Source organism: Hyla sarda, chromosome 1 (genome assembly GCF_029499605.1).
Source record: "Hyla sarda isolate aHylSar1 chromosome 1, aHylSar1.hap1, whole genome shotgun sequence".
Taxonomy (NCBI): domain Eukaryota; kingdom Metazoa; phylum Chordata; class Amphibia; order Anura; family Hylidae; genus Hyla; species Hyla sarda.
In genome coordinates this window covers 1,641,733-1,713,821 of record NC_079189.1, presented here as the reverse complement: position 1 = coordinate 1,713,821, position 72,089 = coordinate 1,641,733, and the positions used below count along the sequence as shown (strand labels likewise).

Here is a 72,089-nt window from a genome sequence, read left to right as displayed (position 1 = left end):
TTACTGTTTAATGTCCCAGCAGTGTCACCTCTCCAGTCATCACCAGACCCCTCCATTACTGTATAATGTCCCAGCAGTGTCACCTCTCTAATCATCACCAGACCCCTCCATTACTGTATAATGTCCCAGCAGTGTCACCTCTCTAATCATCACCAGACCCCTCCATTACTGTATAATGTCCCAGCAGTGTCACCTCTCTAATCATCACCAGACCCCTCCATTACTGTATAATGTCCCAGTAGTGTCACCTCTCCATTCATCACCAGACCCCTCCATTACTGTATAATGTCCCAGCAGTGTCACCTCTCCAGTCATCACCAGACCCCTCCATTACTGTATAATGTCCCAGCAGTGTCACCTCTCTAATCATCACCAGACCCCTCCATTACTGTATAATGTCCCAGCAGTGTCACCTCTCCAGTCATCACCAGACCCCTCCATTACTGTTTAATGTCCCAGCAGTGTCACCTCTCCAGTCATCACCAGACCCCTCCATTACTGTATAATGTCCCAGCAGTGTCACCTCTCTAATCATCACCAGACCCCTCCATTACTGTATAATGTCCCAGCAGTGTCACCTCTCTAATCATCACCAGACCCCTCCATTACTGTATAATGTCCCAGCAGTGTCACCTCTCTAATCATCACCAGACCCCTCCATTACTGTATAATGTCCCAGCAGTGTCACCTCTCTAATCATCACCAGACCCCTCCATTACTGTATAATGTCCCAGTAGTGTCACCTCTCCAGTCATCACCAGACCCCTCCATTACTGTATAATGTCCCAGCAGTGTCACCTCTCTAATCATCACCAGACCCCTCCATTACTGTATAATGTCCCAGCAGTGTCACCTCTCCAGTCATCACCAGACCCCTCCATTACTATATAATGTCCCAGCAGTGTCACCTCTCTAATCATCAGCAGACCCCTCCATTACTGTATAATGTCCCAGCAGTGTAACCTCTCCAGTCATCACCAGACCCCTCCATTACTGTATAATGTCCCAGCAGTGTCACCTCTCCAGTCATCACCAGACCCCTCCATTACTGTATAATGTCCCAGCAGTGTCACCTCTCTAATCACCAGACCCCTCCATTACTGTATAATGTCTCAGCAGTGTCACCTCTCTAATCATCACCAGACCCCTCCATTACTGTATAATGTCCCAGTAGTGTCACCTCTCCAGTCATCACCAGACCCTCCATTACTGTATAATGTCCCAGCAGTGTCACCTCTCTAATCATCACCAGATCCCTCCATTACTGTATAATATCCCAGCAGTGTCACCTCTCTAATCATCACCAGACCCCTCCATTACTGTATAATGTCCCAGCAGTGTCCCCTCTCCAGTCATCACCAGACCCCTCCATTACTGTATAATGTCCCAGCAGTGTTACCTCTCCAGTCATCACCAGACCCCTCCATTACTGTATAATGTCCCAGCAGTGTCATCTCTCCAGTCATCACCAGACCCCTCCATTACTGTATAATGTCCCAGCAGTGTCACCTCTCTAATCACCAGACCCCTCCATTACTGTATAATGTCCCAGCAGTGTCACCTCTCCAGTCATCACCAGACCCCTCCATTACTGTTTAATGTCCCAGCAGTGTCACCTCTCCAGTCATCACCAGACCCCTCCATTACTGTATAATGTCCCAGCAGTGTCACCTCTCTAATCATCACCAGACCCCTCCATTACTGTATAATGTCCCAGCAGTGTCACCTCTCTAATCATCACCAGACCCCTTCATTACTGTATAATGTCCCAGCAGTGTCACCTCTCTACTCATCACCAGACCCCTCCATTACAGTATAATGTCCCAGCAGTGTCACCTCTCCAGTCATCACCAGACCCCTCCATTACTGTATAATGTCCCAGCAGTGTCACCTCTCTAATCATCACCAGACCCCTCCATTACTGTATAATGTCCCAGCAGGGTCACCTCTCTAATCATCACCAGACCCCTCCATTACTGTATAATGTCCCAGCAGTGTCACCTCTCCAGTCATCACCAGACCCCTCCATTACTGTATAATGTCCCAGCAGTGTCACCTCTCTAATCATCACCAGACCCCTCCATTACTGTATAATGTCCCAGCAGTGTCATCTCTCCAGTCATCACCAGACCCCTCCATTACTGTATAATGTCCCAGCAGTGTCACCTCTAATCACCAGACCCCTCCATTACTGTATAATGTCCCAGCAGTGTCACCTCTCCAGTCATCACCAGACCCCTCCATTACTGTTTAATGTCCCAGCAGTGTCACCTCTCCAGTCATCACCAGACCCCTCCATTACTGTATAATGTCCCAGCAGTGTCACCTCTCTAATCATCACCAGACCCCTCCATTACTGTATAATGTCCCAGCAGTGTCACCTCTCTAATCATCACCAGACCCCTCCATTACTGTATAATGTCCCAGCAGTGTCACCTCTCTAATCATCACCAGACCCCTCCATTATTGTATAATGTCCCAGTAGTGTCACCTCTCCATTCATCACCAGACCCCTCCATTACTGTATAATGTCCCAGCAGTGTCACCTCTCCAGTCATCACCAGACCCCTCCATTACTGTATAATGTCCCAGCAGTGTCACCTCTCTAATCATCACCAGACCCCTCCATTACTGTATAATGTCCCAGCAGTGTCACCTCTCCAGTCATCACCAGACCCCTCCATTACTGTTTAATGTCCCAGCAGTGTCACCTCTCCAGTCATCACCAGACCCCTCCATTACTGTATAATGTCCCAGCAGTGTCACCTCTCTAATCATCACCAGACCCCTCCATTACTGTATAATGTCCCAGCAGTGTCACCTCTCTAATCATCACCAGACCCCTCCATTACTGTATAATGTCCCAGCAGTGTCACCTCTCTAATCATCACCAGACCCCTCCATTACTGTATAATGTCCCAGTAGTGTCACCTCTCCAGTCATCACCAGACCCCTCCATTACTGTATAATGTCCCAGCAGTGTCACCTCTCTAATCACCAGACCCCTCCATTACTGTATAATGTCCCAGCAGTGTCACCTCTCCAGTCATCACCAGACCCCTCCATTACTATATAATGTCCCAGCAGTGTCACCTCTCTAATCATCAGCAGACCCCTCCATTACTGTATAATGTCCCAGCAGTGTAACCTCTCCAGTCATCACCAGACCCCTCCATTACTGTATAATGTCCCAGCAGTGTCACCTCTCCAGTCATCACCAGACCCCTCCATTACTGTATAATGTCCCAGCAGTGTCACCTCTCTAATCACCAGACCCCTCCATTACTGTATAATGTCTCAGCAGTGTCACCTCTCTAATCATCACCAGACCCCTCCATTACTGTATAATGTCCCAGCAGTGTCACCTCTCCAGTCATCACCAGACCCCTCCATTACTGTATAATGTCCCAGCAGTGTCACCTCCCCAGTCATCACCAGACCCTCCATTACTGTATAATGTCCCAGCAGGGTCACCTCTCCAGTCAGCAGCTCAGTGATCCTGTGGGTGAGTTCTAGGATCTTCCCCTCATGTATCGGTGAGAGAGGTGGCGGCTCCGTGATGGGGTCCCGGGCCCTGCTCTGTTCTCCTGACTCATGGAGATGGCTGCTGGGGGCCACACACTCCCCCCATGTCTTCTTCACTATGGTGTAATCCTGTGTATGGAGAGAGACAATGAAGGGACTGACCCCAGTATTCCTCCCCCACTACAAAGAGGAGATTGTGCCCCCTGTATAGAGCTCTAGTGAGCACATCTGGAATACTGGGGTCAGTTCTGGAGACCTCACCTACAAAGAGACATCCAGAACATAGAGCGGGGCCAAAGATGGCGGACAACAATGGTGGAAATGTAGATGGGGGACAACAATGGTGGAAATGTAGATGGGGACAACAATGGTGGAAATGTAGATGGGGGGACAACAATGGTGGAAATGTAGATGGGGACAACAATGGTGGAAATGTAGATGGGGGGACAACAATGGTGGAAATGTAGATGAGGGGACAACAATGGTGGGAATGTAGATGGGGGACAACAATGGTGGAAATGTAGATGGGGACAACAATGGTGGAAATGTAGATGGGGGGACAACAATGGTGGAAATGTAGATGGGGACAACAATGGTGGAAATGTAGATGGGGGGACAACAATGCTGGAAATGTAGATGAGGGGACAACAATGGTGGAAATGTAGATGGGGGGACAACAATAGTGGAAATGTAGATGGGGACAACAATGGTGTAAATGTAGATGGGGGACAACAATGGTGGAAATGTAGATGAGGGGACAACAATGGTGGAAATGTAGATGGGGACAACAATGGTGGAAATGTAGATGGGGACAACAATGGTGGAAATGTAGATGGGGGGGGACAACAATGGTGGAAATGTAGATGGGGGGACAACAATGGTGGAAATGTAGATGTGGACAACAATGGTGGAAATGTAGATGAGGGGACAACAATGGTGGAAATGTAGATGGAGACAACAATGGTGGAAATGTAGATGGGGACAACAATGGTGGAAATGTAGATGGGGGACAACAATGGTGGAAATGTAGATGGGGACAACAATGGTGGAAATGTAGATGGGGGGACAACAATGGTGGAAATGTAGATGGGGACAACAATGGTGGAAATGTAGATGGGGAACAACAATGGTGGAAATGTAGATGGGGGACTACAATGGGGGAAATGTAGATGGGGGACTACAATGGGGGAAATATAGATGGGGACAACAATGGTGGAAATGTAGATGGAGACAACAATAGTGGAAATGTAGATGGGAGACAACAATGGTGGAAATGTAGATGGGAGACAACAATGGTGGAAATGTAGATGGGGACAACAATGGTGGATATGTAGATGGGGACAACAATGGTGGAAATGTAGATGGGGGACAACAATGGTGGATATGTAGATGGAGGGACAACAATGGTGGAAATGTAGATGGGGGACAACAATGGAGGAAATGTAGATGGGGACAACAATGGTGGAAATGTAGATGGGGACAACAATGGTGGAAATGTAGATGGGGACAACAATGGTGGAAATGTAGATGGGGGACAACAATAGTGGAAATGTAAATGGGGACAACAATGGTGGAAATGTAAATGGGGCCAACAATGGTGGAAATGTAGATGGGGGGCCAACAATGGTGGAAATGTAGATGGGGACAACAATGGTGGAAATGTAGATGGGGGGCCAACAGTGGTGGAAATGTAGATGGGGGGCCAACAGTGGTGGAAATGTAGATGGGGGGACAACAGTGGTGGAAATGTAGATGGGGGGCCAACAGTGGTGGAAATGTAGATGGGGGCCAACAGTGGTGGAAATGTAGATGGGGGGACAACAGTGGTGGAAATGTAGATGGGGGGACAACAATGGTGGAAATGTAGATGGGGGGCCAACAATGGTGGAAATGTAGATGGGGGGCCAACAATGGTGGAAATGTAGATGGGGAACAACAATGGTGGAAATGTAGATGGGGGGGACAACAATGGTGGAAATGTAGATGGGGGGGACAACAATGGTGGAAATGTAGATGGGGGGACAACAATGGTGGAAATGTAGATGGGGGGACAACAATGGTGGAAATGTAGATGGAGACAACAATGGTGGAAATGTAGATGGGGACAACAATGGTGGAAATGTAGATGGGGGGACAACAGTGGTGGAAATGTAGATGGGGGGACAACAATGGTGGAAATGTAGATGGGGGGACAACAATGGTGGAAATATAGATGGGGACAACAATGGTGGAAATGCAGATGGGGACAACAATGGTGGAAATGCAGATGGGGACAACAATGGTGGAAATGCAGATGGGGACAACAATGGTGGAAATGTAGATGGGGACAACAATGGTGGAAATGTAGATGGGGGCAACAATGGTGGAAATGTAGATGGGGACAACAATGGTGGAAATGTAGATGGAGACAACAATGGTGGAAATGTAGATGGGGGACAACAATGGTGGAAATGTAGATGGTGTCAACAATGGTGGAAATGTAGATGGGGGGACAACAATGGTGGAAATGTAGATGGGGACAACAATGGTGGAAATGTAGATGGGGGGACAACAATGGTGGAAATGTAGATGAGGGGACAACAATGGTGGGAATGTAGATGGGGGACAACAATGGTGGAAATGTAGATGGGGACAACAATGGTGGAAATGTAGATGGGGGGACAACAATGGTGGAAATGTAGATGGGGACAACAATGGTGGAAATGTAGATGGGGGGACAACAATGGTGGAAATGTAGATGGGGATAACAATGGTGGAAATGTAGATGGGGATAACAATGGTGGAAATGTAGATGGGGGACAACAATGGTGGAAATGTAGATGGGGATAACAATGGTGGAAATGTAGATGGAGACAACAATGGTGGAAATGTAGATGGGGATAACAATGGTGGAAATGTAGATGGGGACAACAATGGTGGAAATGTAGATGGGGGCAACAATGGTGGAAATGTAGATGGGGACAACAATGGTGGAAATGTAGATGGGGACAACAATGGTGGAAATGTAGATGGGGACAACAATGGTGGAAATGTAGATGGGGGACAACAATGGTGGAAATGCAGATGGGGCCAACAATGGTGGAAATGTAGATGGGGCCAACAATGGTGGAAATGTAGATGGGGACAACAATGGTGGAAATGTAGATGGGGGACAACAATGGTGGAAATGCAGATGGGGCCAACAATGGTGGAAATGTAGATGGGGACAACAATGGTGGAAATGTAGATGGGAGACAACAATGGTGGAAATGTAGATGGAGACAACAATGGTGGAAATGTAGATGGGGATAACAATGGTGGAAATGTAGATGGGGATAACAATGGTGGAAATGTAGATGGGGGCAACAATGGTGGAAATGTAGATGGGACAACAATGGTGGAAATGTAGATGGGGGCAACAATGGTGGAAATGTAGATGGGGGCAACAATGGTGGAAATGTAGATGGGGATAACAATGGTGGAAATGTAGATGGGGGACAACAATGGTGGAAATGTAGATGGGGATAACAATGGTGGAAATGTAGATGGGGACAACAATGGTGGAAATGTAGATGGGGACAACAATGGTGGAAATGTAGATGGGGACCACAATGGTGGAAATGTAGATGGGGGACAACAATGGTGGAAATGTAGATGGAGACAACAATGGTGGAAATGTAGATGGGTCACCTCACCTCTCCGGTCAGCAGGTGGAGGATCTCCAAAGTGAAGTGTAATATTCTCTTTGTCATCTCATTCCTGTCCTTCTCCATCCTTGGGGGTCATTCAGGAGCAGAGGAGGAGCCTGAATCACAGAACCAGCGACACAATGTAACAAACCTCCTCCTCATGTAATCTCCTTACTACTGGGGTGACACACTGTAACAAACCTCCTCCACATGTAATCTCCTTACTACTGGGGTGACACACTGTAACAAACCTCCTCCTCATGTAATCTCCTTACTACTGGGGTGACACACTGTAACAAACCCCCTCCTCATGTAATCTCCTTACTACCGGGGTGACACACTGTAACAAACCTCCTCCTCATGTAATCTCCTTACTACTGGGGTGACACACTGTAATAGACCTCCTCCTCATGTAATCTCCTTACTACTGTGGTGACACACTGTAACAAACCTCCTCTTCATGTAATCTTACTACTGGGGTGACACACTGTAACAAACCCCCTCCTCATGTAATCTCCTTACTACTGGAGTGACACACTGTAACAGACCTCCTCCTCATGTAATCTCCTTACTACTGGGGTGACACACTGTAACAGACCTCCTCCTTGTGTAATCTCCTTACTACTGGGGTGACACACTGTAACAAACCCCTCCTCATGTAATCTCCTTAATACCGGGGTGACACACTGTAACAAACCCCCTCCTCATGTAATCTCCTTACTACCGGGGTGACACACTATAACAAACCTCCTCCTCATGTAATCTCCTTACTACTGGGGTGACACACTGTAACAGACCTCCTCCTCATGTAATCTCCTTAATACTGGGGTGACACACTGTAACAAACCTACTCTTCATGTAATCTTACTACTGGGGTGACACACTGTAACAAACCCCCTCCTCATGTAATCTCCTTACTACTGGAGTGACACACTGTAACAGACCTCCTCCTCATGTAATCTCCTTACTACTGGGGTGACACACTGTAACAGACCTCCTCCTTGTGTAATCTCCTTACTACTGGAGTGACACACTGTAACAAACCTCCTCCTCATGTCATCTCCTTACTACTGGGGTGACACACTGTAACAAACCTCCTCCTCATGTCATCTCCTTACTACTGGGGTGACACACTGTAACAAACCTCCTCCTCGTGTCATCTTCTTACTACTGGGGTGACACACTGTAACAAACCTCCTCCTCATGTAATCTCCTTATTACTGGGGTCACACACTGTAACAAACCTCCTCCTCATGTAATCTCCTTACTACTGGGGTGACACACTGTAACAAACCTCCTCCTCATGTAATCTCCTTACTACTGGGGTGACACACTGTAACAAACCTCCTCCTCATGTAATCTCCTTACTACTGGGGTGACACACTGTAACAAACCTCCTCCTCATGTAATCTCCTTACTACTGGGGTGACACACTGTAACAAACCTCCTCCTCATGTAATCTCCTTACTACTGGGGTGACACACTGTAACAAACCTCCTCCTCATGTAATCTCCTTACTACTGGGGTGACACACTGTAACAAACCTCCTCATGTAATCTCCTTACTACTGGGGTGAGACACTGTAACAAACCTCCTCCTCATGTAATCTCCTTACTACTGGGGTGACACACTGTAACAATCCTCCTCCTCATGTAATCTCCTTACTACTGGGGTGACACACTGTAACAGACCTCCTCCTCGTGTAATCTCCTTACTACTGGGGTGACACACTGTAACAAACCTCCTCCTCGTGTAATCTCCTTACTACTGGGGCGACACACTGTAACAAACCTCCTCCTCGTGTATTCTCCTTACTACTGGGGTGACACACTGTAACAAACCTCCTCCTTATGTAATCTCCTTACTACTGGGGTGACACACTGTAATAAACCTCCTCCTCATGTAATCTCCTTACTACTGGGGTGACACACTGTAACAAACCTCCTCCTCATGTAATCCCCTTACTACTGGGGTGACACACTGTAATAAACCTCCTCCTCATGTAATCTCCATACTACTGGGGTGACACACTGTAACAAACCTCCTCCTCATGTAATCTCCATACTACTGGGGTGACACACTGTAATAAACCTCCTCCTCATGTAATCTCCTTACTACTGGGGTGACACACTGTAACAAACCTCCTCCTCATGTAATCTCCTTACTACTGGGGTGACACACTGTAATAAACCTCCTCCTCATGTAATCTCCTTACTACTGGGGTGACACACTGTAACAAACCTCCTCCTCGTGTAATCTCCTTACTACTGGGGTGACACACTGTAACAAACCTCCTCCTCATGTAATCTCCTTACTACTGGGGTGACACACTGTAACAAACCTCCTCCTCATGTAATCTCCTTACTACTGGGGTGACACACTGTAACAAACCTCCTCCTCATGTAATCTCCTTACTACTGGGGTGACACACTGTAACAAACCTCCTCCTCATGTCATCTCCTTACTACTGGGGTGACACATTGTAACAAACCTCCTCCTCATGTAATCTCCTTACTACTGGGGTGACACACTGTAACAAACCTCCTCCTCATGTAATCTCCTTACTACTGGGGTGACACACTGTAATAGACCTCCTCCTCATGTAATCTCCTTACTACTGTGGTGACACACTGTAACAAACCTCCTCTTCATGTAATCTTACTACTGGGGTGACACACTGTAACAAACCCCCTCCTCATGTAATCTCCTTACTACTGGAGTGACACACTGTAACAGACCTCCTCCTCATGTAATCTCCTTACTACTGGGGTGACACACTGTAACAGACCTCCTCCTTGTGTAATCTCCTTACTACTGGGGTGACACACTGTAACAAACCCCTCCTCATGTAATCTCCTTAATACCGGGGTGACACACTGTAACAAACCCCCTCCTCATGTAATCTCCTTACTACCGGGGTGACACACTGTAACAAACCTCCTCCTCATGTAATCTCCTTACTACTGGGGTGACACACTGTAACAGACCTCCTCCTCATGTAATCTCCTTAATACTGGGGTGACACACTGTAACAAACCTACTCTTCATGTAATCTTACTACTGGGGTGACACACTGTAACAAACCCCCTCCTCATGTAATCTCCTTACTACTGGAGTGACACACTGTAACAGACCTCCTCCTCATGTAATCTCCTTACTACTGGGGTGACACACTGTAACAGACCTCCTCCTTGTGTAATCTCCTTACTACTGGAGTGACACACTGTAACAAACCTCCTCCTCATGTCATCTCCTTACTACTGGGGTGACACACTGTAACAAACCTCCTCCTCATGTCATCTCCTTACTACTGGGGTGACACACTGTAACAAACCTCCTCCTCGTGTCATCTTCTTACTACTGGGGTGACACACTGTAACAAACCTCCTCCTCATGTAATCTCCTTATTACTGGGGTCACACACTGTAACAAACCTCCTCCTCATGTAATCTCCTTACTACTGGGGTGACACACTGTAACAAACCTCCTCCTCATGTAATCTCCTTACTACTGGGGTGACACACTGTAACAAACCTCCTCCTCATGTAATCTCCTTACTACTGGGGTGACACACTGTAACAAACCTCCTCCTCATGTAATCTCCTTACTACTGGGGTGACACACTGTAACAAACCTCCTCCTCATGTAATCTCCTTACTACTGGGGTGACACACTGTAACAAACCTCCTCCTCATGTAATCTCCTTACTACTGGGGTGACACACTGTAACAAACCTCCTCATGTAATCTCCTTACTACTGGGGTGAGACACTGTAACAAACCTCCTCCTCATGTAATCTCCTTACTACTGGGGTGACACACTGTAACAATCCTCCTCCTCATGTAATCTCCTTACTACTGGGGTGACACACTGTAACAGACCTCCTCCTCGTGTAATCTCCTTACTACTGGGGTGACACACTGTAACAAACCTCCTCCTCGTGTAATCTCCTTACTACTGGGGCGACACACTGTAACAAACCTCCTCCTCGTGTATTCTCCTTACTACTGGGGTGACACACTGTAACAAACCTCCTCCTTATGTAATCTCCTTACTACTGGGGTGACACACTGTAATAAACCTCCTCCTCATGTAATCTCCTTACTACTGGGGTGACACACTGTAACAAACCTCCTCCTCATGTAATCCCCTTACTACTGGGGTGACACACTGTAACAAACCTCCTCCTCATGTAATCTCCATACTACTGGGGTGACACACTGTAACAAACCTCCTCCTCATGTAATCTCCTTACTACTGGGGTGACACACTGTAACAAACCTCCTCCTCGTGTAATCTCCTTACTACTGGGGTGACACACTGTAACAAACCTCCTCCTCATGTAATCTCCTTACTACTGGGGTGACACACTGTAACAAACCTCCTCCTCATGTAATCTCCTTACTACTGGGGTGACACACTGTAACAAACCTCCTCCTCATGTAATCTCCTTACTACTGGGGTGACACACTGTAACAAACCTCCTCCTCATGTCATCTCCTTACTACTGGGGTGACACATTGTAACAAACCTCCTCCTCATGTAATCTCCTTACTACTGGGGTGACACACTGTAACAAACCTCCTCCTCATGTAATCTCCTTACTACTGGGATGACACACTGTAACAAACCTCCTCCTCATGTAATCTCCTTACTACTGGGGTGACACACTGTAATCTCTTTACCACAGAGATGATACACTGTAACACAATCTTCCCATGTTCTTACCTCTACTCTTCACCACTGAGATCCACCTACTCAAGTCACAAGTTCATCCTGACAGGTCCTTCAGCCACAAACTCTTCTTTCCTACTGTAGAACTCCACCTACTTCTGTCACATGACCATCCTCACAGGTCCTTCAGCCTTATTCTCTTCTAACCTCCTGAGCTCCGCCCCCACATGTACTGGTCACATGATTGTGACATCATCACAGGTCCTACACCTCCTCCATCCAGCAGATACGGAGCAGGTCCTGGTCAGGCAGTCAGTAGTAAGGAGATTACATGAGGAGGGGGTTTGTTACAGTGTGTCACCGCAGTAGTAAGGAGATTATATGGGGAGGAGGTTTGTTACAGTGTGTCACCCCAATAGTAAGGAGATTACACAAGGAGGAGGTTTGTTACAGTGTGTCACCCCAGTAGTAAGGAGATTACATGAGGAGGAGGAGGTTTGTTACAGTGTGTCACCCCAGTAGTAAGGAGATTACATGAGGAGGGGGTTTGTTACAGTGTGTCACCCCAGTAGTAAGGAGATTACATGAGGAGGAGGTTTTTTACAGTGTGTCACCCCAGTAGTAAGGAGATTACATGAGGAGAAGGTTTGTTCCAGTGTCACCCCAGAAGTAAGGAGATTACATGAGGAAGAGGTTTGTTACAGTGTGTCACCCCAGTAGTAAGGAGATTACATGAGGAGGAGGTTTGTTACAGTGTGTCACCCCAGTAGTAAGGAGATTACATGAGGAGGAGGTTTGTTACAGTGTGTCACCCCAGTAGTAAGGAGAATACATGAGGAGGAGGTTTGTTACAGTGTGTCACCCCAGTAGTAAGGAGATTACATGAGGAGGAGGTTTGTTACAGTGTGTCACCCCAGAAGTAAGGACATTACACGAGGAGGGGGGTTGTTACAGTGTGTCACCCCAGTAGTAATGAGAATACATGAGGAGGAGGTTTGTTACAGTGTGTCACCCCAGTAGTAAGGAGATAACATGAGGAGGAGGTTTGTTACAGTGTGTCATCCCAGTAGTAAGGAGATTACATGAGGAGGAGGTTTGTTACAGTGTGTCACCCCAGTAGTGAGATTACATGAGGAGGAGGTTTGTTACAGTGTGTCACCCCAGTAGTGAGATTACATGAGGAGGAGGTTTGTTACAGTGTGTCACCCCAGTAGTAAGAAGATTACATGAGAAGGAGGTTTGTTACAGTGTGTCACCCCAGTAGTAAGGAGATTACATGAGGAGGAGGTTTGTTACAGTGTGTCACCCCAGTAGTAAGGAGATTACATGAGGAGGAGGTTTGTTACAGCGTGTCACCCCAGTAGTAAGAAGATTACATGAGGAGGAGGTTTGTTACAGTGTGTCACCCCAGTAGTAAGGAGATTACATGAGGAGGAGGTTTGTTACAGTGTGTCACCCCAGTAGTAAGGAGATTACATGAGGAGGAGGTTTGTTACAGTGTGTCACCCCAGTAGTAAGGAGATTACATGAGGAGCAGGTTTGTTACAGTGTGTCACCCCAGTAGTAAGGGAATTATATGAGGAGGAGGTTTGTTACAGTGTGTCACCCCAGTAATAAGGGGATTACATGAGGAGGAGTTTTGTTACAGTGTGTCACCCCAGTAGTAAGGAGATTACATGAAGAGGAGGTTTGTTACAGTGTGTCACCCCAGTAGTAAGGAGATTACATGAGGAGGAGGTTTGTTACAGTGTGTCACCCCAGTAGTAAGGAGGTTACATGAGGAGGAGGAGGTTTGTTACAGTGTGTCACCCCAGTAGTAAGGAGATTACATGAAGAGGAGGTTCGTTACAGTGTGTCACCCCAGTAGTGAGATTACATGAGGAGGAGGTTTATTACAGTGTGTCACCCCAGTAGTAAGGAGATTACATGAGGAGGAGGTTTGTTACAGTGTGTCACCCCAGTAGTAAAAAGATTACATGAGAAGGAGGTTTGTTACAGTGTGTCACTCCAGTAGTAAGGAGATTATATGAGGAGGAGGTTTGTTACAGTGTGTCACCCCAGTAGTAAGGAGATTACATGAGGAGGAGGTTTGTTACAGTGTGTCACCCCAGTAGTAAGGAGGTTACATGAGGAGGAGGTTTGTTACAGTGTGTCACCCCAGTAGTAAGAAGATTACATGAGGGGGAGGTTTGTTACAGTGTGTCACCCCAGTAGTAAGGAGATTACATATGAAGGAGGTTTGTTACAGTGTGTCACCCCAGTAGTAAGAAGATTACATGAGGAGGAGGTTTGTTACAGTGTGTCACCCCAGTAGTAAGAAGATTACATGAGGAGGAGGTTTGTTACAGTGTGTCACCCCAGTAGTAAGGAGATTACATGAGGAGGAGGTTTGTTACAGTGTGTCACCACAGTAGTAAGGAGATTACATATGGAGGAGGTTTGTTACAGTGTGTCACCCCAGTAATAAGAAGATTACATGAGGAGGTTTGTTACAGTGTGTCACCCCAGTAGTAAGGAGATTACATGAGAAAGTTTGTTACAGTGTGTCACCCGAGTAGTAAGGAGATTACATGGGGAGGAGGATATTTGTTACAGTGTGTCACCCCAGTAGTAAGAACATTACATGAGGAGGAGGTTTGTTACAGTGTGTCACCCCAGTAGTAAAAAGATTACATGAGGAGGAGGTTTGTTACAGTGTGTCACTCCAGTAGTAAGGAGATTATATGAGGAGGAGGTTTGTTACAGTGTGTCACCCCAGTAGTAAGAAGATTACATGAGAAGGAGGTTTGTTACAGTGTGTCACCCCAGTAGTAAGGAGGTTACATGAGGAGGAGGTTTGTTACAGTGTGTCACCCCAGTAGTAAGAAGATTACACGAGGAGGAGGTTTGTTACAGTGTGTCACCCCAGTAGTAAGGAGATTACATGAGGAGGAGGTTTGTTACAGTGTGTCGCCACAGTAGTAAGGAGATTACATATGGAGGAGGTTTGTTACAGTGTGTCACCCCAGTAATAAGAAGATTACATGAGGAGGTTTGTTACAGTGTGTCACCCCAGTAGTAAGGAGATTACATGAGAAAGTTTGTTACAGTGTGTCACCCGAGTAGTAAGGAGATTACATGGGGAGGAGGATATTTGTTACAGTGTGTCACCCCAGTAGTAAGAAGATTACATGAGGAGGAGGTTTGTTACAGTGTGTCACCCCAGTAGTAAGGAGATTACATGGGGAGGAGGTTTGTTACAGTGTGTCACCCCAGTAGTAAGGGGATTACATGAGGAGGAGGTTTGTTACAGTGTGTCACCCCAGTAATAAGGGGATTACATGAGGAGGAGGATTGTTACAGTGTGTCACCCCAGTAGTAAGGAGATTACATGAAGAGGAGGTTTGTTACAGTGTGTCACCCCAGTAGTAAGGAGATTACATGAGGAGGAGGTTTGTTACAGTGTGTCACCCCAGTAGTAAGGAGGTTACATGAGGAGGAGGAGGTTTGTTACAGTGTGTCACCCCAGTAGTAAGGAGATTACATGAAGAGGAGGTTCGTTACAGTGTGTCACCCCAGTAGTGAGATTACATGAGGAGGAGGTTTATTACAGTGTGTCACCCCAGTAGTAAGGAGATTACATGGGGAGGAGGATATTTGTTACAGTGTGTCACCCCAGTAGTAAGGAGATTACATGAGGAGGAGGTTTGTTACAGTGTGTCACCCCAGTAGTAAAAAGATTACATGAGAAGGAGGTTTGTTACAGTGTGTCACTCCAGTAGTAAGGAGATTATATGAGGAGGAGGTTTGTTACAGTGTGTCACCCCAGTAGTAAGGAGATTACATGGGGAGAAGGTTTGTTACAGTGTGTCACCCCAGTAGTAAGGAGATTACATGAGGAGGAGGTTTTTTACAGTGTGTCACCCCAGTAGTAAGGAGGTTACATGAGGAGGAGGTTTGTTACAGTGTGTCACCCCAGTAGTAAGGAGATTACATGAGGAGGAGGTTTGTTATAGTGTGTCACCCCAGTAGTAAGAAGATTACATGAGGAGGAGGTTTGTTACAGTGTGTCACCCCAGTAGTAAGGAGATTACATATGGAGGAGGTTTGTTACAGTGTGTCACCCCAGTAGTAAGAAGATTACATGAGGAGGAGGTTTGTTACAGTGTGTCACCCCAGTAGTAAGAAGATTACATGAGGAGGAGGTTTGTTACAGTGTGTCACCCCAGTAGTAAGGAGATTACATGAGGAGGAGGTTTGTTACAGTGTGTCACCCCAGTAGTAAGGAGATTACATATGGAGGAGGTTTGTTACAGTGTGTCACCCCAGTAGTAAGAAGATTACATGAGGAGGAGGTTTGTTACAGTGTGTCACCCCAGTAGTAAGGAGATTACATATGGAGGAGGTTTGTTACAGTGTGTCACCCCAGTAATAAGAAGATTACATGAGGAGGAGGTTTGTTACAGTGTGTCACCCCAGTAGTAAGGAGATTACATGAGAAGGTTTGTTACAGTGTGTCACCCGATTAGTAAGGAGATTACATGGGGAGGAGGATATTTGTTACAGTGTGTCACCCCAGTAGTGAGATTACATGAGGAGGAGGTTTGTTACAGTGTGTCACCCCAGTAGTAAGAAGATTACATGAGAAGGAGGTTTGTTACAGTGTGTCACTCCAGTAGTAAGGAGATTATATGAGGAGGAGGTTTGTTACAGTGTGTCACCCTGGTAGTAAGGAGATTACATGAGGAGGAGGTTTGTTACAGTGTGTCACCCCAGTAGTAAGGAGATTACATGAGGAGGTTTGTTACAGTGTGTCACCCCAGTAGTAAGAAGATTACATGAGAAGGAGGTTTGTTACAGTGTGTCACTCCAGTAGTAAGGAGATTACATGGGGAGGAGGTTTGTTACAGTGTGTCACCCCAGTAGTAAGGAGATTACATGAGGAGGAGGTTTGTTACAGTGTGTCACCCCATTAGTAAGGAGATTACATGTGGAGGAGGTTTGTTACAGTGTGTCATCCCAGTAGTAAGAAGATTACATGAGAAGAAGGTTTGTTATAGTGTGTCACCCCAGTAGTAAGGAGATTACATGAGGAGGAGGTTTGTTACAGTGTGTCACCCCAGTAGTAAGGAGATTACATGAGGAGGAGGTTTGTTACAGTGTGTCACTCCAGTAGTAAGGAGATTACATGAGGAGGGGGTTTGTTACAGTGTGTCACCCCAGTAGTAAGGAGATTACATGAGGAGGAGGTTTGTTACAATGTGTCACTCCAGTAGTAAGGAGATTACATGAGGAGGAGGTTTGTTACAGTATGTCACCCCAGTAGTAAGAAGATTACATGAGGAAGAGGTTTGTTACAGTGTATCACCCCAGTAGTAAGAAGATTACATAAGGAGGAGGTTTGTTACAGTGTGTCACCCCAGTAGTAAGGAGATTACATGAGGAGGAGGTTTGTTACAGTGTGTCACCCCAGTAGTAAGGAGATTACATGAGGAGGAGGTTTGTTACAGTGTGTCACCCCAGTAGTAATATTACATGAGGAGGAGGTTTGTTACAGTGTGTCACCCCAGTAGTAAGGAGATTACATGAGGAGGAGGTTTGTTACAGTGTGTCACCCCAGTAGTAAGCAGATTACATGAGGAGGAGGTTTGTTACAGTGTGTCACCCCAGTGGTAATATTACATGTGGAGGAGGTTTGTTACAGTGTGTCACCCCAGTAGTAAGGAGATTACATGAGGAGGAGGTTTGTTACAGTGTTTCACCCCAGTAGTAATATTACATGTGGAGGAGGTTTGTTACAGTGTGTCATCCCAGTAGTAAGGATATTACATGAGGATGGGGTTTGTTACAGTGTGTCACCCCAGTAGTAATATTACATGAGGAAGAGGTTTGTTACAGTGTGTCACCCCAGTAGTATGGAGATTACATGAGGAGGAGGTTTGTTACAGTGTGTCACCCCAGTAGTAAGGAGATTATATGAGGAGGAGGTTTGTTACAGTGTGTCACCCCAGTAGTAAAGAGATTATATGAGGAGGGGGTTTGTTACTATGGTGTCTGGGTTTGAGGTGCAGGGTAGATGTTATGGCCCAAGGAGCAGGTGGTATTAACCCCTTCTCTCGTGACGCCAGGGCATGGTTTAGCCTTAACCACACAATGGTAATACTGCTGATCCTAGGCACGGGGACAATGAAGACACCAACACCAGGGTTCAGGATAATGGCAGCTTTACTGAGGTTAAACAGATGACACAATCTTTGCAGTTCAGCTAATATTCCAGGGAGGTGACTAGTGACACAGGGGGACCTCACAGGCCTGCTGGGACTTGCAGTAGTTAGATGTTTATGCAGGCCACGATGACTATGGATGGACTTGGGGACTGACAATTAGATGACTTGTGGCTGCAGACTTTAGGCCTCCAATGCTCTGGACACAGACAACTTGACTGCACTGGACGTCAGCAGGAAGAGAAAGACTGTAGCCCCTCCCCTTTTTATATAGGGAGGCTATGCAAGGAACCCATAGGTCACTTGGGGGGTCACCTGGTCACTGGAGCCTCCTTAGTAACATTCATGTGGTACAAACATTAAAGGCATATTGCGCACTTAATATACAACTTATATACATGGGGGACATGCAGGAGGACAGTACGGGGTCACATCCCATACTGGGACACCACAAACTCCCCCACTTGAATAAAGTCGCCCTCGATGCCCAGTCCGGCAGGGTGGAGGAGCGAAATGGCCACAGGGGCCTCATGCAGTCCTGTGGCATTGCAATTAATGTCCATTTCCAGGCTGAACCTCAGTATGACTAATGATAATAAAGAGTCCTTGTATAATGTCAACCATAAAGAAAATCCCCGAGATGGATTAGGGTCAAAACATTTAGAACCTGTTGATCAGGGGTTAACGACCTGGTCACTAATACCCTTATTTAACTCACACCCCTAAAACTCAGCTTTTATTTAGCCTGGTTATATATATATATATATATATATATATATATATATATATATATACATGTTTCGTTACACCAGTAACGTCCTCAGGAGGGAAACGGGCATCAGCGATGCCCGTTTCCCTCCTGAGGACGTTACTGGTGTAACGAAACATGTAGAGGGGGCAGTGTTAGGTTTTATTACCAGTCCTATGACTGCTATTAAGTTTTAGGGGTGGGAGTTAAATAAGGGTATTAGTGACCAGGTCGTTAACCCCTGATCAATAGGTTCTACTTGTACAATGTCCATACACGCTCTGAAGGCTTATAAACTTTTATGACTATTTTAGGAACATGACTCGATAACATTACACTTGACTATAACACATTTTATGCATCTGTTGACACAATACAAGACGGATTGGGCTGCCGGAGGCTTTTTTTTACCCAATGCCTTGGCTACTGGGGTCCCTTGGCATTACACACTTCTCCCCAGAACACTAGATATATAATTTAGACTAGACATTTCTAGACATGTAAATTGACAAGGAATTCGTAAAAGAGGGAGCGCTGCGATCTGAAAAAACACTCAAAATTATATTGGAATGTACTCACCTGGTGTGAGTAGCGAGTCCCAAAGGTTTGGGATTCACTGCAAACACTACCAGGGCCACGTAGATATTTATCAATATTGGGGATGTTCCTCCACCAAGGCCGGTATCCGATCAAGATTGGAGAGCGTCCAAATAAATTCACATACCCCACCTCCAGGATGGCATGTAGTAGGTTCTATTTTCTCCAATTTGTCATAAGAACAGAGGGATCAGGCTGCTGCGTATATTCATGAACTTTAATATGCGACGCGTTTCTGAGGTTAAAAAGGCTTGCGCCCCCTTCATCAGGCGTGACATCAATGATATTAACACAGTTTAAATACATGTAAAACAATTGCTTACCGGATGTTTCCTGTCCCTTCCACGCTCCCTCCCGAGTCCGGCGTTCCCCCATGCTTCCGGTAAGGTCACATGGTCCACGCTCCTCCGCTCACGTGACATCCGGCGGACGTCAGGTCAACTGACCAGGCGTGCGTTCCGCCGATGTCACTTCCTGTAACGGTGGAACGTATAAGGAAACCAAGACCCGGAAATGGGAGCGCAGAAATCCACAAGTACAGCACGTCAGTTATAACTTATTCCATTTGGAAAAACACATATTTATTTACCGGATTTTTCGCCGTATAAGACGCACTTTTTCTTCCACAAAACTGGGGGGAAAAAGTCGATGCGTCTTATACGGCGAATACACACCTATCGCGGCGGTCCCTGCGGCCATCAACGGCCGGGACCCGCGGCTAATACGGGACATCACCGATCGCGGTGATACCCTGTATTAACCCTTCAGACGCGGCGATCAAAGCTGAGCGCCGCGTCTGAAGGGAAAGTGACACTAACCCGGCTGTTCAGCGATTTCACCGCGGCGTCCCGAACAGCCCGACTGAATAGCCGGGTTAGTGCTTACAGGACACCGGGAGGGACCTTACCTGCCTCCTCGGTGTCTTCTCCGTTCAGGGATCCCCTGTATGGCCGGCGCTCTCCTTCCTCGTCATCACGTTGTCGCGTACGTGCGTCGGCGTGCGTAATGACGTGATGGCGGCGACGGAGAGCGAGGATACCCGGCCGGCAGCAGAGACGTTCCAGAGCGACGGGGACAGCGATGGAGCGACATCCAGGGCAGCGGTGACGGGTCCGGAGCGGCGGGGACACGTGAGTATTACCTCCTATGCAGTGGTCTTCAATCTGCGGACCTCCAGATGTTGCAAAACTACAACTCCCAGCATGCCCGGACAGCCAACGGCTGTCCGGGCATGCTGGGAGTTGTAGTTCTGCAACATCTGGAGGTCCGCAGGTTGAAGACCACTATTGGGTTCAAAATCTTTATTTTTTTAGATTTCGCACCTATAAATTGGGTGCGTCTTATACGCCGGTGCGTCCTATAGGGCGTAAAATACGGTAACTCTATAAAATCGCCTACATGGTACAATCTATAAAAGGTTTTACACATTAAAATAATAAATAAAGGGGCAGTGGGTGCATGTGACGCCTTCAGGCCATAAAATGGCCGCATCGTCCCGTACACCCAGGGCCCCTATTTAATAAACTTGCTCCTAAATATCGAAAACCTTTCTTTATTGCAGAGAGTTTTATAATCTCGATTACCGTTTTTTTTCCAGTGGCGTCACCTTCATGTATTTGGGATTTTTTGGGGGATTTTTTTGATGGTAATATAAATACATTTTCAAAGGTCTCTTGTGCTGCTTTGAAAATATGAAAATTTGTGTAAATTAATTTTTTTCGCACCAAATTTTTGGGAGTTTGGAGCCAAAATTGCCGGTTTTGTCACTAAATTTTACATCCCAGAAAATTAAATTAAATATTCCATGGTTACTAGCGCCCAGACAAGTGATAACTATATAAATAAAACATTTCTGAGCTTAAATGTGAGTGCGGGCGCAGTGACCAAGAATTTATCTTTTTAAATAACATTTTTCAATAATAATAATTATTATAATTTTTTTTTTTTTATAATTACCCCTTAAGGACCCAGCGCCATTTTTTGCACATCTGACCACTGTCACTTTAAGCATTAATAACTCTGATGCTTTTACTTTTCATTCTGATTCCGAGATTGTTTTTCGTGACATATTCTACTTTATGTCAATTGTAAATTTTCAGCGTTACTTGCCTCATTTATTGGTGAAAAATCCCCAAATTTGATGAAAATTTTTAAAATTTAGCATTTTTTTATCTTTGAAACTCTCTGCTTATAAGGAAATTAGACATCATAAATAAATTATATATTGATTCATATATACAATATGTCTATTTTATGTTTTCATCATAAAGTTGAGATGTTTTTACTTTTGGAGACATCAGAGGCTTCATATTTGTCACGATGCCGGCTGGCAGGAGGCGGATCCTCTGTGCCAGAGAGGGATTGGCGAGGACCGCGCTAGTGGACCGGTTCTAAGTCACTACTGGTTTTCACCAGAGCCCGCCGCAAAGCGGGATGGTCTTGCTGCGGCGGTAGTGACCAGGTCGTATCCACTAGCAACGGCTCACCTCTCTGACTGCTGATGATAGGCGAGGTACAAGGGAGTAGACAGAAGCAAGGTCGGACGTAGCAGAAGGTCGGGGGCAGGCGGCAAGGTTCGTAGTCAGGGTGGATAGCAGAAGTACTGGTACACAGGCTTTAGACACACAAAACGCTTTCACTAGGCACAAGGGCAACAAGATCCGGCAAGGGAGTGCATGGGAGGAGGCTAGATATAGTCAGGGACCAGGTGGAAGCCAATTAAGCTGATTGGGCCAGGCACCAATCATTGGTGCACTGGCCCTTTAAGTCTCAGGGAGCTGGCGCGCGCGCGCCCTAGAGAGCGGAGCCGCGCGCGCCAGCACATGAAAGCAGGGGACGGGAACGGGTAAGTGACCTGGGATGCGATTCGCGAGCGGGCGCGTCCCGCTGTGCGAATCGCATCCCCGACGGCCATGACAGTGCAGCGCTCCCGGTCAGCGGGACCGACCGGAGCGCTGCGGACAGAGAGACGCCGTACGCGCTCCGGGGAGGAGCGGGGACCCGGAGCGCTAGGCGTAACAGTACCCCCCCCCTTAGGTCTCCCCTTTTTTTTGTCCGGTGACTGCCTCCCCTGGGATGAGGACACCGGGAAGGAATGGATGGTTTCCTCAATGACAGGCAGTACAGCAGGAGTAGGAATGGGGAGGGAGGGCAGAGGGTGAAGCTTGGCACGGGGCAGGGAGACACAAGGACGGGAGCCATGAGGGGACACAGAGGCTTGCCTGAAGGGACTGGGAGGGGGGGAGAGGCATTTTCTGTGGCAGGCAGAGTCCCTAACGACCTTAGCGGGATCGGATACAGGAGGAACCACAGGGTCACGGCAGGGAGTACTGGGAACTGGTTTAAGGCAGTCCTTGGAACAAGAGGGACCCCAACTCTTGATCTCCCCAGTGGACCAGTCCAGGGTTGGGGAATGGTGTAGAAGCCAGGGTAGTCCAAGGAGAATTTCGGAAGTGCAATTGGGAAGGACCAAAAATTCAATTTTCTCGTGATGAGGTCCGATGCACATTAGGAGGGCCTCCGTGCGGTAACGCACGGTGCAATCCAACCTGGCTCCGTTGACCGCGGAAATGTGGAGTGGCTTGACAAGACGGGTCACCGGAATGCGGAATTTATTCACCAAGGACTCCCGAATAAAATTCCCAGAAGCACCAGAGTCCAGGCAGGCCACGGCTGAGAGGGCAGAGCTGGCTGAAGTAGAAATCCGTACAGGCACCGTGAGACGTGGAGAAGCCGACTTAGCATCCAGAGACGCCACACCCACGAGAGCTGGGTGCGAGCGTGCGTTTCCCAGACGTGGAGGACGGATAGGGCAATCCACCAAAAAATGTTCGGTACTGGCACAGTACAGACAAAGATTCTCTTCCTTACGGCGATTCCTCTCTTCCAGGGTCAGGCGAGACCGATCCACTTGCATGGCTTCCTCGGCGGGAGGCCTAGGCGCAGATTGCAGTGGAGACTGTGGGAGAGGTGTCCAGAGATCTAAGTCTTTTTCCTGGCGGAGCTCTTGGTGTCGCTCAGAAAAACGCATGTCAATGCGAGTGGCTAGATGAATAAGTTCATGCAGATTAGCAGGAGTCTCTCGTGCGGCCAGAACATCTTTAATGTTGCTGGATAGGCCTTTTTTAAAGGTCGCGCAGAGGGCCTCATTATTCCAGGATAGTTCAGAAGCAAGAGTACGGAATTGTATGGCGTACTCGCCAACGGAAGAATTACCCTGGACCAGGTTCAGCAGGGCAGTCTCAGCAGAAGAGGCTCGGGCAGGTTCCTCAAAGACACTTCGAATTTCCGAGAAGAAGGAGTGTACAGAGGCAGTGACGGGGTCATTGCGGTCCCAGAGCGGTGTGGCCCATGACAGGGCTTTTCCAGACAGAAGGCTGACTACGAAAGCCACCTTAGACCTTTCAGTAGGAAACTGGTCCGACATCATCTCCAAGTGCAGGGAACATTGCGAAAGAAAGCCACGGCAAAACTTAGAGTCCCCATTAAATTTGTCCGGCAAGGACAGGCGGAGGCTAGGAGTGGCCACTCGCTGCGGAAGGGGTGCAGGAGCTGGCGGAGGAGATGATTGCTGCTGAAGTTGCGACTGAAGTTGCTGCACAATGGTGAATACTTCTGACAGCTGGTGGGTTAGATGGGCGATCTGTCGGGATTGCTGGGCGACCACCGTGGTGATATCAGAGATATAAGGCAGAGGGACGTCAGCGGGATCCATGGCCGGATCTACTGTCACGATGCCGGCTGGCAGGTAGTGGATCCTCTGTGCCAGAGAGGGATTGGCGAGGACCGCGCTAGTGGACCGGTTCTAAGTCACTACTGGTTTTCACCAGAGCCCGCCGCAAAGCGGGATGGTCTTGCTGCGGCGGTAGTGACCAGGTCGTATCCACTAGCAACGGCTCACCTCTCTGACTGCTGATGATAGGCGAGGTACAAGGGAGTAGACAGAAGCAAGGTCGGACGTAGCAGAAGGTCGGGGGCAGGCGGCAAGGTTCGTAGTCAGGGTGGATAGCAGAAGTACTGGTACACAGGCTTTAGACACACAAAACGCTTTCACTAGGCACAAGGGCAACAAGATCCGGCAAGGGAGTGCATGGGAGGAGGTTAGATATAGTCAGGGACCAGGTGGAAGCCAATTAAGCTGATTGGGCCAGGCACCAATCATTGGTGCACTGGCCCTTTAAGTCTCAGGGAGCTGGCGCGCGCGCGCCCTAGAGAGCGGAGCCGCGCGCGCCAGCACATGACAGCAGGGGACGGGAACGGGTAAGTGACCTGGGATGCGATTCGCGAGCGGGCGCGTCCCGCTGTGCGAATCGCATCCCCAACGGCCATGACAGTGCAGCGCTCCCGGTCAGCGGGACTGACCGGGGAGCTGCAAGGAGAAAGACGCCGTGAGCGCTCCGGGGAGGAGCGGGGACCCGGAGCGCTAGGCGTAACAATATTCAGCAGCAATTTTCTATTTTTTCTCAAAATTTTCAAAATCTGAATTTTTCAGGGACCAGTTCAGTTTTGAAGTGGATTTGAAGGTTCTTCCGTATCCCCCTCTTGTCCTTCCGTATCCCCCTCATGTCCTTCCGTATCCCCCTCATGTCCTTCCGTCTCCCCCTCTTGTCCTTCCGTCTCCCCCCTCTTGTCCTTCCGTATCCCCCTCCTGTCCTTCCGTCTCCCACTCCTGTCCTTCCGTATCTCCCCTCTTGTCCTTCCGTCTCCCCCTCTTGTCCTTCCATATCCCCCCTCATCCTTCCGTATCCCCCCTCGTCCTTCCGTATCCCCCTCTTGTCCTTCCGACTCCCCCTCTTGTCCTTCCGTATCCCCCCTCTTGTCCTTCCGTCTCCCCCTCTTGTCCTTCCGTATCTCCCCTCTTGTCCTTCCGTCTCCCCCTCCTGTCCTTCCGTATCTCCCCTCTTGTCCTTCCGTCTCCCCCTCCTGTCCTTCCGTCTCCCCCTCCTGTCCTTCCATCTCCCCCTCTTGTCCTTCCGTCTCCCCCCTCTTGTCCTTCCGTATCCCCCTCCTGTCATTCCGTCTCCCCCTCCTGTCCTTCCGTATCTCCCCTCTTGTCCTTCCGTCTCCCCCTCTTGTCCTTCCGACTCCCCCTCTTGTCCTTCCGTATCTCCCCTCTTGTCCTTCCGTCTCCCCCTCTTGTCCTTCCGACTCTCCCTCTTGTCCTTCCGTATCTCCCCTCTTGTCCTTCCGTCTCCCCCCTCTTGTCCTTCCGTATCCCCCCTCTTGTCCTTCCGTATCTCCCCTCTTGTCCTTCCGTCTCCCCCTCTTGTCCTTCCGTCTCCCCCTCTTGTCCTTCCGTATCTCCCCTCTTGTCCTTCCGTCTCCCCCTCCTGTCCTTCCGTATCCCCCTCTTGTCCTTCCATCTCCCCCTCTTGTCCTTCCGTCTCCCCCTCTTGTCCTTCCGTCTCCCCCTCTTGTCCTTCCGTCTCCCCCCTCTTGTCCTTCCGTCTCCCCCCTGTCCTTCCGTCTCCCTCTCTTGTCCTTCTGTATACCCCCTCTTGTCCTTCCGTATCTCCCCTCTTGTCCTTCCGTATCTCCCCTCTTGTCCTTCCGTCTCCCCCTCTTGTCCTTCCGTATCTCCCCTCTTGTCCTTCCGTCTCCCCCTCCTGTCCTTCCGTATCCCCTCGTCCTTCTGTATCCCCCTCTTGTCCTTCCGTCTCCCCCCTCTTGTCCTTCCGTCTCCCCCCTCTTGTCCTTCCGTCTCCCCCCTCTTGTCCTTCCGTCTCCCCCTCTTGTCCTTCTGTATCCCCCTCTTGTCCTTCCGCATCCCCCTCTTGTTACACACTCTGCATTTTTTTCTGGGATCATCCCAAAGTGTTATAAAATGGAGGAAAAAAGCGGAGGTAGCGCCGGGTGCGGTGTAAGTCTTTATCCGGTATAGGTGGGTATCCTGGTGGGGGTAGCGTGTTCCTTGCCGGTGATGGTAGCTTGGTATGCAGGCCAGCAGCGTGAGGACGGCGCCCAGAGGAGAGTCCGTAGAATAATGCAGAGGTATTGGAAGAAAAAAGCTGCGTTGGCGCTCCCAAGGAAGTAACCCAAGTCGTGGGTATTGATGCAAAATAATTTATTCTTACAGCATAAGAAATCAAAGAAAATAATAAATATAAAGCAAGACGCTGTGTGGCAAGGTGACAGGTATATGTGTTTAAAAACATGAGAAAATGGCGCCAAACCAGGTGAGCTGGTGACGTCATGTGGGGTGGATGCAGGGGCCGAGCATTAAAGACCTAAATAATAAAATATATTCAAAGAAGGGGCATGAAAACCACATAAAACATGTAAAAAATCATAGGTATAGTCTTTTACAGGAGTATTTGGAAGTTCAAACTGAACCGCGAGAATTGTCCGTGGTGGCGACCAATCAGGAAGCGTCCGGCATCCGTGGGACCAATCAGGAGGCAGTAGGAGGAGGCTGTCAATGCTGTGCAGGGTTGCCTCTTTGGGGAATGAATGGAGATGGGCCCCTTGCAGCTGATTGGCCTCTTTCTGCGAGAGGTGAGGAGGTGGCCAATCAGGAATGAGTCGTACTCAGCTGAGTACAGTTACGATGTCATAGGGGAACATGAGCTGCATGGGGATAAGTCCAAAGAGAGTGGGCGGGGTGCTGATTGGCTGTCCGGGATCTTAGACGAGCCAATCAGAGGGGGGACGTATAAGTCCGGATTGCAAGTCTTTGTCGCTGGTGGTGGTGGAATAAAGTTCAAAAACGTCAGGCAATCGCTGTAGGATCAGTCCGGGTGGCGTCCAATCAGAATGAAGACGTGTATATCCTCTACGGGAGATTCCTAGAGGCATCGGCGGCAAATCCATTTTGAATAATACGACCAATAGCTGCTGGGCAGGTTCCGGCGGCGACCAATCATGAAGAAGGATGTGTTGTAGGGCTGTCAAGGTGCCGATGTCAGACTTTATCATCGTCCTGGCAGGCTGTCATCTGATCTCGAAGTCCGGAGCACACTCAGAACTTTTCATGGAGGAGCTGGAAACCTGTAAGGGAGTAAGGAGGTAGAAGGGGAGGGGAGAGACTGGTGGTCTCTCCCTTCCCCAAGTGGCGGCTTGCTGTCGGCTTGTCCCGCATTGAGGAGGCATCTGGTGCGGCTGTGAGGAGGCATCTGGTACGGCTGTTATCGAAGCCAGGAACATACTTGGAAATTGTCATGGAGGAGCTGTAAACCTATAGGGGAGTAAAGAGGTAGAAGGGGAGGAGAGAGACAGGTGATTTTGGCGGCGGCTTGCTGTCAGCTTGTCCCGCAGTGAGGAGGCATCTGGTGCAGATGTCATTTTGTCATCGGGACGTATGTATTACGTGACGTTTTCGATGTATTCATTCAGACCAGAAGGTGTCAAAGTTTTGAGGGTGAAGATCCAGAAGTTTTCACGTTTCCCCAGTACTGCGAAGCGGTGGGCGGTGTCAGCGGAGATGTGTTCAATTGGTGTGATGGTGTGACACCTGAAGTCGCTGCTGTGCTTTTCCGCTGCATGCCTGGAGACACTGTGGACTTGGTACCCCTTGGTGACATTGGATCTGTGCTTGTTAATGCGCTGATTCAGTGGCTGGATGTTACGCCCGACGTGCTGAAGGCCACAGGGGCACTCAAGGAGGTAGATCACGTAGGAGGTGCTGCAGTTGATGAAACTCCTGATGGGGTAGGTGATGTTGGTGATCCTGCAGGTGAATTTGGTGCATTTGTTCGCAATGTTGTTGCAGCATTTGCAGAGGGGTTTGCTGCACTTGTATGAGCCGGTGACAGGTGGGGTGTCCAGCAGGGTAGATTGTTTCTTTGGTGCTTTGAGTTTACTGGGTGCCAGCATATTCTTGAGAGATTTGTTGTTCCTGAAGGTGATATTAGGTCTGGGTGGCAAAATGTCTTTGAGGAAGGGGTCCAGCAGGACTAGCCTTGAGTTTGCTCTGGTTGATGAGTGAGGTGGGGTAGCCTTTGGATTTGAAACGCTGGTCCAGGATTCTACTTTGGTCCTCAAAATCAGAGGGTTCGGTGCAGTTTCTTCTAATTCTTTTGTATTGACCAAAGGGGATGTTCTGGGTCCCAAAGTGTTGGCCTGGGACGATCCTGGCCCCTATAACTTCAGTTCCTTGGGAAGTCCGGCCTGCTCTTTTCCGGTCACCCAAGAAAATCAGGACCTTTAGGACTTCTTCTTGGAACTGGAGGAATGTCCCTGTGTTGCCAGCGTACTGGGACAGTACTTAAAGGTGTTGTACATGGCAACCTGTACCAAGTAGACCGCAACTTTCTTGTACCATACCCGTGTTTTCCGCATTGCCATGTATGGCTTGAGGACCTGATCAGAAAGATAAACTCCCCCCATATACCGATTGTAGTCCAGAATACAATCGGGCTTGAGGAGCGGTGTTGCGGTACCTCGCACAGGGACAGGTGAGCTGCCGTTACCATGAATAGTGGTCAGCATAAGGACATCCCTCTTATCCTTATACTTGACCAGCAACAGGTTTTCATAGGTAAGGGCACGGGACTCACCCTTGGGAATAGGTTTCTGCAGAAAATTTAGAGGGAGGCCTCTCTGATTCTTCCGCACGGTCCCACAAGCGGACGTGGATCTGGCGGCAAGGGATGTGAAGAGAGGGATGCTGGTATAAAAGTTGTCCACGTCAAGGTGGTAACCCTTATCCAGCAATGAGTGCACAAGGTCCCAAACGATTTTTCCGCTAGCACCCAGAGGGGGGGGACATTCTGGCGGTTCAATACGGGAATCTCGTCCCTCATAGACCCTAAACTTGTAAGTGGACCCGGAGGTACTCTCACAAAGTTTATAGAGCTTCACGCCATACCGCGCCCGCTTCGAGGGGAATATACTGGCGGAAGATGAGCCTCCCCTTAAAACTGATAAGATACTCATCGACCGAAAGCTCCCTGAGGGGTACTTAGGCCTCCAAAAATTTGGCCCCAAGTGATCGATGACCAGCCTCACTTTGTAAAGCCGGTCATAGGCGGGATCACCTCACGTGTGACCCGATGACCCGGGATTAGAAGGTGATCGGCGGTTTACTATACGCTGCCAATCACCTCCTGTAGCTAGGGGGAGGTGGCGATCCCGTCACCTCCCCAGGAGCGGCTGGGGACATTAACCCCTCCTCTGCCGGCTGCTATTGGTCGGACCAATAGAAGCCGGCAGAGGAGGGGTTAATGCTACATATACACACAATCACACTTTCAGCTCTGCTACATATACACAATCACACACTCAGCTCTGCTACATATACACACAATCACACTTTCAGCTCTGCTGCATACACACAATCATGCTTTCAGCTCTGCTACATATACACTCTATCAAACACTCAGCTCTACTACATATACACAATCACTTTTAGCTCTGCTGCATACACACAATCACACTTTCAGCTCTGCTGCATACAATCACACTTTCAGCTCTGCTGCATACAATCACACTTTCAGCTCTACTACATATACACACACAATCACACTTTCAGCACTGCTACATATACACACAATGACACTTTCAGCTCTGCTACATATACACACAATCACACTTTCAGCTCTGCTGCATACACCCATTTCACACTCAGCTCTGTAAATACACATATCACACTCAGCTCTGCTGCATACACACAATCACACTTTCAGCTCTGCTGCATATACACACAAACACACTTTCAGCTCTGCTGCATACACACAATCACACGTTCAGCTCTGCTGCATACACACAATCACACTTTCAGCTCTGCTACATATACACATAATCACACTTTCAGCTCTGCTACATATACACACAATCACACTTTCAGCTCTGCTGCATATACACACAATCACACTTTCAGCTCTGCTGCATACACACATCTCACACTCAGCTCTGCTACATATACACACATCTCACACTCAGCTCTGCTGCATACACACATCTCACACTCAGCTCTGCTACATATACACACATCTCACACTCAGCTCTGCTGCATACACACATCTCACACTCAGCTCTGCTACATATACACACATCTCACACTCAGCTCTGCTGCATACACACATCTCACACTCAGCTCTGCTGCATACACACATCTCACACTCAGCTCTGCTGCATACACACATCTCACACTCAGCTCTGCTGCATACACACATCTCACACTCAGCTCTGCTGCATACACACATCTCACACTCAGCTCTGCTACATATACACACATCTCACACTCAGCTCTGCTGCATACACACATCTCACACTCAGCTCTGCTGCATACACACATCTCACACTCAGCTCTGCTGCATACACACATCTCACACTCAGCTCTGCTGCATACACACATCTCACACTCAGCTCTGCTGCATACACACATCTCACACTCAGCTCTGCTGCATACACACATCTCACACTCAGCTCTGCTGCATACACACATCTCACACTCAGCTCTGCTGCATACACACATCTCACACTCAGCTCTGCTGCATACACACACACACACACATACATAGACCTAACAGCTGTAACTCCTTCCCCCTCCCTGCACATACAGTGGTATATTCTTAGCTGTCACCATGGTTACACTACACAGGCACAATCTCCTGCTCTCATCAAGAACAGTGGGAGTTAGAATTTTACACAGAGGGGAGTTTGAACCTCAGGAATAATTTCTACCTCCTCTTCCTCATCGCTGATCGGATCACCGCAGTTTTATCTCAGGGGTCCAGGTCATCTCCGCTGAGCTGCCGGGAAGTATTTCTAGATATTTTAGATGCCGGTGATCAGATTTGCCAGGTCTAATGGGTTAATACCGGGCATCACCACAAACGGTAAGGTCCGGTATTAACCAGGGGTCACAGCCTCTCCAATTATATATGAAGGATTAACCAGGGGTCACGGCCTCTCCCAATTATATATGAAGGATTAACCAGGGGTCACGGCCTCTCCAATTATCTCCCATAGCGATCCGTTCAAATGGAACTTCAATAATTGGGAGGGGCACCAGGGGACTATGGTAATGTGGCTGAGGTCTAGTTATTTGACATGAAGGGCAGGACTCACAGTACCTCTCAACCTCTTTGTACACACTGGGCCAGTAAAACCACTGCAAAATTGGGTCCTGCGTCTTCTGCTTGCCCAGGTGAACCCCTAAAACATGTTGATGGGCTAATTCTAACACCAACCTCCTATACGCTTTAGGCACCACCAACTGTTCCACATTCTCACCCCGCACCTTATTTACCCGGTACAGCATTCCCTGGTGGGCCACAAAGTGGGGGTTCACCGTCTTGGCCCCCAGTTGTTGTGGCGCGCCTTCCACAACCAAGACATTTTCCCAGGCCCGAGATAACGTCGGGTCTTGGTGTTGTGCTGTACCGAAATTCTCACCAGAGACGTTGAGATCTGCCAACTTGGGACCTGACGGCAGCTCCTCCACATCTCCCACCATTACATGTAGTGGAAATGTTTCCGTCATTTCCACTGTAGGAGTGGTCACCCCAACCATGGTTGCTTCAGACTCAGGTTCCCAAGGTTCCGGGGTCACCCCTGAATAGGGCCAGTCTATTGGGGACACCCCTGCCTCACAGGTCTTAACTGGGGTCACAAGGACACAAAGTGCGGAAAGTCTCTCCCAATGATAAGTTCATGGGGGAATTTTGTTGCCACGGCCAATCTCGTGTGTCCATGGGCCGGTTGGGGTTGTCACAGTCACCAGGGCAGTTGGGTAGCCTCTTAAGTCCCCGTGGATGCACAACACCCCCGCCTGCTGTCCCGTGTAGTCTATGCGGGGCACAAGATCTGACCTTACCAGGGTCACTATACTCCCCGAGTCCAAATAGAGATATGTTCAGAGGGCAAAGTCAGAATAGTTCATATATGTAGACAATCAGGGAGCTCATAAGTGTGAACAGAACAGCAGCCGGGTAATTGTGTGAAGTTACTACTGAACGGGGTGCAAAGCTATAAAGTAGCTAAACAATATGCTAAAATCCAGTATAGTGAATAAAGCTTGCACTCACCGTTCCTGTAGAATATTTCATACGGTCATTCCGTTTCAGCAGGGAGACTTCATTGATGTGGGGTGCTCAGAGGCTAACAGCCTTTTTCGCACAGTGCTTCTCAAAGCAATGCTTGCACAACACGCCCTCCCAACTGCACCTGGTGTAGGTGACCCGAGTCTCCTGCCCTGGGGATACTTGTGGCACACAGTCTTTGGGCGTACAGGGATGGCTGGGAAGCAAAGTTTGTGTCTATGGGCTCTTCCTGCTGGGGACAGTTTGGCCCTAACGTGTTCAAGTTGCTGACACCCCCAACACAACAAAGGAGCAGGGCCTTTGGGAAACACCTCCCAGGGACTTTGTGGGTTTTCTAGTCACCTGGGCAAAGGTGGGGACCTCCTGGGTTTCACCGCCCCCTCCTGCAGTCTGATGGTGACCTCGTACCTCTCCATGAGGTCCACCATTCCCTACGCATTGCTTGGGGATGCCTGGCCAATCCAGCTCTGGAGGGTGGAAGGCAGAGCTCTCCAGAACATATCGGCCAAGAGTCGGTCCAACATGGCAGTGGGACTCAGGATCTCTGGCTGCAACCACTTCTATAGCCGCTGGAGCAGATCATAATATTGCGGCCGGGCAGGCTCAGCTGGCTTATACCCCCACTGCCTCACCCGCTGGGCCCGGACTCACACATTTACCCTCAGTCTGGCCAATATCTCACCCTTCACTGTATTGTAGTCAGCTGCCTGGTCATCCAGCAAATCAAAATAGGCCTGCTGGGACCCAGGCATCAAGAAGGGAGCGACAACCTCAGCCCACTGGTCGCGGGGTAACCTCTCCCTCTCGGCCACTCTTTCAAAGACGATAGGTCTTGACGTCATTGGCAGCTGTCATCTTCGGCATCGCCATCCGTACAGCCCTTTGGGCCTCAGGGGTGGTCCGGGTCATCCCTGCGGCTTGTAGCACCATCACCTGCTGCAGCAGTAGCTGGTTGGTCTCCTGCTGGTGCTTGTTGGCCTCCCGCTGTTGCTTGGTTGACTCCTGCTGGAGTCTGTTGGTCTCCCGCTTTTGCAAGTTGGCCTCCATGAGAGCCTTTATAACCGCCTCCATCTTGGCGAGATTTGACGGCAGGACCGTTGCCCCTAGCAACCACTTCTACAGGTTATCCCAGGCTCAGTACTTAGCAAACAGCGTGCTGCACCTCACTGCATTGCCCGCATCCTCCACCAAATGTGATAACTCGGTCTTGCAGTGAGGTGCGGTTGCAGTATTGAGGTAAGGAGACAGTGATTTGACGGCAGGACCGTTGCCCCTAGCAACCACTTCTACAGGTTATCCCAGGCTCAGTACTTAGCAAACAGCGTGCTGCACCTCACTGCATTGCCCGCATCCTCCACCAAATGTGATGACTCTGTCTTGCAGTGAGGTGCGGTTGCAGTATTGAGGTAAGGAGACAGTGATTTGACGGCAGGACCGTTGCCCCTAGCAACCACTTCTACAGGTTATCCCAGGCTCAGTACTTAGCAAACAGCGTGCTGCACCTCACTGCATTGCCCGCATCCTCCACCAAATGTGATGACTCGGTCTTGCAGTGAGGTGCAGTTGCAGTATTGAGGTAAGGAGACAGTGTTTTTAAATCAAAGTCCAGTGTTTTATTCACACTTGAGCATACAGCAAAACGCAGAACAAAGGAAAACATAACAAAGTCCACCTGTATTTCCTTGGTGTTAGTTCACACCTGAGTATGTGCCATGCGGCACTAAGCAAGACTTTTCCAAGCCTCCAGCTAGGCTGTTCAGCAGCTTCAACTCTAGGAGCAACCAGAGGGCAGATCTCCACACCCAGCTTTCTCTGGCAGTGTGAGCTGCAAAATCCCCCCCAGCTGGTGGAGCAGGCTGCCTTTATGGCCAACAAAAGGCGGCCTGGATTGTGGGGAATGACCACCACCCTACACTTGGTCATTCCCAGTAAGAGCCAAGGTATGTGTCCTCAAGGCTCCTGGTTTGGTGAAGTAAGAGATGGTGTTATTCAGTGGCTGTACTGCGATGTAGTCTGACACTAAGACTGTAGTATGGTTGTAAGGCCAATCCGGGACGGACAGGAGCCTTGAGGACACATACCGACCATCAACCACCATGTCCTTCACCTTCTCACAATATATATATATACCGTATTTTTCGCCGTATAAGACGCACTTTTTCTTCCCCAAAACTGGGGGGGGGGGGAAAGTCGGTGCGTCTTATACGGTGAATACACCCCTATGGCGGCGGTCCCTGCGGCCATCAACGGCCGGGACCCGCGGCTAATACAGGACATCACCGATCGCGGTGATGCCCTGTATTAACCCTTCAGAAGCGGCAATCAAAGCTGACCGCCGCGTCTGAAGTGAAAGTGACACTAACCCGGCTGTTCAGCGATTTCACCGCGGCGTCCCGAACAGCCCGACTGAATAGCCGGGTTAGTGCTTACAGGACACCGGGAAGGACCTTACCTGCCTCCTCGGTGTCTTCTCCGTTCAGGGATCCCCTGTATGGCCGGCGCTCTCCTTCCTCGTCATCACGCGTACGTGCGTCGGCGTGCGTAATGGCGGCGACGGAGAGCGAGGATACCCGGCCGGCAGCAGAGACGTTCCGGAGCGACGGGGACGCGGCGACAGCGATGGAGCGACATCCAGGGCAGCGGTGACGGGTCCGGAGCGGCGGCGACACGTGAGTATTATCTCCTATACAGTGGTCTTCAATCTGCGGACCTCCAGATGTTGTAAAAACTACAACTCCCAGCATGCCTGGACAGCCAACGGCTGTCCGGGCATGCTGAGAGTTGTAGTTTTGCAACATCTGGAGGTCCGCAGGTTGAAGACCACTATTGGGTTCAAAATCTTTATTTTTTAGATTTTGCACCTATAAATTGGGTGCGTCTTATACACCGGTGCGTCCTATAGGGCGAAAAATACAGTATATATTATTATTGTGTCTGTCTATATATATGTTTTAGGCTAAATTAGCCGTATTTGTGGGAGGGGCAGCTCAGTGACACCGCACTCACCGGCCGCAGTCGACGTCATCCTCAGTTCTGTCTATTGCGTCCCCGGTGTGTTCGGCTTTCACACCTGTGGGAGGGGCTACTGTCCGTAAGTTCTCAGGTCGTTTCCTACCCGGACGTCATCGCGGATTGCGTTGCTTTTGGCGGGAGCTCTGATTCAGATTCAGCTACTCGGCAGCATTCAGGAGCCAGCGGAGTCCACGAGGAGAACGGAGCTTGTGGACATCACTGGGCGGCACGCAGCGCCGCTCCGGCAGGTTATGTCTTCCAGCGACAGGGGGTGATGGCAGGGAGGCCACATTAACTAGGGGCTTTGGCTGTCAGGGTTACAGGCAGTGTGAGGGCTTAAGGTTATAGGAAAGCTGGGTTGATGGCTGGTATAGCTGTGTTTCTTTGACTTCGGCAGTCTGGGCATGCTGGGAGTTATAGTTTTGCAACTGCTGGAGGCACACCGGTTGGGGGGGGGGGTCATCTGCTGGCGGAGGTGTTTGGTTTTACTTGTGGAATCAGGAGAGGGCAGAACTCTCTGGGTCGGTGCAGTTTTCGGCAGTTTCAGATTAGGTGCCAGTAATCGCTGCTTTGGATTCGGCTCATAAAGGGGTACTCCGCTGCTCAGCGCTTGGAACTGTTCCGAATACTGGAGCCGGCACTGGGAGCTCGTGACATCATAGCCCCACCCCCTCAATGCAAGTTTATGAAAGGGGGGTGGGGCTATGGCATCACGATACCCCGCCCCCTGCACCGCCCATAATCAGCCACAGAGCGATCCACTGTTTCTCCTGGATGACAATGTACGGACTACAGAGTTATTTCTCCTGGATGACAATGTACAGACTACAGAGTTATTTCTCCTGGATGACAATGTACAGACTACAGAGTTATTTCTCCTGGATGACAATGTACAGACTACAGAGTTATTTCTCCTGGATGACAATGTACAGACTACAGAGTTATTTCCCCTGGATGACAATGTACAGACTACAGAGTTATTTCCCCTGGATGACAATGTACAGACTACAGAGTTATTTCCCCAGGATGACAATGTACGGACTACAGAGTTATTTCTCCTGGATGAAGCTGGACAGACTACAGAGTTATTTCTCCTGGATGACAATGTACAGACTACAGAGTTATTTCTCCTGGATGACAATGTACGGACTACAGAGTTATTTCTCCTGGATGACAATGTACGGACTACAGAGTTATTTCCCCAGGATGACAATGTACAGACTACAGAGTTATTTCTCCTGGATGACAATGTACAGACTACAGAGTTATTTCTCCTGGATGACAATGTACAGACTACAGAGTTATTTCTCCTGGATGACAATGTACGGACTACAGAGTTATTTCCCCAGGATGACAATGTACAGACTACAGAGTTATTTCTCCTGGATGAAGCTGTACGGACTACAGAGTTATTTCTCCTGGATGACAATGTACAGACTACAGAGTTATTTCTCCTGGATGAAGCTGTACAGACTACAGAGTTATTTCCCCTGGATGACAATGTACGGACTACAGAGTTATTTCTCCAGGATGACAATGTACAGACTACAGAGTTATTTCCCCTGGATGACAATGTACAGACTACAGAGTTATTTCTCCTGGATGACAATGTACAGACTACAGAGTTATTTCTCCTGGATGAAGCTGTACGGACTACAGAGTTATTTCTCCTGGATGAAGCTGTACAGACTACAGAGTTATTTCTCCTGGATGACAATGTACAGACTACAGAGTTATTTCTCCTGGATGACAATGTACGGACTACAGAGTTATTTCCCCTGGATGACAATGTACAGACTACAGAGTTATTTCTCCTGGATGACAATGTACGGACTACAGAGTTATTTCTCCTGGATGACAATGTACGGACTACAGAGTTATTTCCCCTGGATGACAATGTACAGACTACAGAGTTATTTCCCCTGGATGACAATGTACAGACTACAGAGTTATTTCTCCTGGATGACAATGTACGGACTACAGAGTTATTTCCCCTGGATGACAATGTACGGACTACAGAGTTATTTCCCCTGGATGACAATGTACGGACTACAGAGTTATTTCTCCTGGATGACAATGTACAGACTACAGAGTTATTTCTCCTGGATGACAATGTACAGACTACAGAGTTATTTCCCCAGGATGACAATGTACGGACTACAGAGTTATTTCCCCTGGATGACAATGTACAGACTACAGAGTTATTTCCCCTGGATGACAATGTACAGACTACAGAGTTATTTCTCCTGGATGACAATGTACAGACTACAGAGTTATTTCTCCTGGATGACAATGTACAGACTACAGAGTTATTTCCCCTGGATGACAATGTACAGACTACAGAGTTATTTCTCCTGGATGACAATGTACGGACTACAGAGTTATTTCCCCTGGATGACAATGTACGGACTACAGAGTTATTTCCCCTGGATGACAATGTACGGACTACAGAGTTATTTCTCCTGGATGACAATGTACAGACTACAGAGTTATTTCTTCTGGATGACAATGTACAGACTACAGAGTTATTTCCCCAGGATGACAATGTACAGACTACAGAGTTATTTCTCCTGGATGACAATGTACAGACTACAGAGTTATTTCTCCTGGATGACAATGTACGGACTACAGAGTTATTTCTCCTGGATGACAATGTACAGACTACAGAGTTATTTCTCCTGGATGACAATGTACAGACTACAGAGTTATTTCCCCTGGATGACAATGTACAGACTACAGAGTTATTTCCCCTGGATGACAATGTACGGACTACAGAGTTATTTCCCCTGGATGACAATGTACGGACTACAGAGTTATTTCTCCTGGATGAAGCTGTACAGACTACAGAGTTATTTCTCCTGGATGACAATGTACAGACTACAGAGTTATTTCCCCTGGATGACAATGTACAGACTACAGAGTTATTTCTCCTGGATGAAGCTGTACGGACTACAGAGTTATTTCTCCTGGATGACAATGTACAGACTACAGAGTTATTTCTCCTGGATGACAATGTACGGACTACAGAGTTATTTCTCCTGGATGACAATGTACGGACTACAGAGTTATTTCTCCTGGATGACAATGTACAGACTACAGAGTTATTTCCCCTGGATGACAATGTACAGACTACAGAGTTATTTCTCCTGGATGACAATGTACAGACTACAGAGTTATTTCTCCTGGATGACAATGTACGGACTACAGAGTTATTTCTCCTGGATGACAATGTACAGACTACAGAGTTATTTCTCCTGGATGAAGCTGTACGGACTACAGAGTTATTTCTCCTGGATGACAATGTACGGACTACAGAGTTATTTCTCCTGGATGACAATGTACAGACTACAGAGTTATTTCCCCTGGATGACAATGTACAGACTACAGAGTTATTTCTCCTGGATGACAATGTACAGACTACAGAGTTATTTCCCCTGGATGACAATGTACAGACTACAGAGTTATTTCTCCTGGATGACAATGTACAGACTACAGAGTTATTTCCCCTGGATGACAATGTACAGACTACAGAGTTATTTCTCCTGGATGACAATGTACGGACTACAGAGTTATTTCTCCTGGATGACAATGTACGGACTACAGAGTTATTTCTCCTGGATGACAATGTACGGACTACAGAGTTATTTCTCCTGGATGACAATGTACAGACTACAGAGTTATTTCTCCTGGATGACAATGTACAGACTACAGAGTTATTTCTCCTGGATGACAATGTACAGACTACAGAGTTATTTCCCCTGGATGACAATGTACAGACTACAGAGTTATTTCCCCTGGATGACAATGTACGGACTACAGAGTTATTTCCCCTGGATGACAATGTACGGACTACAGAGTTATTTCTCCTGGATGAAGCTGTACAGACTACAGAGTTATTTCTCCTGGATGACAATGTACAGACTACAGAGTTATTTCCCCTGGATGACAATGTACAGACTACAGAGTTATTTCTCCTGGATGAAGCTGTACGGACTACAGAGTTATTTCTCCTGGATGACAATGTACAGACTACAGAGTTATTTCTCCTGGATGACAATGTACAGACTACAGAGTTATTTCTCCTGGATGAAGCTGTACGGACTACAGAGTTATTTCCCCTGGATGACAATGTACAGACTACAGAGTTATTTCTCCTGGATGACAATGTACGGACTACAGAGTTATTTCTCCTGGATGACAATGTACGGACTACAGAGTTATTTCTCCTGGATGACAATGTACAGACTACAGAGTTATTTCCCCTGGATGACAATGTACAGACTACAGAGTTATTTCTCCTGGATGACAATGTACAGACTACAGAGTTATTTCTCCTGGATGACAATGTACGGACTACAGAGTTATTTCTCCTGGATGACAATGTACAGACTACAGAGTTATTTCTCCTGGATGAAGCTGTACGGACTACAGAGTTATTTCTCCTGGATGACAATGTACGGACTACAGAGTTATTTCTCCTGGATGACAATGTACAGACTACAGAGTTATTTCCCCTGGATGACAATGTACAGACTACAGAGTTATTTCTCCTGGATGACAATGTACAGACTACAGAGTTATTTCCCCTGGATGACAATGTACAGACTACAGAGTTATTTCTCCTGGATGACAATGTACAGACTACAGAGTTATTTCCCCTGGATGACAATGTACAGACTACAGAGTTATTTCTCCTGGATGACAATGTACGGACTACAGAGTTATTTCTCCTGGATGACAATGTACGGACTACAGAGTTATTTCTCCTGGATGACAATGTACGGACTACAGAGTTATTTCTCCTGGATGACAATGTACAGACTACAGAGTTATTTCTCCTGGATGACAATGTACAGACTACAGAGTTATTTCTCCTGGATGAAGCTGTACAGACTACAGAGTTATTTCTCCTGGATGACAATGTACAGACTACAGAGTTATTTCCCCAGGATGACAATGTACAGACTACAGAGTTATTTCTCCTGGATGACAATGTACAGACTACAGAGTTATTTCTCCTGGATGAAGCTGTACGGACTACAGAGTTATTTCTCCTGGATGACAATGTACAGACTACAGAGTTATTTCTCCTGGATGACAATGTACAGACTACAGAGTTATTTCCCCAGGATGACAATGTACAGACTACAGAGTTATTTCTCCTGGATGACAATGTACAGACTACAGAGTTATTTCTCCTGGATGACAATGTACAGACTACAGAGTTATTTCTCCTGGATGACAATGTACGGACTACAGAGTTATTTCCCCAGGATGACAATGTACAGACTACAGAGTTATTTCTCCTGGATGAAGCTGTACGGACTACAGAGTTATTTCTCCTGGATGACAATGTACAGACTACAGAGTTATTTCTCCTGGATGAAGCTGTACAGACTACAGAGTTATTTCCCCTGGATGACAATGTACGGACTACAGAGTTATTTCTCCAGGATGACAATGTACAGACTACAGAGTTATTTCCCCTGGATGACAATGTACAGACTACAGAGTTATTTCTCCTGGATGACAATGTACAGACTACAGAGTTATTTCCCCTGGATGACAATGTACAGACTACAGAGTTATTTCTCCTGGATGACAATGTACAGACTACAGAGTTATTTCCCCTGGATGACAATGTACAGACTACAGAGTTATTTCTCCTGGATGACAATGTACGGACTACAGAGTTATTTCTCCTGGATGACAATGTACGGACTACAGAGTTATTTCTCCTGGATGACAATGTACGGACTACAGAGTTATTTCTCCTGGATGACAATGTACAGACTACAGAGTTATTTCTCCTGGATGACAATGTACAGACTACAGAGTTATTTCTCCTGGATGAAGCTGTACAGACTACAGAGTTATTTCTCCTGGATGACAATGTACAGACTACAGAGTTATTTCCCCAGGATGACAATGTACAGACTACAGAGTTATTTCTCCTGGATGACAATGTACAGACTACAGAGTTATTTCTCCTGGATGAAGCTGTACAGACTACAGAGTTATTTCTCCTGGATGACAATGTACAGACTACAGAGTTATTTCCCCAGGATGACAATGTACAGACTACAGAGTTATTTCTCCTGGATGACAATGTACAGACTACAGAGTTATTTCTCCTGGATGACAATGTACAGACTACAGAGTTATTTCCCCTGGATGACAATGTACAGACTACAGAGTTATTTCCCCTGGATGACAATGTACAGACTACAGAGTTATTTCCCCTGGATGACAATGTACAGACTACAGAGTTATTTCCCCTGGATGACAATGTACAGACTACAGAGTTATTTCTCCTGGATGACAATGTACGGACTACAGAGTTATTTCCCCTGGATGACAATGTACAGACTACAGAGTTATTTCTCCTGGATGTCCCTCCTGACATGAATTTCTCTCAAAGCTGCTGTGCAATGAACGCTGACAGGAAGACTCTGTACAAACCCTGTACATCTCTGCTTCCCTGTATGAACCCTGTAGAAGAGGAGATGAGGAGGAAGAGTCATGTGTAGAGGAGGAGGAGATGAGGAGGAAGAGTCATGTGTAGAGGAGGAGGAGGAGGAGATGAGGAGGAAGAGTCATGTGTAGAGGAGGAGGAGGAGGAGGAGATGAGGAGGAAGAGTCATGTGTACAGGAGGAGATTAGATGAGGAGGAGTCATATGTACAGGAGGAGATTAGATGAGGAGGAGGAGTCATATGTACAGGAGGAGATTAGATGAGGAGGAGGAGTCATATGTACAGGAGGAGATTAGATGAGGAGGAGGAGTCATATGTAGAGGAGGAGATTAGATGAGGAGGAGGAGTCATATGTAGAGGAGGAGATTAGATGAGGAGGAGGAGTCATATGTAGAGGAGGAGATTAGATGAGGAGGAGGAGTCATATGTAGAGGAGGAGATTAGATGAGGAGGAGGAGTCATATGTAGAGGAGGAGATTAGATGAGGAGGAGGAGTCATATGTAGAGGAGGAGATTAGATGAGGAGGAGGAGTCATATGTAGAGGAGGAGATTAGATGAGGAGGAGGAGTCATATGTAGAGGAGGAGATTAGATGAGGAGGAGGAGTCATATGTACAGGAGGAGATTAGATGAGGAGGAGGAGTCATATGTACAGGAGGAGATTAGATGAGGAGGAGTCATACGTAGGGGGAGGAGCAGATGCAGATTTGCCCCTCACACCGCCCTCTCCATTCACGTCTATGGGAGGTGTGATGTCACTAACGCATAAGCTGCCAGCCCGGAGATCGTGGGGTCCCCTGCGATCCCCTGGGATCAGACGTTTTCAGTGGAGAACCCCTTTAACTTTAGATTAAGATTTTCTTTGAAAGTTAACTTAGAAAACATTCTCAACGACCTCTAAAAATGTTTGTTTCAGAAACATATGGGAAGATGTATAATTGATCGGAAAGTTATGGGGGGGAAAAGGCTAAAAGACAGGTAACGTTTCATTGTATTAAAGGGGTATTCCGGCCTTAGACATCTTATCCCCTATCCAAAGGATCTGCGATCTCAGTGCAGCTCCTGGCATTCTGGGCCGGGCGCTGCTCCCGCGATGGAAGGTCTCTTGGGGGAGCGGGTTGTCTCTCCTGCACGTCTGAGGGTGTACCCTCCCCCCCTTGCTGGAGTTCTCCTTTATCCTTTCTAATAAACTTCCTTTTTATAGAAATCCTACCATCCAGAACACAATCCTGCCCGGCTGCAGCATCATATTTGTCCACAGGCTGGGACAAAGTCCAGTAGGCGAGGGCTGGACTACCACTCCTCCGTGCTCACTCCTTTCCTATCAGACTGCAGCAAGGAGGTGGTTGGGGGGGTTTGGGTTACAGAGCAGACTGCAGTGATTGGATGAGGAGGCCCAGCACTCAGGAGGAGGAGGAGTCATGCAAAGTGAGGACACCCTCCCTCCTTCCAGAGCACAGAATGACAAACCAAGTGAGCAACAGATAGAAGGTATTTGTGAGAGAAATATAGGTATAAGACACATAAAAATTATATGTACACTATCAGGATTCGGCACTGAGCAACATATAATTCTCTATATATATATATATATATATATATATATATATATATATATATTTTTTTTTTTTTTTTTTATTTATTTATTTATTTTTTTGGGGGGGGGGGGGGGGGGGGTGGGGGGGGGGGGGGTATATGACAGGAAATCAGCAGGGAGAGGGGATGTCTGGATATGTGGAGGCAACTATATAGTAATGTCAGGTTGGGCCCTTACATAAAATTATTGATCCCGTACAGTGAACCATGTAAATGAAAAACAAAACAGAATTGCAGATTTTTTGTCACATCATATATTAGGGGAAAATAAATAAATAAAAAAGTTCCATCTAATCCAAAATGATTAAAAACAACATATCAAGGCTCAAAAAATTAGCCCTCATACTGCCCCTATAGACAGAAAAGTAAAAAAAAATCTATGGGGCAGAATAGAGCAATTTTATGCATCCTGATTTTATACAGCAGCTCATAAGTACTGGAAAGATTAAGATTTTTATACAGAAGTAATAGACAAATCTATTCAGACGAATCTAAAACATTTTCCACATTCAGAAAAACTACCATTGCTTCTCTCTTGTGTGAATTCTGTCATGTTTAACCAGTTCCGATTTCCTTGTGTAACATTTCCCACATTCCGAACATGAATACCGCTTCTCTCCTATGTGACTCCTCTGATGAATCTTAAGCTTGGCTTTGGCAATAAAAGATCTCTCGCATTCCGAACATGAATATGGCTTCACCCCTGTATGAATTCTCTCATGATGAACCAAATCGGTCGCGCCTGGAAAAACCCTTCTTACATTCTGAACACGAATACGGCTTCTCTCCTGTGTGAGTTCTCCCGTGTGCAACGAGATTTGATTGATTTGTAAAACATTTCCCACATTCTAAACACGTATACGGCTTCTCTCCTGTGTGACTTCTTTTATGTTTAACCATATCGGCTTTAGTTATAAAACATTTGGCACATTCTGAGCATGAATATGGTTTTTCCCCTGTGTGAATTTTTTGATGTTTAGCCAGATCCGATTTATTTGTGAAACATTTCCCACATTCCGAACATGGATACGGCTTTTCCCCCGTGTGAACTCTTCTGTGTACATAAAGACTAAATTTTCTCGTAAACTCTTTTCCACATTCATCACACTGAATTCTTTTTCTCCCTTTCTGACCTCTCCTTTTGGTAACAATGTGTGGTGGTCAGGAGAAGGTTCCTCATGATCAGGTGGATTATTACAGGATAGATCTGGATGGACATTAGGGGTAAGGGCTGAGGAGCGCTCCATCATACCTTCATCTTCTCTTTTATAATTCAGCGATAACATTAAGTTCTCCTCAAGGTTCTTACAGGGATTTTCTGTTGGATAAAAATGACTTTTGTTATTTTTTCCCCCCCAAAAAAACATATAGTAGAGACATTCACAACACTTACAAACTGCCGGGTGCCGACCACGGGGCCGGAGTATCGTCATGTCACGACTCCGCCCCCTCCGTGAGACGTCACCCCCTGCCCCCGCTATGCAAGTCTATGGGAGGGGGCGTGACGTCACGCCCCCTCCCATAGACTTGCATAGCGGGGGCTGAGGGGGGGGGGGGGGGTGACGTCACACCGGGGGGGGGGCGGAGTCTTTACGTCACGATACTCCGTTTTCAGGAATCCGTTTTCCATAATAACCTGATACGGGAACTGTACTGCAAAAACGTGGTGTGAATGCAGCTAGAGATGAGCGAACTTACAGTAAATTCGATTCGTCACGAACTTCTCAGCTCGGCGGTTGCTGACTTTTCCTGCATAAATTAGTTCAGCTTTCCAGTGCTCTGGTGGGCTGGAAAAGGTGGATACAGTCCTAGGAAAGTCTCCCAGGACTATATCCACCTTTTCCAGGCCACGGGAGCACCGGAAAGATGAACTAATTTATGCAGGAAAAGTCATCAACTGCCGAGCGAGAAGTTCGTGACGAATCAAATTTACTGTAAGTTCGCTCATCTCTAATGCAGCCTTAGAGGGGCCCCGCCCGAGCTTTTGAGCCAAATTTGCATAATAATAATAATAATAATAATAATAATAATAAACACACTGATATAAGTGTATCCTATACTTTATAATGTTTAAAGGAGTACTCCGGGATCTAAAAAAAAAAAAAAAAACATATTCCTATTTTGCAGATAGGGGATAAGTTTCAAATCGAGGGGGGGGGGGGGGGGGGTTCCCGACCGCTGGGGGCCCCAGGAGCCAGCGGCAAGGGGCATGTCTGACCACCAGCATGACGTGGCGGCCAACACGCCCCCTCAATACATTTCTATGGGAGAGCCGCAGCGCTGCATTCGGCAGTCTTCGGATCTGCCATAGAGATGTATTGAGGGTGTTTGTCGGCCGCTGCATCATGCGGTGGTTCAAACGTGCTATTTCGGCAAAGAGCCGGGTGCCCCAACAATGTTAGAAACAAGAAAAAGAAAAAATGCAGTCCGAGACAAGGACATGGAAGTAACCTTCACACAGGGCTTCTGCTGTGTTTTTCAGGAACAAAACAAATCCTGCCCTCCCACTAAACACAAAACAATCCTGCCCTCCCACTAAAATACAAAACAAATCCTGCCCTCACATTAAAACACAAAACAAATCCTGCCTCACATTAAAACATAAAACAAATCCTGCCCCCACACTAAAACAAATCCTGCCCTCACACTAAAACACAAAACAAATCCTGCCCTCACATTAAAACAAATCCTGCCCTCACATTAAAACAAATCCTGCCCTCACATTAAAACATAAAACAATCCTGCCCCCACACTAAAAAAATCCTGCCCTCACACTAAAACACAAAACAAATCCTGCCCTCACATTAAACAAATCCTGCCCTCACATTAAAACAAATCCTGCCCTCACATAAAACACAAAACAAATCCTGCCCCACACTAAAACACAAAACAAATCCTGCCCTCACACTAAAACACAAAACAAATCTGCCCTCACACTAAAATCCAAAACAAATCCTGCCCTCACACTAAAACACAAAACAAATCCTGCCTCGCACTAAATACAAAACAAATCCTGCCCTCGCACTAAAACACAGAACAAATCCTGCCCTCCACTAAAACACAAACAAATCCTGCCCTCGCACTAAAATACAAAACAAATCCTGCCCCTCACATTAAAACACAAAACAAATCCTGCCCTCACACTAAAATACAAAACAAATCCTGCCCTCACACTAAAATACAAAACAAATCCTGCCCTCACACTAAAACACAGAACAAATCCTGCCCTCACACTAAAACACAGAACAAATCCTGCCCTCGCACTAAAATCCAAAACAAATCCTGCCCTCACACTAAAATCCAAAACAAATCCTGCCCTCACACTAAAATCCAAAACAAATCCTGCCCTCACACTAAAATACAAAACAAATCCTGCCCTCGCACTAAAATCCAAAACAAATCCTGCCCTCCCACTAAAACACAAAACAAATCCTGCCCTCACATTAAAACAAATCCTGCCCGTCCACCACTGGCTACACACCTAAAACTTCCATGCCTACACAACAGTCGACAAATGTGCTACTCAGGTTACAATATCCCCTTTTGAGACTGGAAAAATCCGGAATCAAACTCTCATCAATGGTGCACGTGCCTCACTTGCAGACGGACTCTTCCTTAGTCTAAAAGCCCAGTGAAAAGCTGTCTTCAGCACCTGGGCTGATCTGGGCTAATGAGAAAACCCAGAGGGGCCCAAGATGAGGATAAAAAGACCCATCACCAAACCTGCCCCTCACCCTATAAAAATCAGGGCCCAATAAGCCTCTTCAGGGACAGTTTCAGGATTTCCTATACCTCACCCAGCTTTCCCGGGTCAAGACGTACACATCCTGAAGCCTGATACTCTCATTTGAAAGCTAAATTGGCGGGGGGGGGAGCAGGATTTGTTCAACCAACCTATAGGGAGCCCTATCTACAGGGTGAAGTCTACCCACTTATGGAGGACCTATGTGCCAGTGAAAACTACCTACTTATACGGGGTAGGGAGCCCTACCTACTGAGAGAAATGTCATATCTACTTGGGGGGCCCTATCTACCTACTTGGGAGAGTGTAACTGATAGGGGCACCTATTTTGGGAAATTGAATACCCATTGGGCCCTATCTACAAAATTAGGGGAACACTACCTACTGGAGAAACCTACCTACCTAACTCTACAGAGATGACCCTACATTATAACAAGTCTTTACGGGGGTCCGGACCAGTTGAAAGATGGGGAAAAAATAATAATCCCCAATCAGAGAAAAATGGATGGGTGGGAGCTGTGCCCGAACCCTCAGCAGGTAAGTCCCGCTCATGTCCTCTATTACTGCCCGATGGACTATTTTCTTCAGCATGTCCCATTTAAAGGGATTCATTTACATTTTGTACAGAACACTCAGAGCCGCAGGCCGTGGTTGTGATGTCACAACAACGCCCCCTCCATTCACATCTGTGAGGGGCGTGTCAGTAGACATGAATGGAGGGGGTGTGGCCGTGATGTCACAACCACTGCCGCAGGAACCCAGCATTTGTTTGGATAGGGGAATTATTACATACCTGGGGTAACACCTCCAGGAATTATGACACACCTTGGGTAACACCTCCTGGCATTATGACACACCTGGGGTAACACCTCCTGGCATTATGACACACCTGGGGTAACACCTCCTGGCTCCTGGCATTATTACATACCTGGGGTAACACCTCCTGGAATTATTACATACCTGGGGTAACACCTCCTGGAATTATTACATACCTGGGGTAACACCTCCTGGAATTATTACATACCTGGGGTAACACCTCCTGGAATTTCCTCCTTCCCTTCCCTCATACACGGGTGATGGCCCCTACTCCTCTCTTCTTCATCCTCCACTTTATTATTAGTCAGATCTCCCCCCTGATGTGACATATAGAACAATTCACTACAATACAGCAGACAGGAGGAGCAACAGAGACCCCCAAAATCTACCCCCACATCTATGACTGCAGGACCCCCCTATAGAGATATAGGATCAGCCTCATCTACCTGATGCTTCTCTGGGACATTTCCCTCTGGACAGTCCTGGGAATACAGAGGGCGGGGACACCTCTCGAGTGGATTTCTATCAATGACTACATCTGTAGGGAACACACAGAGAATGAATACATCAGTGCTGGATAGATTTCTATGTTACTAGGTAGTGAGAGGGATATCTATATATATGTCTCTTCTTACCTTGTGATGTGAGGGGCCGGTGATCCTCCATCATGACTATGTCCTGGTACAGATCCTTGTGTCCTTCTACATACTCCCACTCCTCCATGGAGAAATAGACCGCCACATCCTGACACCTTATAGGAACCTGACACACAAGGATACCGTCATCACCAGACCCCTCCATTACTGTATAATGTCCCAGCAGTGTCACCTCTCTAATCATCACCAGACCCCTCCATTACTGTATAATGTCCCAGCAGTGTCACCTCTCCAGTCATCACCAGACCCCTCCATTACTGTATAATGTCCCAGCAGTGTCACCTCTCTAATCATCACCAGACCCCTCCATTACTGTATAATGTCCCAGCAGTGTCACCTCTCCAGTCATCACTAGACCCCTCCATTACTGTATAATGTCCCAGCAGTGTCACCTCTCCAGTCATCACTAGACCCCTCCATTACTGTATAATGTCCCTGCAGTGTCACCTCTCTAATCACCAGACCCCTCCATTACTGTATAATGTCCCAGCAGTGTCACCTCTCCAGTCATCACCAGATCCCTACATTACTGTATAATGTCCCAGCAGTGTCACCTCTCCAGTCATCACCAGATCCCTCCATTACTGTATAATGTCCCAGCAGTGTCACCTCTCCAGTCATCACCAGACCCCTCCATTACTGTATAATGTCCCAGCAGTGTCACCTCTCCAATCATCACCAGACCCCTCCATTACTGTATAATGTTACAGCAGTGTCACCTCTCCAGTCATCACCAGACCCCTCCATTACTGTATAATGTCCCAGCAGTGTCACCTCTCCAATCATCACCAGACCCCTCCATTACTGTATAATGTCCCAGCAGTGTCACCTCTCCAATTATCACCAGACCCCTCCATTACTGTATAATGTCCCAGCAGTGTCACCTCTCCAGTCATCACCAGACCCCTCTATTACTGTATAATGTCCCAGCAGTGTCACCTCTCCAGTCATCACCAGACCCCTCCTTTACTGTATAATGTCCCAGCAGTGTCACCTCTCTAATCATCACCAGACCCCTCCATTACTGTATTATGTCCCAGCAGTGTCACCTCTCCAGTCATCAGACCCCTCCATTACTGTATAATGTCCCAACAGTGTTACCTCTCCAGTCATCACCAGACCCCTCCATTACTGTATAATGTCCTAGCAGTGTCACCTCTCAATCACCAGACCCCTCCATTACTGTATAATGTCCCAGCAGTGTCACCTCTCCAGTCATCACCAGACCCCTCCATTACTGTATAATGTCCCAGCAGTGTCACCTCTCTAATCATCACCAGATCCCTCCATTACTGTATAATGTCCCAGCAGGGTCACCTCTCCAGTCACCACCAGACCCCTCCATTACTGTATAATGTCCCAGCAGGGTCACCTCTCTAATCATCACCAGACCCCTCCATTACTGTATAATGTCCCAGCAGGGTCACCTCTCCAGTCAGCAGGTCAGTGATCCTGTGGGCGAGTTCTAGGATCTTCTCCTCATGTATCGGTGAGAGAGGTGGAGGCTCCGTGATGGGGTCCCCGGCCCTGTTCCGTCCTCCTGACTCATGGAGATGGCTGCTGGGGGCCACGCACTCCCCCCATGTCTTCTTCACTATGGGGTAATCCTGTGTATGGAGAAAGACAATGAGGGGACTGACCCCAGTATTCCTCCCCCACTACAAAGAGGAGATTGTGCCCCCTGTATAGAGCTCTAGTGAGCACATCTGGAAAACTGGAGTCAGTTCTGGAGACCTCACCTACAAAGAGACATCCAGAACATAGAGCGGCTCCAAAGATGGGGACAACAATGGTGGAAATGTAGATGGGGGACAACACTGGTGGAAATGTAGATGGGGGACGACAACACTGGTGGAAATGTAGATGGGGGCAACAATGGTGGAAATGTAGATGGGGGACAACAATGGTGGAAATGTAGATGGGGGACAACAATGGTGGAAATGTAGATGGGGACAACAATGGTGGAAATGTAGATGGGGGACAACACTGGTGGAAATGTAGATGGGGGGACAACACTGGTGGAAATGTAGATGGGGGACAACAATGGTGGAAATGTAGATGGGGGGACAACAATGGTGGAAATGTAGATGGGGGGACAACACTGGTGGAAATGTAGATGGGGGGACAACACTGGTGGAAATGTAGATGGGGACAACAATGGTGGAAATGTAGATGGAGACAACACTGGTGGAAATGTAGATGGGGACACAACACTGGTGGAAATTTAGATGGGGACAACAATGGTGGAAATGTAGATGGAGACAACAATGGTGGAAATGTAGATGGGGGGACAACAATGGTGGAAATGTAGATGGGGGACAACAAGGGTGGAAATGTAGATGGGGGACAACAAGGGTGGAAATGTAGATGGGGGCAACACTGGTGGAAATGTAGATGGGGGGACAACAAGGGTGGAAATGTAGATGGGGGAACAACAATGGTGGAAATGTAGATGGGGACAACACTGGTGGAAATGTAGATGGGGGACAACAATGGTGGAAATGTAGATGGGGGGGACAACAATGGTGGAAATGTAGATGGGGGACAACAATGGTGGAAATGTAGATGGGGGGGACAACAATGGTGGAAATGTAGATGGGGGACAACAAGGGTGGAAATGTAGATGGGGACAACAATGGTGGAAATGTAGATGGGGACAACAATGGTGGAAATGTAGATGGGGACAACAATGGTGGAAATGTAGATGGGGACAACAATGGTGGAAATGTAGATGGGGACAACAATGGTGGAAATGTAGATGGGGACAACAATGGTGGAAATGTAGATGGGGACAACAATGGTGGAAATGTAGATGGGGACAACAATGGTGGAAATGTAGATGGGGACAACAATGGTGGAAATGTAGATGGGGACAACAATGGTGGAAATGTAGATGGGTCACCTCACCTCTCCGGTCAGCAGGTGGAGGATCTCCAAGGTGAAGTGTAATATTCTCTTAGTCATCTCATTCCTGTCCTTCTCCATCCTTGGGGGGGTAATTCAGAAGAGGAGACAACTGGATCAGCTGGAGAGGGAAGAGGAGACAACAGGATGAACAGTCCATAAAGAATAACAAGTCAGCAACTTACCGGTCTTCTTTATCTTTTATTAATACTTACATCGGACGTTACAGGAGAGGGATAAAGTACGGGGGGTACAGCAGGCAATGGTAGCCGTTTCGCACAGGTTAGTGCTTCATCTGGCCTATGAGACAGCCGGATGAGCTGGAGGGGGAAGAGGAGACAGCCGGATGAGCTGGAGGGGGAAGAGGAGACAGCCGGATGAGCTGGAGGGGGAAGAGGAGACAGCCGGATGAGCTGGAGGGGGAAGAGGAGACAGCCGGATGAGCTGGAGGGGGAAGAGGAGACAGCCGGATGAGCTGGAGGGGGAAGAGGAGACAGCCGGATGAGCTGGAGGGGGAAGAGGAGACAGCCGGATGAGCTGGAGGGGGAAGAGGAGACAGCCGGATGAGCTGGAGGGGGAAGAGGAGACAGCCGGATGAGCTGGAGGGGGAAGAGGAGACAGCCGGATGAGCTGGAGGGGGAAGAGGAGACAGCCGGATGAGCTGGAGGGGGAAGAGGAGACAGCCGGATGAGCTGGAGGGGGAAGAGGAGACAGCCGGATGAGCTGGAGGGGGAAGAGGAGACAGCCGGATGAGCTGGAGGGGGAAGAGGAGACAGCCGGATGAGCTGGAGGGGGAAGAGGAGACAGCCGGATGAGCTGGAGGGGGAAGAGGAGACAGCCGGATGAGCTGGAGGGGGAAGAGGAGACAGCCGGATGAGCTGGAGGGGGAAGAGGAGACAGCCGGATGAGCTGGAGGGGGAAGAGGAGACAGCCGGATGAGCTGGAGGGGGAAGAGGAGACAGCCGGATGAGCTGGAGGGGGAAGAGGAGACAGCCGGATGAGCTGGAGGGGGAAGAGGAGACAGCCGGATGAGCTGGAGGGGGAAGAGGAGACAGCCGGATGAGCTGGAGGGGGAAGAGGAGACAGCCGGATGAGCTGGAGGGGGAAGAGGAGACAGCCGGATGAGCTGGAGGGGGAAGAGGAGACAGCCGGATGAGCTGGAGGGGGAAGAGGAGACAGCCGGATGAGCTGGAGGGGGAAGAGGAGACAGCCGGATGAGCTGGAGGGGGAAGAGGAGACAGCCGGATGAGCTGGAGGGGGAAGAGGAGACAGCCGGATGAGCTGGAGGGGAAGAGGAGACAGCCGGATCAGCCGGAGGGGGAAGAGGAGACAACCGGATCAGCCGGAGGGGGAAGAGGAGACAACCGGATCAGCTGGAGGAGAAGAGGAGACAGCCGGATGAGCTGGAGGGGGAAGAGGAGACAACCGGATCAGCTGGAGGAGGAAGAGGAGACAACCGGATCAGCCGGAGGGGGAAGAGGAGACAACTGGATCAGCTGGAGGGGAAGAGGAGACAACTGGATCAGCTGGAGGGGAAGAGGAGACAACTGGATCAGCTGGAGGGGAAGAGGAGACAACTGGATCAGCTGGAGGGGAAGAGGAGACAACCGGATCAGCTGGAGGAGGAAGAGGAGACAACCGGATCAGCTGGAGGGGGAAGAGGAGACAACCGGATCAGCTGGAGGGGAAGAGGAGACAACTGGATCAGCTGGAGGGGAAGAGGAGACAACTGGATCAGCTGGAGGGGAAGAGGAGACAACCGGATCAGCTGGAGGGGAAGAGGAGACAACTGGATGAGCTGGATTTCTATTCACCTCCATTGATCTGTATGAGGAATCTAATGATTCCTCCCAAAAGTCTCCTAAGGGACTAATAAAGTATAAAAAAAAAATATATATAAAAAAATAAAAATGTTTTAATAAGTTTAAAAGACACACGTTAACCCCTTTCATATTAAAAGTTCAAATCACCTCCTTCTCCTATATAAAAACATATAAACATATTTGGTATCATTCGTGCCTAATTGTACAAACTATTAAAATATAACATTATGTATCCCGTACGGTAAATGACAAATGTAAAAAAAAAAATACCAAACCACAGAATTGCAATTTTTATAATTTCCCAAAGAAAAAGTTAAAAGCGATTAAAAAGTCAGATCAATACCAAAATGGTACCGATACAAAAAAATTAAAAATATAAAAAAATAAAACAAACAGGGGACAGAAAATGACAATATAAAAAAATTCAAAAAAGTTCAATTTTTTTTTATTTTTTTATTAGTAAAACATGATTGAAACGATACGAATATACGAGCTAATAGAAACTCCTGTATATTAATACCCAAAATACTATATAGTGGACCCTGGAGGGTGTGAGAGACCCCATTGATACCTTAAAAAGCATTGATGGAAGACACCAATATCTCACCACAAATTGTGAATATAGTTATTTTTTAAATCAACTGGTGCCAGAAAGTTAAAGGGGTATTCCAGGGAAAAACTTTTATATATATATTTTTTATTTATATATATATATATATCTTAACTGGCTCCAGAAAGTTAAACAGATTTGTAAATTACTTCTATTAAAAAAATCTTAATTCTTCCAGTACTTATGAGCTTCTGAAGTTAAGGTTGTTCTTTTCTGTCTAAGTGCTCTCTGCTGACACCTGTCTCGGGAAACGCCCAGTTTAGAAGAGGTTTGCTATGGGGATTTGCTTCTAAACTGGGCGGTTCCTGAGACACGTGTCATCAGAGAGCACTTAGACAGAAAAGAACAACCTTAACTTCAGAAGCTCATAAGTACTGGAAGAATTAAGATTTTTTTAATAGAAGTAATTTACAAATCTGAATTTGGGTAGAAAACAGACCTGGTCGCACATCTACAATCTTGTATAATGATCTGATTGCTTCTCAGCATAATATCAAAAACTAGCATGTGCTGCACTCTTCCCCACCCCCTCAGCCCAACCCTATATAAGTAGTATTTAGCTACACAAGGGCCATTTCTTTCCTAGCAGCCTCCCAGTCTGACTGGGAGAGCATGGTAAGTGGCCATTACACCTTGTTCACACTGGTGCGGTGCTGTGCGGTGTCCGTTGCTGCCGCGGCGCCGTGTCTGCGGGCGGGTGCGGCCCATGGACTGGTTTGAGTGGCATTGGGGCCGCTCTGCCGGTGGGTCGTTCCCCACTGTGGGCATTGGTGTCGCGGCGGTGGTGACGCCGCCCAGTGCTGCGCCATTTTATGCTAGGGACGTTAGGGACCCACTCTGGATAGGTGGCCTTGACGTGGCGAGTGGGCTTGTACCTTTTGATCAAAAATGTATAATAACAACCTGTTAGTTTTTGATATTATGCTGAGAAGCAATCAGATCATTATACAAGATTGTAGATGTGCGACCATGTCTGTTTTTCTACCTGAATTCACAAATCTGTTTAACTTTCCGGAGCCAGTTGAGATAGAGATATATATATATATATAGATAGAAAACGAACGGCAACCGCACTCCCATACGTTGCAAAAAAAGTGGTGTTTATTCACACAAACGTGAAGATGGCGACGTTTCGGCTAGCTCACCTAGCCATTATCAAGCCTTTTTTTGCAACGTATGGGAGTGCGGTTGCCGTTCGTTTTCTATGTGGAGGGATTCGTAACCAGGATCTGTAGCAACTGGACGCACCCTATCACTGCTGCATTGAACCTAGGAGTGCTGATCTCTCGGAGATTATATATATATATATATATATATATATATATATATATATAGATATATAGATAGATAGATAGATAGCAACAGAAGAATACAGCAGCACACTGCCAGCACAAGGATATAGGTGAAACATGAATATGCAGATAAAACATGGAGAATATACAGCGATGGTGTAATAGATGCAAATGTGAAACTATGAAATAGTGAGGCACTTAGCTCGCAAATTTGTCTCCGCCAGCGGTCAAATAGCTTTTCCTCTGTAGTATTTATTCAGCAGCTGATAAGTACTGGAAGGATTAAGATTTCTTTTTTAATAGAAGTAATTTACAAATCTGTTTAACTTTCTGGCACCAGTTGATTTCCACCGGAGTACCCCTTTAATATCTAACAATTAACCACATAAGGATCTCTGATAATTTTAACTCACTATTTGTTTCTTTCACTATTAAAGGGGTACTCCGGCACTTAAGACATCTTATCCCCTATGCAAAGGATAGGGGATAAGATGCCTGATCGCGGGGGTCCTGTGATCTTGCACGCCGCACCCCGTTACCATCAGTCCCCGGAGCGTGTTTGCTCCGGGTCTGACTACTGCCGATCACGGAGCGTTGTGATGTCAAGGCTCCGCCCCGTGTGACATCACACTCCGCCCCCCCTCAATGCAAGCCTACGGGAGGGGGCGTGACAGCAGTCACGCCCCCCTCCCATAGGCTTGCATTGAGGGGGGGGGGCCTCTCATCCGACCACCCTCAACCAAGTTACTGTCCATCCCCCTTTACTAAGGAAGTGTCCCCACTGAGGAATAGGAGAGGAACCCTAGCGTAAAAATTCCGCCGCGGGATTCACGTTTTTTTTTTTGCACGAAATTAGCGTGAAAATTGCGTGGAATTCCGCACAGAATATAGGAAAAAACTTTTTTTTTTGCTGGACTACAACCACCAATTGGACTTTCCCTTTTTATTTATTTTTTTTCGTGCGGAATTTCCACGCGAATTTCGTGCGGAAACGATTTAAAGCTGAAAGATTTTTACCATTGACTTCAATGGACTTCTGCTCGCACATGTTCTTTCTTCAAGCGGAACGGAATTCCGCAAGCGGAATTTACGCAGTGTGAACAGTGCAGAGTAAAATACATTGAAGTCAATGGCAAAGCAGATGTTAAAGGGGTATTCCAGAAAAAAAACACACATATATATTATATATATATATATATATACTGGCTCCAGAAAGTTAAACAGATTTGTAAATTACTTCTATTAAAAAATCTTAATCCTTTCAGTACTTATCAGCTTCTGAAGTTAAGGTTGTTCTTTTCTGTCTAAATCCTCTCTGATGACACGTGTCTCGGGAACCGCCCAGTTTAGAAGCAAATCCCCATAGCAAACCTCTTCTAAACTGGGCGTTTCCCGAGACACGTGTCATCAGAGAGGATTTAGACAGAAAAGAACAACCTTAACTTCAGAAGCTCAAAAGTACTGAAAGGATTAAGATTTTTTAATAGAAGTAATTTACAAATCTGTTTAACTTTCTGGAGCCAGTTGATATATAAAAAAAAGTTTTTTCCTGGAATACCCCTTTAATTATTTCTAAGCTGAGAATACAAGAGGATCTAGTCGTGTAAATTCCTCTTGAATTGCTCAGTGTGAACGCACCCTAAGGATATGCTCACATCGCCGTCACGCTCCGTCCTGTACAGCTCTATTTTTTGCACTGAACATCCTCCAAATGGGTCGGAGCACAACTGAGATCCCTGGGTCCCGATGGATCCCATTGACTGGGATGGGGTCTGTCGAGGATCCGGTAGTTTACTGGAGACGCATTTTGTGAAGTATTTTCTCTTTTCTATCCGCTAAACTCCCGAGGATCTGACGGAGCGGCCATCGGACCTCTATGGGGACCCGACTATTCTCCACTATTACATTTGTCAGATCACACGGCTTAAAGTACCCGAATCTACCCCCCTGGTCCGGCTGTCCCCTTCTATCATTGACCCCAGAGTCCTAGGTCGTCTTCTCCTCCTGATCCCTGAAAACCACCACCCGATCCATTACAGTCAGTGGCCCAAAGTCTTGTGGTCATCTGCGATTTTGGGCTCATGTTATGGTGAAATACACAACCTGTCCCCTCCATACATCTGACCTGATCGCCCTACAATAACCCCTCCGCCCCCCCCCCCCCCCCCGTACACCCTACAATAACCCCTCCGCCCCCCCGTACACCCTACAATAACCCCTCCGCCCCCCCCCGTACACCCTACAATAATCCCTCCGCCCCCCCCCGTACACCCTACAATAACCCCTCCTCCGCCCCCCCCGTACACCGTACAATAACCCATCCGCCCCCCCGTACACCCTACAATAACCCCTCCGCCCCCCGTACACCCTACAATAACCCCTCCGCCCCCCCCGTACACCGTACAATAACCCATCCGCCCCCCCGTACACCCTACAATAACCCCTCCGCCCCCCCCCGTACACCGTACAATAACCCCTCCGCCCCCCCCGTACACCGTACAATAACCCATCCGCCCCCCCGTACACCCTACAATAACCCCTCCGCCCCCCCCGTACACCCCACAATAACCCCTCCGCCCCCCCCGTACACCCCACAATAACCCCTCCGCCCCCCCCATACACCCTACAACAACCCCTCCTCCGCCCCCCGTACACCCTACAATAACCCCTCCTCCGCCCCCCCGTACACCCTACAATAACCCCTCCGCCCCCCCCCGTACACCCTACAATAACCCCTCCGCCCCCCCCGTACACCCTACAATAACCCCTCCGCCACCCCCCCCCGTACACCCTACAATAACCCCTCCGCCGCCCCCCCCGTACACCCTACAATAACCCCTCCTCCGCCCCCCCCGTACACCCTACAATAACCCCTCCGCCCCCCCCCGTACACCCTACAATAACCCCTCCGCCCCCCCCGTACACCCTACAATAACCCCTCCGCCACCCCCCCCGTACACCCTACAATAACCCCTCCGCCGCCCCCCCCGTACACCCTACAATAACCCCTCCGCCGCCCCCCCCGTACACCCTACAATAACCCCTCCGCCCCCCGTACACCCTACAATAACCCCTCCGCCCCCCGTACACCCTACAATAACCCCTCCGCCCCCCGTACACCCTACAATAACCCCTCCGCCCCCCCGTACACCCTACAATAACCCCTCCGCCCCCCCGTACACCCTACAATAACCCCTCCGCCCCCCCGTACACCCTACAATAACCCCTCCGCCCCCCCGTACACCCTACAATGACCCCTCCTCCGCCCCCCCCGTACACCCTACAATGACCCCTCCTCCGCCCCCCCCGTACACCCTACAATGACCCCTCCTCCGCCCCCCCCCGTACACCCTACAATGACCCCTCCTCCGCCCCCCCCCGTACACCCTACAATGACCCCTCCTCCGCCCCCCCCCGTACACCCTACAATAACCCCTCCTCCGCCCCCCCGTACACCCTACAATAACCCCTCCGCCCCCCCTCCCGTACACCCTACAATAACCCCTCCGCCCTCCCCTCCCGTACACCCTACAATAACCCCTCCTCCGCCCCCCCGTACACCCTACAATAACCCCTCCGCCCCCCCCGTACACCCTACAATAACCCCTCCGCCCCCCCCGTACACCCTACAATAACCCCTCCGCCACCCCCCCCGTACACCCTACAATAACCCCTCCGCCGCCCCCCCCGTACACCCTACAATAACCCCTCCGCCCCCCGTACACCCTACAATAACCCCTCCGCCCCCCGTACACCCTACAATAACCCCTCCGCCCCCCGTACACCCTACAATAACCCCTCCGCCCCCCCGTACACCCTACAATAACCCCTCCGCCCCCCCGTACACCCTACAATAACCCCTCCGCCCCCCCGTACACCCTACAATAACCCCTCCGCCCCCCCGTACACCCTACAATAACCCCTCCGCCCCCCCGTACACCCTACAATGACCCCTCCTCCGCCCCCCCGTACACCCTACAATGACCCCTCCTCCGCCCCCCCCCGTACACCCTACAATAACCCCTCCTCCGCCCCCCCGTACACCCTACAATAACCCCTCCTCCGCCCCCCCGTACACCCTACAATAACCCCTCCGCCCCCCCATACACCCTACAATAACCCCTCCGCCCCCCCTCCCGTACACCCTACAATAACCCCTCCGCCCTCCCCTCCCGTACACCCTACAATAACCCCTCCGCCCCCCCGTACACCCTACAATAACCCCTCCGCCCCCCCCGTACACCCTACAATAACCCCTCCGCCCCCCCGTACACCCTACAATAACCCCTCCGCCCCCCCTCCCGTACACCCTACAATAACCCCTCCGCCCTCCCCTCCCGTACACCCTACAATAACCCCTCCGCCCCCCCCGTACACCCTACAATAACCCCTCCGCCCCCCGTACACCCTACAATAACCCCTCCGCCCCCCGTACACCCTACAATAACCCCTCCGCCCCCCCGTACACCCTACAATAACCCCATTGAGCCCCCCTTCCCCCAGCAGGACCCTCTCCCCTTCTATTTCATTCTGCTAATTACCTTGTGTTTGTGTCTATGAAATATACAGTTATATATTATATGAACAGAGCCCGGGAACCAATGGAGACATAATAATAATAATAATATATTAAATAATAACAACAAACTCCTCCTCATGTCATCTCACCTTATTATACACTGAGGAGCAGAAATCTCCACACAACAGCACTGACTGCCCGACCAGGACCTGATGGGGGAGGTGAAGGACCTGTGATGATGTCACAATCATGTGACCAGTACGTGTGGGGGCGGAGCTCAGCAGGGGAGAAGAGATTGTGGACGAAGGACCTGTGGGAATGGTCATGTGACGGGAGTGGGCGGAGTGTGGAAAAGAGTGGTAATGAGGTAAGATTCTATGAGGAGGACGAGGCTGAAGTTGGTTTCTTATTCGGCAGCTTCTTATTCACTGATGTTGGTTTCTTATTCGGCAGCTTCTTATTCACTGAAGTTTGTTTCTTATTCGGCAGCTTCTTATTCACTGAAGTTTGTTTCTTATTCGGCAGCTTCTTATTCACTGAAGTTTGTTTCTTATTCGGCAGCTTCTTATTCACTGAAGTTGGTTTCTTATTCGCAGCTTCTTATTCACTGAAGTTGGTTTCTTATTCGCAGCTTCTTATTCACTGAAGTTGGTTTCTTATTCGCAGCTTCTTATTCACTGAAGTTGGTTTCTTATTCGGCAGCTTCTTATTCACTGAAGTTGGTTTCTTATTCGCAGCTTCTTATTCACTGAAGTTGGTTTCTTATTCGGCAGCTTCTTATTCACTGAAGTTGATTTCTTATTCGGCAGCTTCTTATTCACTGAAGTTGGTTTCTTATTCGGCAGCTTCTTATTCACTGAAGTTGGTTTCTTATTCGGCAGCTTCTTATTCACTGAAGTTGGTTTCTTATTCGGCAGCTTCTTATTCACTGAAGTTGGTTTCTTGTTCGGCAGCTTCTTATTCACTGAAGTTGGTTTCTTGTTCGGCAGCTTCTTATTCACTGAAGTTGGTTTCTTGTTCGGCAGCTTCTTATTCACTGAAGTTGGTTTCTTGTTCGGCAGCTTCTTATTCACTGAAGTTGGTTTCTTGTTCGGCAGCTTCTTATTCACTGAAGTTGGTTTCTTGTTCGGCAGCTTCTTATTCACTGTAGTTGGTTTCTTGTTCGGCAGCTTCTTATTCACTGAAGTTGGTTTCTTGTTCGGCAGCTTCTTATTCACTGAAGTTGGTTTCTTATTCGGCAGCTTCTTATTCACTGAAGTTGGTTTCTTATTCGGCAGCTTCTTATTCACTGAAGTTGGTTTCTTATTTGGCAGCTTCTTATTCACTGAAGTTGGTTTCTTATTCGGCAGCTTCTTATTCCCTGAAGTTGGTTTCTTATTCGGCAGCTTCTTATTCACTGAAGTTGGTTTCTTATTCGGCAGCTTCTTATTCACTGAAGTTGGTTTCTTATTTGGCAGCTTCTTATTCACTGAAGTTGGTTTCTTATTCGGCAGCTTCTTATTCCCTGAAGTTGGTTTCTTATTCGGCAGCTTCTTATTCACTGAAGTTGGTTTCTTGTTCGGCAGCTTCTTATTCACTGAAGTTGGTTTCTTGTTCGGCAGCTTCTTATTCACTGAAGTTGGTTTCTTACTCGGCAGCTTCTTATTCACTGAAGTTGGTTTCATATTCGGCAGCTTCTTATTCACTGAAGTTGGTTTCTTATTCGGCAGCTTCTTATTCACTGAAGTTGGTTTCTTATTCGGCAGCTTCTTATTCACTGAAGTTGGTTTCATATTCGGCAGCTTCTTATTCACTGAAGTTGGTTTCTTATTCGGCAGCTTCTTATTCACTGAAGTTGGTTTCATATTCGGCAGCTTCTTATTCACTGAAGTTGGTTTCTTATTCGGCAGCTTCTTATTCACTGAAGTTGGTTTCTTATTCGGCAGCTTCTTATTCACTGAAGTTGGTTTCTTATTCGGCAGCTTCTTATTCACTGAAGTTGGTTTCTTATTCGGCAGCTTCTTATTCACTGAAGTTGGTTTCATATTCGGCAGCTTCTTATTCACTGAAGTTGGTTTCTTATTCGGCAGCTTCTTATTCACTGAAGTTGGTTTCATATTCGGCAGCTTCTTATTCACTGAAGTTGGTTTCTTATTCGGCAGCTTCTTATTCACTGAAGTTGGTTTCTTACTCGGCAGCTTCTTATTCACTGACGTTGGTTTCTTATTCGGCAGCTTCTTATTCACTGAAGTTGGTTTCTTGTTCGGCAGCTTCTTATTCACTGAAGTTGGTTTCTTACTCGGCAGCTTCTTATTCACTGAAGTTGGTTTCTTATTCGGCAGCTTCTTATAGATACATAATAAACCTTTCCTCCTCCTCTTATTCCTCTGCAGTAAATCTGTTCTTTATACATAAATGTTGAATATTATTTGGGAACAATCGAATTCAGAAGAAAGAATCTTCATTGTTTGTATTTTTCCTGAAAAAAATGATAGTAAAAAATTGGATGACAAAATATGTGTTTTGAATAAGTAACTGATGAATTTAAGGGGTTAAATGCTGTTGGGCGACTGACCTGAGGGTGGGAATATAAAGAGTGGGGGCCCCTCCATAATACACATCTGTATCCAGCCTGGACCACACTGGGGATTGGCAAGAAAACAAGCGCCAACTTAAAGGAGTTCTCCGGCCCTATCCAAAGGATAAGATGTCTGACCGCAGAGACCCCCGCAATCTTGTATTTGTCACCCACCTGTTAGAGCCGCACGTCGCGGTGCCACCTCACAGACAGCCGGATGGTGACCACGGGGCTGGAGTATCGTGATGTCATGACTCCGCCCCCGTTTGACGTCACAAGTTGATATATAAAAAAAAGTTTTTTCCTGGAATACCCCTTTAATGCCAATCCACAGATGGTCCAGGCTGGATACAGGTGGGTATTATGGAGGGGCCCTTACTCTTTATATTTCCACCCTTAGGTCAGTGGACCAACCGCGTTTAACTCCTTAAATTCATCAGTTACTTATTCAAAACGCAAATTTTTTTCATCCATTTTTTTTTTACTATGGTTTTTTTCTGCAATAACACAAACAATCTAGATTTTTTTTTTTCTGAATTCGATTGTTCCGAAATTATATTCAACATTTATGTATAAAAAACTGATTTACTGCAGAGGAATAAGAGGAGGAAAGATCCATTAGTCATCTATAAGAAGCTGCCGAATAAGAAACCAACTTCAGCCTCGTATCAGGAGGTTTGTTACATTGTGTCATGTTCGAATGTGCAACCATCATCTTCTTCTGCTCCAGCTCCTTCTCCTGAATGACCCCCAAGGATGGACAAAGAGATGACTAAGAGAATACAGTGACCCCCCCCCCCCCGACCTACGATGGCCCCGACATATGATCAAATCGACATACGGTGCTTTTTTATGCCGGGGCCATCGCATTGTGCTATCCGGCAGCGCAAAATGGTTAAGCTGCTGCCGGATAGCAGCTTAATGTTCCCCGTGTGGTGCGGTAAGTATTACTTACCCCTCCACGATGCTCCGGGGTGACCTCCGGGTCCAGCGCTGGTCTTCCGGTGTCTTCTCGGCCCTCTCCGATGACGTCAATACGCTGCTGCGCACATCATACAATAGGAATGGCGTACGCAGCGGCGTAATTACGTCGCTACACAGGCCCAGTAAGGCCTTGCGGAAGACAGCGGAGGACCGGAGAAGACAGCGGAGGACCGGAGGAGACAGCGGAGGACCGGAGGAGACAGCGGAGGACCGGAGGAGACAGCGGAGGACCGGAGAAGACAGCGGAGGACCGGAGGAGACAGCGGAGGACCGGAGAAGACAGTGGAGGACCGGAGGAGACAGCGGAGGACCGGAGAAGACAGCGGAGGACCGGAGAAGACCAGGAGAGCCCAGCGGAGGACCGGAGAAGACAGCGGAGGACCGGAGAAGACAGCGGAGGACCGGAGGAGACAGCGGAGGACCGGAGAAGACAGTGGAGGACCGGAGGAGACAGCGGAGGACCGGAGAAGACAGCGGAGGACCGGAGAAGACCAGGAGAGCCCAGCGGAGGACCGGAGAAGACAGCGGAGGACCGGAGAAGACAGCGGAGGACCGGAGATGACCAGGAGAGCCCAGCGGAGGCCCGGGATCACCATCGGGAGCGGCGGGGACAGGTGAGTACAGCTTCTTATACTTTACATTGCTCGAATCCCTCAACATACGATGGATTCGACAAACGATGGCTCGTTTGGAACAAATTACCATCGTATGTTGAGGGACCACTGTACTACACTTCACCTTGGAGATCCTCCACCTGCTGACCGGAGAGGTGAGGTGACCCATCTACATTTCCACCATTGTTGTCCCCCCCATCTACATTTCCACCATTGTTGTCCCCATCTACATTTCCACCATTGTTGTCCCCATCTACATACTGGGGTCAGTCCCCTCATTGTCTCTCTCCATACACAGGATTACACCATAGTGAAGAAGACATGGGGGGAGTGTGTGGCCCCCAGCAGCCATCTCCATGAGTCAGAAGGACGGAGCAGGGCCCGGGGCCCCATCACGGAGCCTCCACCTCACTCACTGATACATGAGGAGAAGATCCTAGAACTCACCCATAGGATCACTGAGCTGCTGACTGGAGAGGTGACCCTGCTGGGACATTATACAGTAATGGAGGGGTCTGGAGATGACTGGAGAGGTGACACTGCTGGGACATTATACAGTAATAGAGGGGTCTGGTGGTGACTGAAGAGGTGACACTGCTGGGACATCATACAGTAATAGAGGGGTCTGGTGGTGACTGAAGAGGTGACACTGCTGGGACATTATACAGTAATGGAGGGGTCTGGTGATGACTGAAGAGGTGACACTGCTGGGACATTATACAGTAATGGAGGGGTCTGGTGATGATTAGAGAGGTGACACTGCTGGGACATTATACAGTAATGGAGGGGTCTGGTGATGATTAGAGAGGTGACACTGCTGGGACATTATACAGTAATGGAGGGGTCTGGTGATGATTAGAGAGGTGACACTGCTGGGACATTATACAGTAATGGAGGGGTCTGGTGATGATTAGAGAGGTGACACTGCTGGGACATTATACAGTAATGGAGGGGTCTGGTGATGATTAGAGAGGTGACACTGCTGGGACATTATACAGTAATGGAGGGGTCTGGTGATGATTAGAGAGGTGACACTGCTGGGACATTATACAGTAATGGAGGGGTCTGGTGATGACGGTATCATTGTGTGTCAGGTTCCTATAAGGTGTCAGGATGTGGCGGTCTATTTCTCCATGGAGGAGTGGGAGTATGTAGAAGGACACAAGGATCTGTACCAGGACATAGTCATGATGGAGGATCACCGGCCCCTCACATCACAAGGTAAGAAGAGACATATATATAGATATCACTCTCACTACCTAGTAACATAGAAATCTATCCAGCACTGATGTATTCATTCCCTGTGTGTTCCCTACAGATGGAGTCATTGATAGAAATCCACCCGAGAGGTGTCCCCGCCCTCTGTATTCCCAGGACTGTCCAGAGGGAAATGTCCCAGAGAAGCATCAGGTAGATGAGGCTGATCCTATATCTCTATAGGGGGGTCCTGCAGTCATAGATGTGGGGATAGATTTTGGGGGTCTCTGTTGCTTCTCCTGTCTGCTGTATTGTAGTGAATTGTTCTATATGTCACATCAGGGGGGAGATCTGACTAATAATAAAGTGGAGGATGAAGAAGAGAGGATGAGGGGCCATCACCCGTGTATGAGGGAAGTAAAGGAGGAAATTCCAGGAGGTGTTACCCCAGGTATGTAATAATTCCAGGAGGTGTTGTCCCAGGTATGTAACAATTCCAGGAGGTGTTGTCCCAGGTATGTAACAATTCCAGGAGGTGTTGTCCCAGGAATGTAACAATTCCAGGAGGTGTTGTCCCAGGTATGTAACAATTCCAGGAGGTGTTGTCCCAGGTATGTAACAATTCCAGGAGGTGTTGTCCCAGGTATGTAACAATTCCAGGAGGTGTTGTCCCAGGAATGTAACAATTCCAGGAGGTGTTGTCCCAGGTATGTAACAATTCCAGGAGGTGTTGTCCCAGGAATGTAACAATTCCAGGAGGTGTTGTCCCAGGTATGTAACAATTCCAGGAGCTGTTGTCCCAGGTATGTAACAATTCCAGGAGGTGTTGTCCCAGGAATGTAACAATTCCAGGAGGTGTTGTCCCAGGAATGTAACAATTTCAGGAGGTGTTGTCCCAGGTATGTAACAATTCCAGGAGGTGTTGTCCCAGGTATGTAACAATTCCAGGAGGTGTTGTCCCAGGTATGTAATAATTGCAGGAGGTGTTGTCCCAGGTATGCCTTAATTCCAGGAGGTGTTACTCTAGATATGTAATAATGGATTTACAGAGGGAATTCAGAGCTTAATATGAGGCTCCGCATCCTTTTTTGGGGAACCCCGGCTGCGGTTAACACTTTTTAGACCGGTTAACCAAATACATGCCAAGTTAGAATGATCTGCAGCACGTCAGGTGTTGGACAGTAGGGGGCTCCATCTTTCCTCCCATCTGTCCAGCGACAGCTCTTCAGTCCCTCCGAGGCCTCACTTCTCTTACCCTGATGATGATGATGATGATGATGATGATGATGATTTTCTCTTTTTACCTCACTCCGCCCCGAGGCTGCTCTAGGTTTGAATATCAGCAGCAGAGCAGGGAGATCACATGATCAGGGTCAGAAAACACCGCCATCGGGACAGACCGGAACGCTGGTGCTGGACGTGAAGATGCGCATTTGTTCTCCTCATATTAGAAGGGCCCCGTCTATAGTTTTACTTATAAACAGCGGCATCTAAATGGGCAAAACGGCCAGGATCAGCATTACCTCAGATCCCGGCCATTGCAGTTGGTTGTTGGTTTTATATTACGGCCGCCATCCGCTATATATGGCGCTGACACCACTCCTGTGTATCTGTGTCCTTCTGTGGAGCTGGTGAAAGTGATGCCCACTGTTACTGAAGGGTTAAATGTGTTGACAGGACGGGCATGATGGCCAAACAAGGTTGTGCTGGTCAAAATTTTAATTTGATCTAGGTTAATTAAAGTAGCCTTTTAGGTCGGGTCACATGTCGCACATGAAACGGCAGTCCCCAGAGCGAGCTCCCTGCTGCGGCCGGGTTGCTCCTTGTGTCCGCTCTCGAGCTATGAGCAGACACACATAGCTACCTATGCGCAGGAGCGAGCTCGCTCTGGTGACTGCCATTGGTGCATCCGCAATGTGATTCACGCTGCGGATGCTCGACGTGTGACCCTGCTCCTTGAGGCAATATCTATGATTAAAGGGGTTCTCCAGCGGGTAAACGTTTTTTTAAATCAGCTGATGCCAGAAAGTTCTACAGATTTGTAAATTACAGTGGTCCCTCAACATACAATGGTAATCCGTTCCAAGCGGACGATCATTTGTTGAAATCATCGTATGTTGAGGGATCCGTGCAGTGGTACAGTGGTCTACAACCTGCGGACCTCCAGATGTTGCAAAACTACAACACCCAGCATGCCCGGACAGCCGTTGGCTGTCCGGGCATGCTGGGAGTTGTAGTTTTGCAACATCTGGAGGTCCGCCGGTTGAAGACCACTGTTAGAGGAAGTTGTACTCACCTGTCCCCGCCGCTCCGGACCGTCACCGCTGCCCTGGATGTTGCCTTCCATCGCTGTCGCCGCGTCCCCGGGGTGTCCCCGACGCTCCGGCAAGGCCTCTGCTTCCCCCGCATCCTCGCTCTCCGTCGCCACCATCACGTCGCTACGCACGCCGCTCCTATTGGATGACGGGACGATGTGATGACGACGATGGAGAGCGCCGACGATGCAGGGGATCCCGAAGAGGACGCGCCGGAGCCCCGAGGACAGGTAAGTGATCGTCAGCGGACCACACGGGGCACCGTAAACGGCTATCCGGGGGTAGCCGAAGCAGTCTGCGCTGGAGGATAGCCGTTTATGCGATGGCCCCGACATACAAAAGAATCGGATGTTGATGCTGCCTTCACCATGTGATGGACTCTGAGAGTGATCGTATGCTGAAATGATCGTATGTCGGGGCCATCGTAGGTCGGGGGGTCACTGTATATATGGTATGTCGGGGCCATCGTAGGTCGAGGGGGGGTCACTGTATATATATATGGTATGTCGGGGCCATCGTAGGTCGAGGGGGGTCACTGTACTTCTGTAATGATCACATCGGGCCCGGCTGTGCATACTGCTCCCTGGTCCGGTTAGTTACAGTCCTGGTCCAATCCGCAGCAGGGATGGCTTATTTCTACGCTCTCCAGTCTTTGTGGCTTGTTACTGATTTGACTTTCACTTTCACTTTGCCCTCTTGTTTGTGTACATATGTACTTTGTGCAGCCTTCACTTTCACTTTGCCCATGTACTTTGTTCAGCCATGACTTTCACTTTCACTTTGCCCATGTACTTTGTTCAGCCATGACTTTCACTTTGCCCATGTACTTTGTTCAGCCATGACTTTCACTTTCACTTTGCCCATGTACTTTGTTCAGCCTTCACTTTCACTTTGCCCATGTACTTTGTTCAGCCATGACTTTCACTTTCACTTTGCCCATGTACTTTGTTCAGCCATGACTTTCACTTTGCCCATGTACTTTGTTCAGCCATGACTTTCACTTTCACTTTGCCCATGTACTTTGTTCAGCCATGACTTTCACTTTCACTTTGCCCATGTACTTTGTTCAGCCATGGATTCGTAATTTTTGTCCTGTTTGTGCTTTTAGCTCATTTGTAAGTTCTCTGTCTGGACCTTGGTCACTTGTCCTGTCTAGTGTAGTATCTGTATTAGTAAGGGTGGGTTCACACCACGATTTTCTATACAGTTTTTGGATACGGTTTTAATAAAAAAAAAAACGTATGCAACTGTACGGAAAACCGTGCCCATAGACTTTCCATTCAAAACCGTATGCACCATATTGCATACGATTGTCTCCGTTTTTCACACCACACGTTTTTTTCCTTTTTTTTTTTTCTGGACAGTAAACCGTGGCCTACCACGGTTTTTGGTCCAGCTGAAAAACCGTATTGACCCGTATACTTTTTTTTTTAACATGGGAGTCAATGGGAACTGTACAGAACTGTATGTGTGTACAGTTCCATACGGTTTTTACCAGACGGTTTTTGACTTTGCACAGTTTTTTTTCTTGGAATTTCACTCAAACAAGTGAAACTTTATTCATAATGGAGTGAAAAGTTCAAAACCTATGCGTTTTTTTTCTTAAAAAACGGATGCAACCGGACATCACTTTTCAACCGTATACAGATAAAACTTTGTACACACGTTTTGATACAGTTTAGTCAGGTTTTGAGGAATCCGTTTTTTTATCAAAAACCTGAAAAAAACTGTAATGCAAAAACGTGGTGTGAACCCGGCCTAACTTGTGTTCACACCTGTGTCTGAGAATCCTGACCCGAGTTTAGACGTATTTAGTATCCTGGTTCCCAGTCTGTATGTTTATAGTTGTTAACCTTTTGTATCTGTGTCCCTGACCTTGTACTGTTCCTTTTTGTTTTGACCATGACGTCCCTGCACTTTAGGGATTGGTACCCAAAGTTGTAGAGCCGCTGCTTAGGGCTACTATACAAGTAAACAGGAAAAGCGGTTCTGTGATAAGCTCAGGATGCACTCTTCCCTGCCCAGCTGCTGTATGCTCCAGAGGAAATTGTGTCATTATTTCCAGTCTGACCACTGTGCTCTCTGCTGACACCTCTGTCCATGTCAGGAACTGTCCGGAGTTGGAGAGGTTTGCTATGGGGATTTGCTCCTACTCTGGACAGTTCCTGACATGAACAGAGTTGTCAGCAGAGAGCACTGTGGTTAGAATGGAAAGAACTACACAACTTCCTGTGGAGCATACAGCAGCTAAGTACTGAAAAGGTTAAGATTTTTATATAGAAGTAATTTACACATCTGTAGAACTTTCCGGCACCAGTTTAATTGAAACTTTTTCCCCTCCAAAGTACCCCTTAAAGGATGCTAATGTACTCAAACAAATAAGGGTTAAATAAAATAAAATAAGGGCAAAATAAATAAATAACAAAATAAAAATTTACCCTAACAGAAAATCCCAGTAAGATTCCTGCTGGAAACATCATGTTATTGCTAAATTATACAGTGTAAGCTCAAGATATCATGGAGCGATCCTCAGGAGGAAACCTTCTTATCCTTAATGTCCCTCCAGGACTTCACAGTACAGATCTATCCTATAATAATCCCCCTGATCATGGGGAACCTACTGACCAATCACAGACTGTTACCACAAGCACAGATCCAAAAGGGAAGAAAGGTTTTCACTGTGATGAATGTGGAAGATATTTTATAAACAAAATAGGTTTTATTACACACAAAAAAAGTCACATGAGAAGGGAGATATTCATGTTCGGAATGTGGGAAATGTTTTAAACAATGAACAAGTCTTCTTTGACATGAGAGAATTCACACTGGAGAGAAGCCGTATTCATGTTTAGCATGTAGAAAATGTTTCCCAACTAAATCCTGTCTTGTTAGGCATAAAAAAAGTGATGCAGGAAAGAAGACAAATTCGTGTGCTGAATGTGGGAAAGGCTTTACGGAGAAATCAGATATTGTTCAGCATGAGAGAATCCACACAGGGGAAAAGCCATATTCATGTTCAAAATGTGAGAAATGCTTTCTGCATAAATCAAGCCTTGTTACACATAGGAAATGTCACATTGAGATGCAATATTCATGTTCCGAATGTTGAAAAGGTTTTACACAAAAATCTCAGCTTGTTAGACATGAGAGAATTCACACAGGAGTAAGGCCATATTCATGTCTAGAATGTGGAAAAGGTTTTATATGTAAATCTCAGCTTGTTATACATGAGAGATGTCACACAGGAGAGAAGCCATATTCGTGTTCAGAATGTGGGAAATGTTTTACCCATAAACCAGATCTTGTTAAGCATAACAGAAGTCACACAGGCGAGAGGCCATATTCATGTTCAGAATGTGGAAAAGGTTTTACACACAAATCAAATGTTGACATACACGAGAACTCACACCGGAGAGAAGCCGTATTCATGTTCAGAATGTGGGCAAAAGTTTTGTGCAAAAATCTTTATTTTGTTAGGCATTACAGAATTCACAGAGGGGTGAAGCCATATTGGTGTTCAGATTGTGGTAAAAGTTACTCGACTAAATTGAATTTCGTTAGGCACCAGAAAAGTCACACCGGAAAGAAGACGCGTTGACGACGTTTTGGGAAAAAATGTTTTGAAACCCATCAGAGAATTTACATCGAGAAGAAACCATGTTCTTGTTCGGAACGAGAGACGTGATCTACGAGAAGAGATATCGTAAAGGGGTACTCTGCTTCCACTTTCACACTCGGTAACCTATAGTTACTGGTCTACAACCTTATGTCATCGAAGCAACCAGCCATGCCAATAAAAATGTTGCGAAACCTATACTACATTTTATAAAGCTGTCGAACACAAATTAGTTTTTTTTTTTTACCCTACACTCACCATTCTCTAAAAAGGGGGTGGGATCTAGATTTTTACACTTAAAGGGGTATTCCATCCCTAGGCAAAGGATAAGGCATAACATGTCTGATGAACATGTTCAGAACTCCGATTTTGGGTGGCCGTGGTTGTGGCTTCACGCCCGCTCCATTCATGTCTATGGGAGGGAGCGTGATGGCTGTGGTCACGCAAATGCTGGGTGCCGGGCTGGAGATCGTGGGGGGTCCCCAGCGGCCGCATCCCCGTGATAAGAGATCTTATTCCCTATCCAACTGATAGGAGATAACATTTCTGTTCCCGGGGGGGCCACCGGTTTTGGGTGGCTGTGACATTAAGCCCCCTCCATTCATGTCTATGGGAGGGGTCGTGACGGCTTAGCCGTCACGACCCCTCCCATAGACATGAATGGAGGGGACGTGATGTCACGGCCACCCAAAACCGGCGTTCCGAACATAAATGTTCAGAACGAGCGACCACAGCCATCACGCCCCCTGCCATAGACCTGAATGGAGGGGGGAGTGATGTCACAACCACGGCCATCTGGAACCGATGTCGTAAACATAAATCTTCAGAACGCCGAGGAGCCAGGCCAAAGGATAGGAGATAAGATGTTTAATCGCTGGGGTTCTGGCCACTGGGACTAGGGCATAAGATGTCTAGGGGCGGAGCACCCCTTTAATGTATGACATTTTGGCGCAAAACTGTGAT

The 72,089-nt window shown here is 47.8% G+C and overlaps 3 protein-coding genes across 3 annotated transcripts in view; 1 reads left to right on the top strand and 2 right to left on the bottom strand.

Annotated features, from left to right (window-relative positions):
• Positions 1–12,076, bottom strand: part of LOC130282574 (zinc finger protein 260-like) — a 44,391-nt gene extending 32,315 nt beyond the window's left edge. Inside the window, exons 1-3 of the mRNA XM_056530967.1 lie at positions 11,922–12,076; positions 7,200–7,309; positions 3,475–3,654 (exon numbers count right to left, since the gene is read on the bottom strand). Coding sequence (XP_056386942.1) covers positions 3,475–3,654; positions 7,200–7,277 — 258 coding nt within the window. The 5' untranslated portion in view covers positions 7,278–7,309; positions 11,922–12,076. The remainder of the gene's footprint in view (positions 1–3,474; positions 3,655–7,199; positions 7,310–11,921) is intronic.
• A 31,642-nt stretch (positions 12,077–43,718) lies between these two features.
• On the bottom strand, positions 43,719–60,076 carry LOC130288190 (uncharacterized). The gene is made up of 8 exons (XM_056537417.1): positions 59,993–60,076; positions 51,815–51,919; positions 51,603–51,720; positions 50,123–50,302; positions 48,675–48,801; positions 48,486–48,577; positions 48,248–48,356; positions 43,719–44,799 (listed from the first exon to the last, which is right to left on the bottom strand). Exons 3-8 carry the CDS (start codon positions 51,678–51,680, stop codon positions 44,393–44,395), a joined length of 993 nt encoding a protein of 330 aa, XP_056393392.1. The 5' UTR covers positions 51,681–51,720; positions 51,815–51,919; positions 59,993–60,076; the 3' UTR covers positions 43,719–44,392.
• Positions 60,077–63,635: 3,559 nt separating this feature from the next.
• Positions 63,636–71,695, top strand: LOC130289486 (uncharacterized). The gene is made up of 4 exons (XM_056537521.1): positions 63,636–64,476; positions 65,093–65,219; positions 65,317–65,408; positions 69,957–71,695. The coding sequence occupies exons 1-4, from the start codon at positions 64,048–64,050 to the stop codon at positions 69,999–70,001; spliced, it is 693 nt and encodes a 230-aa protein (XP_056393496.1). The 5' UTR covers positions 63,636–64,047; the 3' UTR covers positions 70,002–71,695.
• The last annotated feature ends 394 nt before the right edge of the window (positions 71,696–72,089 follow it).

Coding starts and splice junctions, on each gene's coding strand:
- LOC130289486 (XM_056537521.1), top strand. CDS start 64,048: ATGGATTCGACAAACGATGGCTCGTTTGGAACAAATTACCATCGTATG. Junction 64,477..65,092: donor CTGAGCTGCTGACTGGAGAG/GTGACCCTGCTG, acceptor ATTGTGTGTCAG/GTTCCTATAAGGTGTCAGGA. Junction 65,409..69,956: donor ATGTCCCAGAGAAGCATCAG/GTAGATGAGGCT, acceptor TTACCCTAACAG/AAAATCCCAGTAAGATTCCT.
- LOC130288190 (XM_056537417.1), bottom strand. CDS start 51,680: ATGGAGAAGGACAGGAATGAGATGACTAAGAGAATATTACACTTCACC. Junction 50,303..51,602: donor TCCACCTGCTGACCGGAGAG/GTGAGGTGACCC, acceptor CTCCATACACAG/GATTACCCCATAGTGAAGAA. Junction 48,578..48,674: donor CCGGCCCCTCACATCACAAG/GTAAGAAGAGAC, acceptor TGTTCCCTACAG/ATGTAGTCATTGATAGAAAT.